This window comes from Anomaloglossus baeobatrachus, chromosome 5, assembly GCF_048569485.1.
Source record: "Anomaloglossus baeobatrachus isolate aAnoBae1 chromosome 5, aAnoBae1.hap1, whole genome shotgun sequence".
Lineage (NCBI taxonomy): Eukaryota > Metazoa > Chordata > Amphibia > Anura > Aromobatidae > Anomaloglossus > Anomaloglossus baeobatrachus.
The window spans coordinates 580,430,694-580,502,782 of record NC_134357.1 but is presented as its reverse complement, the minus strand read 5'-3'; the positions used below and the strand labels follow the sequence as shown (position 1 = coordinate 580,502,782).

Here is a 72,089-nt window from a genome sequence, read left to right as displayed (position 1 = left end):
GCAGAAGCTACAGAGTTCCCAAGCAGAGACTGGAGTATCTATCCATACAACCACAATAAGCCGTACACTCCACATGACCTGGCATTTATGGAAGAGTGACAAGAAAAAACCTTTACTTAAAACCAAAAATTAGAAGGCTTGTTTTCAGTTTATCAAAAGACGTGGGAGACTCCCCAAATGTATGGAGGAAGGTGTTGTGGTCAGATGAGACCAAAATTGAACTTTTTGGCCACCAAGGTAAATGCAATATCTCGCACCAAACCAAAACAGCTAATCAACTCAGAACACCATCCCCACAGTGAAACATGGTGGTGGAAGCATCATGCTGTGGGGATGTTTTCGGCACCAGGGACAGGGAAAATGGTCCAAGCCCAGGGGAAGATGGATGGTGCAAAATACAGGGATATTCTTGAGTAAAACCTGCTCCAGTCTGTCAGTGATTTGAGACTGGGATGGAGATTCATCTTCCAACAAGACAATGACAAAAAGTTATTGCTAAAGCCACACTGGAGGGTATAAGGGAAAATGTGTATATGTATTGGAGCGGCCGAGTCACAGCCCAGGCCTTAATCCAATGGAAAATCTGTGGTCAGACGTGAAGACGCTGCTCACCAGAGGAATGGAGAATCTGTGGTCAGACGTGAAGACGCTGCTCACCAGAGGAATGGAGATTCTGTGGTCAGATGTGAAGACGCTGCTCACCAGAGGAATGGAGAATCTGTGGTCAGGCGTGAAGACGCTGCTCACCAGAGGAATGGAGAATCTGTGGTCAGACGTGAAGACGCTGCTCACCAGAGGAATGGAGAATCTGTGGACAGACGTGAAGACGCTGCTCACCGGAGGAATGGAGAATCTGTGGTCAGACGTGAAGACGCTGCTCACCAGAGGAATGGAGAATCTGTGGTCAGACGTGAAGACGCTGCTCACCAGAGGAATGGAGAATCTGTGGTCAGACGTGAAGACGCTGCTCACCAGAGGAATGGAGAATCTGTGGTCAGACGTGAAGACACTGCTCACCAGAGGAATGGAGATTCTGTGGTCAGATGTGAAGACGCTGCTCACCAGAGGAATGGAGAATCTGTGGTCAGGCGTGAAGACGCTGCTCACCAGAGGAATGGAGAATCTGTGGTCAGACGTGAAGACACTGCTCACCAGAGGAATGGAGAATCTGTGGTCAGACGTGAAGACGCTGCTCACCAGAGGAAACAGCTAAGGCTGCTTTCACACTATGTCTTTTAACATGCGTCCTGAACGTTTTTTTAACGCAGAAACGGATCCAGTGCAAATGCGTTTTCATTTCAATGCATTTGCAATGGACTCGCGTCAACATGCGTTCACCTGCGTTTGCATGCGTTATAGTGAGGATCCAGCGACTTGCAGTTTTTTAACATCTTTCAAAAACGCTACTTGTAGCGTTTTTGAGCTGCATCCAACTTCTGCAAATTGCTGGATCCTGACTAAACAGCACGCAAACGCATGTGAACGCTGGTGTGCTGATAGGCAGGATCCTGCTTGCTCTACTGAGCATGCCCAGAAGCCAGCCTCTGTGATCAGTCTCTCTCTCTCCTCCATCTGTCTCTCTCCCCCTCTCTCTCTGTCTCTCCCCCTCCCTCTCCCCCACCTGAGAGCTGCGGACACTCGTAACCAAGGTAAATATCGGGTAACCACTTATCTTAGTTACCCGATGTTTACGTTGGTAACGTGTGCAGGGAGCCCGGCTCCTAGCAGCTGCAGACGCTCGTAACCAAAGTAAATATCGGGTATCCAAGCAAGTATACCCGATGTTTACCTTGGTTACGAGCCTCGCAGCTGTCAGATGTCGGCTCCCAGTCTGGCACGTTTAGTTCCCCTCACTCCCGATCACATGACTCCAATGCCCGCCCCTAAACATCCAGTGACAGGATCCTGCAAAATAAGACATGCGTTTGCATGCATTTTTTGCTGTAAAAGCAGGATCCGCTTTTGCAGCAAAAAACCGTTCAGGACGCATGTTAAAAAGACGTAGTGTGAAAGCAGCCTAACTTCAAAAAGATTGAGCAGTTTTGTCTTGAGGAAAAATCCCAGTGGCAAAATTTGGAAAGATCAGAGAGACTTATCCAAAGTGAGTTGTAGCTGTAATTACCATAAAAGGAGGCTCCACAAAGTACTGACTTTAGGGGGTGAATAGTTATGCAAAGTGAAACTTTCAGTTATTTTGTCCTATTTCTTATTTGCTTCACAATAAAAAGAAAACCAAAATGTTCGTAGTTGTCGGCAGGTTCTGTACATGACCTGATGGAAACCTTCAAAACACAGGGAAATTCCAGGTTGTCAGGTCGCAAAACATAAAAAATGCGAAGGGAAAGAATACTTTCACAAGGCACTGTAGCTCCCTATACAGTGTGTCCACCCATATCCAGTCCACCGCCATTAACTTGAGAACGGCGACAGCTAAAGGCATAGAAATGGTGTCTAGGTATAGCAAAGTAGCCCTGCGCTACGCAATTAAACCACCTATAGCGCCACCTGGTGGAAAACAACGGAGGTAGCATTTTTATCTTGAAAACTGAACGAGAGAGAGAAAAAAAGTGAATTACAAAATTGTAGGACATCATCAGTTCAATACGAATCGACACCTTGCATACAGAAAAGCTATGATTAGAATGTGTAAAACTCACAAGGCTGGGGACGTGAAGCAATACCTCATGGAGACCTTCCTACAAGTCATTGGGTATGGTGACTGTGTGGAGTGGCCTCCGCTCACCTGACCCGACCCCATTGGACTTCTTTCTAGGGCATCATCAATTCAATACGAATCGACATCTTGCATACAGAAATGCTATGATATGAAACCCGTGACCCCCCCCCTAAAACATTGAATGCTGGTCACGCATATGGCGCTCATTTAACTTTGATGCTCAAAGTGGCCCCCGTCAGCTGCAATGCACAACTGGACTCTGCACAGCATACTGTATCTTGCTGCACGCTGTGCAATATGGTAGGTGACACGTTTGCACAAGCATCTGTGATACGTCGTCGTAGGTCCTGCAATGTTGGTGGAGGGGTCGCATACACCTGCTGTTTGATGTAACCTCACAGAAAGAAGTCCAGTGGGGTCAGGTCAGGTGAGCGTGGAGGCCACTCCACACAGCCACCATACCCAATGACTTGTAGGAAGGTCTCCATGAGGTATCGCTTCACGTCCACAGCCTTATGAGTTTTACATGTTCTAATCATAGCATTTCTGTATGCGAGGTGTCCATTCATATTGAACTGATGAAGCCCTACAACTTTGTAATTCACTTTTTTTTTTCTATCTCGTTCCGTTTGAGATAAAAATGCTAAGTCCGTTTTCCACCAGGTGGCGCTATAGGTGGTTTCAATGCGTAGCGCATGGCTACTTTACTATACCTAGACATCACTTCTATGCCTATAGCTACCGCCGTTCTCAAGTTAATGGCGGTGGACAGGATATGGGTGGATACACTGTATATCCTATATACAGTATAACCCCCACACAGCCTCCCTATATACAGTATAAGCCCCCACACAGCCTCCTATATACAGTATAAGCCCCCACACAGCCTCTCTATATACAGTATAATCCCCCACACAGCCTCTCTATATACAGTATAATCCCCCACACAGCCTCTCTATATACAGTATAAGCCTCCACACAGCCTCCTATATACAGTATAATCCCCCACACAGCCTCTCTATATACAGTATAAGCCCCCCCACAGCCTCTCTATATACAGTATAAGCCCCCACACAGCCTCTCTATATACAGTATAAGCCCCCACACAGCCTCTCTATATACAGTATAAGCCCCCCACACAGCCTCCCTATATACAGTATAAGCCTCCACACAGCCTACCTATATACAGTATAAGCCCCCACACAGCCTCCTATATACAGTATAATCCCCCACACAGCCTCTCTATATACAGTATAAGCCTCCACACAGCCTCCTATATACAGTATAAGCCCCCACACAGCCTCTCTATATACAGTATAAGCCCCCACACAGCCTCTCTATATACAGTATAAGCCCCCACACAGCCTCCCTATATACAGTATGTGCCCCCCACACAGCCTCTCTATATACAGTATAAGCCCCCACACAGCCTCCTATATACAGTATAAGCTCCCACACAGCCTCTCTATATACAGTATAAGCCCCCACACAGCCTCTCTATATACAGTATAAGCCCCCACACAGCCTCTCTATATACAGTATAAGCCCCCACACAGCCTCCTATATACAGTATAAGCCCCCACACAGCCTCTCTATATACAGTATAAGCCCCCACACAGCCTCTCTATATACAGTATAAGCCCCCACACAGCCTCTCTATATACAGTATAAGCCCCCACACAGCCTCCTATATACAGTATAAGCCCCCACACAGCCTCCCTATATACAGTATAAGCCCCCACACAGCCTCCCTATATACAGTATAAGCCCCCACACAGCCTCCCTATATACAGTATAAGCCCCCACACAGTCTCCCTATATACAGTATAAGCGCCACACAGCCTCCCTATATACAGTATAAGCCCCCACACAGTCTCCCTATATACAGTATAAGCCCCCACACAGTCTCCCTATATACAGTATAAGCCCCCACACAGCCTCCCTATATACAGTATAAGCCCCCACACAGTCTCCCTATATACAGTATAAGCCCCACACAGCCTCTCTATATACAGTATAAGCCCCCACACAGCCTCTCTATATACAGTATAAGCCCCCACACAGCCTCTCTATATACAGTATAAGCCCCACACAGCCTCGCTATATACAGTATAAGCCCCCACACAGCCTCTCTATATACAGTATAAGCCCCCACACAGCCTCTCTATATACAGTATAAGCCCCCACACAGCCTCTCTATATACAGTATAAGCCCCCACACAGTCTCCCTATATACAGTATAAGCCCCCACACAGCCTCCCTATATACAGTATAAGCCCCACACAGCCTCCCTATATACAGTATAAGCCCCACACAGCCTCCCTATATACAGTATAAGCCCCCACACAGCCTCCCTATATACAGTATAAGCCCCCACACAGCCTCCCTATATACAGTATAAGCCTCCACACAGCCTCCCTATATACAGTATAAGCCTCCACACAGCCTCTCTATATACAGTATAAGCCCCACACAGCCTCTCTATATACAGTATAAGCCCCACACAGCCTCTCTATATACAGTATAAGCCCCCACACAGCCTCCCTATATACAGTATAAGCCCCCACACAGCCTCCCTATATACAGTATAAGCCCCCACACAGCCTCCCTATATACAGTATAATCCCCCACACAGCCTCCCTATATACAGTATAATCCCCCACACAGCCTCCCTATATACAGTATAAGCCCCCACACAGCCTCCCTATATACAGTATAAGCCCCCACACAGCCTCCCTATATACAGTATAAGCCCCCACACAGCCTCCCTATATACAGTATAAGCCCCCACACAGCCTCCCTATATACAGTATAAGCCCCCACACAGCCTCCCTATATACAGTATAAGCCCCCACACAGCCTCCCTATATACAGTATAAGCCCCCACACCGCCTCCCTATATACAGTATAAGCCCCCACACCGCCTCCCTATATACAGTATAAGCCCCCACACCGCCTCTCTATATACAGTATAAGCCCCCACACCGCCTCTCTATATACAGTATAAGCCCCCACACCGCCTCTCTATATACAGTATAAGCCCCCACACCGCCTCTCTATATACAGTATAAGCCCCCACACCGCCTCTCTATATACAGTATAAGCCCCCACACCGCCTCTCTATATACAGTATAAGCCCCCACACCGCCTCTCTATATACAGTATAAGCCCCCACACAGCCTCTCTATATACAGTATAAGCCCCCACACAGCCTCTCTATATACAGTATAACCCCCCACACAGCCTCTCTATATACAGTATAACCCCCCACACAGCCTCTCTATATACAGTATAACCCCCCACACAGCCTCTCTATATACAGTATAACCCCCCACACAGCCTCTCTATATACAGTATAACCCCCACACAGCCTCTCTATATACAGTATAACCCCCACACAGCCTCCCTATATACAGTATAAGCCCCCACACAGTCTCCCTATATACAGTATAAGCCCCCACACAGTCTCCCTATATACAGTATAAGCCCCCACACAGCCTCCCTATATACAGTATAAGCCCCCACACAGCCTCTCTATATACAGTATAAGCCCCACACAGCCTCTCTATATACAGTATAATCCCCCACACAGCCTCTCTATATACAGTATAATCCCCCACACAGCCTCTCTATATACAGTATAATCCCCCACACAGCCTCCCTATATACAGTATAATCCCCCACACAGCCTCCCTATATACAGTATAAGCCCCCACACAGCCTCCCTATATACAGTATAAGCCCCCACACAGCCTCCCTATATACAGTATAAGCCCCACACAGCCTCTCTATATACAGTATAAGCCCCACACAGCCTCTCTATATACAGTATAAGCCCCACACAGCCTCTCTATATACAGTATAAGCCCCCACACAGCCTCTCTATATACAGTATAAGCCCCCACACAGCCTCTCTATATACAGTATAAGCCCCCACACACCCTCTCTATATACAGTATAAGCCCCCACACAGCCTCTCTATATACAGTTTAAGCCCCCACACAGCCTCTCTATATACAGTATAAGCCCCCACACAGCCTCTCTATATACAGTATAAGCCCCCACACCGCCTCTCTATATACAGTATAAGCCCCCACACCGCCTCTCTATATACAGTATAAGCCCCCACACCGCCTCTCTATATACAGTATAAGCCCCCACACCGCCTCTCTATATACAGTATAAGCCCCCACACCGCCTCTCTATATACAGTATAAGCCCCCACACCGCCTCTCTATATACAGTATAAGCCCCCACACCGCCTCTCTATATACAGTATAAGCCCCCACACCGCCTCTCTATATACAGTATAAGCCCCCACACCGCCTCTCTATATACAGTATAAGCCCCCACACCGCCTCTCTATATACAGTATAAGCCCCCACACCGCCTCTCTATATACAGTATAAGCCCCCACACCGCCTCTCTATATACAGTATAAGCCCCCACACCGCCTCTCTATATACAGTATAAGCCCCCACACCGCCTCTATATACAGTATAAGCCCCCACACCGCCTCTCTATATACAGTATAAGCCCCCACACCGCCTCTCTATATACAGTATAAGCCCCCACACAGCCTCTCTATATACAGTATAACCCCCCACACAGCCTCTCTATATACAGTATAACCCCCCACACAGCCTCTCTATATACAGTATAAGCCCCACACAGCCTCTCTATATACAGTATAAGCCCCACACAGCCTCTCTATATACAGTATAAGCCCCACACAGCCTCTCTATATACAGTATAAGCCCCACACAGCCTCTCTATATACAGTATAAGCCCCACACAGCCTCTCTATATACAGTATAAGCCCCACACAGCCTCTCTATATACAGTATAAGCCCCACACAGCCTCTCTATATACAGTATAAGCCCCACACGGCCTCTCTATATACAGTATAAGCCCCACACGGCCTCTCTATATACAGTATAAGCCCCCACACGGCCTCTCTATATACAGTATAAGCCCCACACGGCCTCCCTATATACAGTATAACCCCCACACGGCCTCTCTATATACAGTATAACCCCCCACACAGCCTCTCTATATACAGTATAAGCCCCCACACGGCCTCCCTATATACAGTATAACCCCCACACAGCCTCTCTATATACAGTATAACCCCCACACAGCCTCTCTATATACAGTATAACCCCCACACAGCCTCTCTATATACAGTATAACCCCCCACACAGCCTCTCTATATACAGTATAAGCCCCCACACAGCCTCTCTATATACAGTATAAGCCCCACACAGCCTCTCTATATACAGTATAACCCCCCACACAGCCTCTCTATATACAGTATAAGCCCCCACACAGCCTCTCTATATACAGTATAAGCCCCCACACAGCCTCTCTATATACAGTATAAGCCCCCACACAGCCTCTCTATATACAGTATAAGCCCCCACACAGCCTCCCTATATACAGTATAACCCCCCACACAGCCTCTCTATATACAGTATAAGCCCCCACACAGCCTCCCTATATACAGTATAACCCCCCACACAGCCTCTCTATATACAGTATAAGCCCCCACACAGCCTCTCTATATACAGTATAAGCCCCCACACAGCCTCCCTATATACAGTATAACCCCCCACACAGCCTCTCTATATACAGTATAAGCCCCCACACAGCCTCCCTATATACAGTATAAGCCCCCACACAGCCTCTCTATATACAGTATAAGCCCCCACACCGCCTCTCTATATACAGTATAAGCCCCCACACCGCCTCTCTATATACAGTATAAGCCCCCACACCGCCTCTCTATATACAGTATAAGCCCCCACACCGCCTCTCTATATACAGTATAAGCCCCCACACCGCCTCTCTATATACAGTATAAGCCCCCACACCGCCTCTCTATATACAGTATAAGCCCCCACACCGCCTCTCTATATACAGTATAAGCCCCCACACCGCCTCTCTATATACAGTATAAGCCCCCACACCGCCTCTCTATATACAGTATAAGCCCCCACACAGCCTCTCTATATACAGTATAAGCCCCCACACAGCCTCTCTATATACAGTATAAGCCCCCACACAGCCTCTCTATATACAGTATAACCCCCCACACAGCCTCTCTATATACAGTATAACCCCCCACACAGCCTCTCTATATACAGTATAACCCCCCACACAGCCTCTCTATATACAGTATAAGCCCCACACAGCCTCTCTATATACAGTATAAGCCCCACACAGCCTCTCTATATACAGTATAAGCCCCACACAGCCTCTCTATATACAGTATAAGCCCCACACAGCCTCTCTATATACAGTATAAGCCCCCACACAGCCTCTCTATATACAGTATAAGCCCCACACAGCCTCTCTATATACAGTATAAGCCCTCACACGGCCTCTCTATATACAGTATAAGCCCTCACACGGCCTCTCTATATACAGTATAAGCCCCCACACAGCCTCTATATACAGTATAAGCCCCACACAGCCTCCCTATATACAGTATAACCCCCACACAGCCTCTCTATATACAGTATAACCCCCCACACAGCCTCTCTATATACAGTATAAGCCCCCACACAGCCTCTCTATATACAGTATAAGCCCCCACACAGCCTCTCTATATACAGTATAAGCCCCCACACAGCCTCTCTATATACAGTATAAGCCCCCACACAGCCTCCCTATATACAGTATAACCCCCCACACAGCCTCTCTATATACAGTATAAGCCCCCACACAGCCTCCCTATATACAGTATAAGCCCCACACAGCCTCTCTATATACAGTATAACCCCCCACACAGCCTCTCTATATACAGTATAAGCCCCCACACAGCCTCCCTATATACAGTATAACCCCCCACACAGCCTCTCTATATACAGTATAAGCCCCCACACAGCCTCCCTATATACAGTATAAGCCCCACACAGCCTCTCTATATACAGTATAACCCCCCACACAGCCCCTCTATATACAGTATAAGCCCCCACACAGCCTCCCTATATACAGTATAAGCCCCCACACAGCCTCTCTATATACAGTATAACCCCCCACACAGCCTCTCTATATACAGTATAACCCCCCACACAGCCTCTCTATATACAGTATAAGCCCCCACACAGCCTCCCTATATACAGTATAAGCCCCCACACAGCCTCTCTATATACAGTATAAGCCCCCACACAGCCTCTCTATATACAGTATAAGCCCCCACACAGCCTCCCTATATACAGTATAACCCCCCACACAGCCTCTCTATATACAGTATAAGCCCCCACACAGCCTCCCTATATACAGTATAAGCCCCCACACAGCCTCTCTATATACAGTATAAGCCCCCACACCGCCTCTCTATATACAGTATAAGCCCCCACACCGCCTCTCTATATACAGTATAAGCCCCCACACCGCCTCTCTATATACAGTATAAGCCCCCACACCGCCTCTCTATATACAGTATAAGCCCCCACACCGCCTCTCTATATACAGTATAAGCCCCCACACCGCCTCTCTATATACAGTATAAGCCCCCACACCGCCTCTCTATATACAGTATAAGCCCCCACACCGCCTCTCTATATACAGTATAAGCCCCCACACCGCCTCTCTATATACAGTATAAGCCCCCACACAGCCTCTCTATATACAGTATAAGCCCCCACACAGCCTCTCTATATACAGTATAAGCCCCCACACAGCCTCTCTATATACAGTATAACCCCCCACACAGCCTCTCTATATACAGTATAACCCCCCACACAGCCTCTCTATATACAGTATAACCCCCCACACAGCCTCTCTATATACAGTATAAGCCCCACACAGCCTCTCTATATACAGTATAAGCCCCACACAGCCTCTCTATATACAGTATAAGCCCCACACAGCCTCTCTATATACAGTATAAGCCCCACACAGCCTCTCTATATACAGTATAAGCCCCCACACAGCCTCTCTATATACAGTATAAGCCCCACACAGCCTCTCTATATACAGTATAAGCCCTCACACGGCCTCTCTATATACAGTATAAGCCCTCACACGGCCTCTCTATATACAGTATAAGCCCCCACACAGCCTCTATATACAGTATAAGCCCCACACAGCCTCCCTATATACAGTATAACCCCCACACAGCCTCTCTATATACAGTATAACCCCCCACACAGCCTCTCTATATACAGTATAAGCCCCCACACAGCCTCTCTATATACAGTATAAGCCCCCACACAGCCTCTCTATATACAGTATAAGCCCCCACACAGCCTCCCTATATACAGTATAACCCCCCACACAGCCTCTCTATATACAGTATAAGCCCCCACACAGCCTCCCTATATACAGTATAAGCCCCACACAGCCTCTCTATATACAGTATAACCCCCCACACAGCCTCTCTATATACAGTATAAGCCCCCACACAGCCTCCCTATATACAGTATAACCCCCCACACAGCCTCTCTATATACAGTATAAGCCCCCACACAGCCTCCCTATATACAGTATAAGCCCCACACAGCCTCTCTATATACAGTATAACCCCCCACACAGCCCCTCTATATACAGTATAAGCCCCCACACAGCCTCCCTATATACAGTATAAGCCCCCACACAGCCTCTCTATATACAGTATAACCCCCCACACAGCCTCTCTATATACAGTATAACCCCCCACACAGCCTCTCTATATACAGTATAAGCCCCCACACAGCCTCCCTATATACAGTATAAGCCCCCACACAGCCTCCCTATATACAGTATAACCCCCCACACAGCCTCTCTATATACAGTATAAGCCCCCACACAGCCTCCCTATATACAGTATAAGCCCCACACAGCCTCTCTATATACAGTATAACCCCCCACACAGCCTCTCTATATACAGTATAACCCCCACACAGCCTCTCTATATACAGTATAAGCCCCACACAGCCTCTATATATACAGTATAACCCCCACACAGCCTCTCTATATACAGTATGAGCCCTCACACAGCCTCCTATATACCTGATCTCCATATATCACCTATATACAATATGTGCTCATACACATGGAGAAACACCCACCTGCAGAGCCGCACGGTAACGTGTAGAATGGAGTTGAGGGGAAACCGTCACCGGAAGGGGCGGGGCCTCCTCAGTGTAGATCTGGGAGCAAGAAGCAAAGGAAAAAAAGAAAAAAACGGCAGAGTAGGTGCTAGAATGTACGGGCTCCTGACAGGTATGACGTCACTGGTCATGTGATGGGGCGTGGTCATAATGCAGCCTGGTGTTTCCAGCCCGACCTTTCCAGATAGAAAAACAGCAATGTCTATTCTAAGTGCACGTGGGCACAGAGGGGATTACAATAGATATAATAGAAGCGGGGTCTGGTGCTGACACCCCCATAGGTAGATGCTAAATCCCAGTGGCCAGAGGGACCTCTGCTGACGTCACGCCCATGTGACCGGCCTCCTGTGTGGGAGGAGCCTGTAGTTGCCGGCAGCCCGGCAGTCAGTGCTAGTGATGGGCAGTCCGGCTCTTTTTGATGAGCCGGCTCATTCGGCTCGGCTCACCAAAAAGAATCGGCTCTTTCGGCTCAAAAAACGGCTCTTTTTTAAAAAAAACCCCCTCTGCTCCACCTTGTGATGATACAGAACCTCCCCTGTACATTGGGAGCCTCATTCTACACCTTGTATGTATCTAGTGAAGCAGTAAAAACAGTTTTTAGCATTATTGTTTCCGTTTCCTCAGATTGTCAGCTCTTCTGGACAGGGCCCTCGCTCCTCTTTTATGTGGTGTTTTTTGTACATGTCCTTTCTACATTAATCAGTGCTGTGATATGTGTCGCTCCTACAAAAGATTATAATTCCTGAAAATAAAGGCGAGTTGCAATTACTGTGCTGCCTGTCACTATATGTGCAACACACACACTGTACATACTGAACACAAAGGACACACATACACACATTGTACACACACACTGTACATACTGAACACAAAGGACACACATACACACATTGTACACACACACACTGTACATACTGAACACAAAGGACACACATACACACATTGTACACACATACTGTACATACTGAACACAAAGGACACACATACACACATTGTACACACATACTGTACATACTGAACACAAAGGACATACATACACACATTGTACACACACACTGTACATACTGAACACAAAGGACACACATACATACACACATTGTACACACACACTGTACATACTGAACACAAAGGACACACATACACACATTGTACACACATACTGTACATACTGAACACAAAGGACACACATACACACATTGTACACACATACTGTACATACTGAACACAAAGGACATACATACACACATTGTACACACACACTGTACATACTGAACACAAAGGACACACATACATACACACATTGTACACACACACTGTACATACTGAACACAAAGGACACACATACATACACACATTATACACACACACTGTACATACTGAACACAAAGGACACACATACATACACACATTGTACACACATACTGTACATACTGAACACAAAGGACACACATACATACACACATTGTACACACATACTGTACATACTGAACACAAAGGACACACATACATACACACATTGTACACACATACTGTACATACTGAACACAAAGGACACACATACACACATTGTACACACATACTGTACATACTGAACACAAAGGACACACATACATACACACATTGTACACACACACTGTACATACTGAACACAAAGGACACACATACATACACACATTGTACACACACACTGTACATACTGAACACAAAGGACACACATACACACATTGTACACACATACTGTACATACTGAACACAAAGGACACACATACATACACACATTGTACACACATACTGTACATACTGAACACAAAGGACACACATACATACACACATTGTACACACACACTGTACATACTGAACACAAAGGACACACATACATACACACATTGTACACACACACTGTACATACTGAACACAAAGGACACACATACACACATTGTACACACATACTGTACATACTGAACACAAAGGACACACATACATACACACATTGTACACACATACTGTACATACTGAACACAAAGGACACACATACATACACACATTGTACACACACACTGTACATACTGAACACAAAGGACACACATACATACACACATTGTACACACACACTGTACATACTGAACACAAAGGACACACATACATACACACATTGTACACACATACTGTACATACTGAACACAAAGGACACACATACATACACACATTGTACACACACACTGTACATACTGAACACAAAGGACACACATTGTACACACACACTGTACATACTGAACACAAAGGACACACATACACACATTGTACACACATACTGTACATACTGAACACAAAGGACACACATACACACATTGTACACACACACTGTACATACTGAACACATTGTACACACATACATACACACATTGTACACACATACTGTACATACTGAACACAAAGGACATACATACACACATTGTACACACACATTGTACATACACACATTGTACACACATACAGTACATACTGAACACAAAGGACATACATACACACATTGTACACACACTGTACATACTGAACACATTGTACACACATACATACACACATTGTACACACATACTGTACATACTGAACACAAAGGACACACATACATACACACATTGTACACACACATTGTACATACACACATTGTACACACATACAGTACATACTGAACACAAAGGACATACATACACACATTGTACACACATACTGCACGCACACCAAAATATGGAAGCATAGGATACTGAATAGCAAAATCAGTTTATTACAACACAACCTGGAACAGAAATGTTTAAATGCTAACATAGCATGGGTCCAACTTCTGCTGGTGGTGCACAGCACTACAAGTCCCAGCAAGTGGAACACAATATGGCAATGCAACACTAGTTACATACCAGCTTTTTTAACAGTTAAGTGACAATAAATGTCATTGAGGTAGTATTGCACATAAAACAAATGTATAGAGGTTGTCCTGACTAACATTGATGGCCTGGCCTTACTATAGGTAATCAATGTGTGATGGCTGGAGGGCGGATGTACGGTATCCAGCCGCTGTCACTACATACAAGACGGAGCACCTTCATAACGGGAAATCTGGCCAACATTAAGAAGAGCTGATCATCCGAGGTGTCGGGTGCGGCCCTACAGCAATCACACATTGATCAACTAAAGCAGAGGTGAGGACCTCCAGGTCTGGAGGGTGCAGGTCATGTGTTCAGGATTTCCTTATGGTACTGTCACACTGGTGGAGGATCGCCTCTGAACATGCCTGTAGTCCAGGCGAGGCAGGGAGCTATACTTTGTATGGCTCCCGTCACGTGTCAGAACACTATTGCTGCGTCACACGCGGCAATGTGTTCAGATCGCCTGCTCCTCATCGCCAGGTTTCCCAGCAGTGCTAGGCAACCTCCGAATTCAGGAGATGAGCGGTGGCAGCGGGAAATTGCCCTGTCACACGAGGCGACACACTGGCGATGTCATTGTAACTTGACCATGCCTACTAAGTTGCAGCATCGCCAGTGATACCTCCCTGTCTGACGGGGTCTTTAGTATTGCACAGTTGATAATTGAATCATCTACACTGTGTGTGGCACTCAAGACCTGAAGTTTCCCATCTCTGAATTAAAGTAAGGGCCCTGTCACACATGTCAATGTGGTGGGCAACGTCGCTGATGACCGTGTGACCCCGCCCACCGCATCAACGTCACGGGTGAGATGTCATATGTGACGATCTCACCTGCGACTTCTCCTGCAATGTCGCTGTGTGATGCCATAGTATCACACCAGTGTCTCCAGTAGCTATAGTGCAGCTCCTGAAGTCGCTGGTGTGAAGGTGTCACATGCAGCGATGTCGCTAGATTGCAGTTGCATGGTTTTCGGTCCGGACCGAAAACTTCGCGACTGTGACCAGCGATAAATTGTGGGGCGATTTTGCCGGGTCACACGTGGCGATGCACTCACGATATCGCCACATTGACATCGCTGTGGCGATATCGTGAGTCACATTAGGCTGCGGGGAAACCAGGAGAGGTAAGTACAGATTTATTTTTTAATGAGTACACGCTCGCCAGAGGATTATGGGGGAGGAGGGGGGTGCATTATAGTCTATGGCGAGTTGTGAGGCTGCATTATGCTATGTGGAAGGCTGTGAGGCTGCATTATACTATATGGAGGGCTGTGAGGCAGTATTATACTATATGGAGGATAATGGTGGTGCATTATTATAATTGGATGACTATGGGGGACTATGGGATGCATTATAATATATAAATGACTATGAGGGTACATTGTGATATATGGAGGAATATGGGGATGCGTTATAATAATTGGATGACTATGGTGGTGGGAGGGGAACACCATATATACCAGGATAAGGGACATATATACACGGGGCCCATACATATGATCTGACCAACATGTGTGCGCACGGAGTGTGACAGGTGGGGGAGTGCCCAGGTCTACATTTCACACTGGGGCTCACCAGACTCTAGTTACGCCACTGATAATTAGGAAGCGATACAAAAAAAAGTGTTTTATAGATGTGTGCAGATGTCAGATCTATTTACATCTAAAAATACCAGGATTTGTAACAGAAATAGAAAAAAAGTCTTAACTGCGAGAATTGTGACACCACAACGCCACAGACACATGCATATAGAGGCTAATGAATATGTTGTATGTAGTCACCAAACTAGTAAAAAAATATCAATTGTGGTCACAAAAAAAAAATACACACACACACACACACACATACACACACACACACACACACACACACACTCACACACACACACACACACACACACACACTACACACTACACACACACACACACACACACACACACAGCAGCTTCCACTAAACATTGAAGGAATGGAGACATGGCTTATTATCAATAATTTTCTCTCTTTTATGCCAGAAAGAAAACCTTACAGGGTTAAATGAACATGTCAGGGGTCCATTGTTATCAGCAAACAAGCTGAGCCCCTCTCCTCCTACACATTACCATATGTGCCAGTCGAGGTCAGAAAACTTAACCCTAGCACATCATTCCCTGATACTCAATTGTGCCCACTGAACTAAGGAAGAACCACTATGTGTGTATAGCTTTAAGTGTCAGCTCCTGCCCAGAGCTTGTGTTTACTTTACTCTTCTCCTTATCTCCTGCTTCCCCCTGAAGCAGAGAAAAAAAAAAAAAGCGGCTCTTTATGGCTCGTTCACTTTGATGATTCGGCTCATATCGTTCACTTCAAAGAGCCGGCTCAAAGAATCGGCTCGTTCGCGAACGACACATCACTAGTCAGTGCACGGTTGCGTCTAGATCAGAGTTGATTTTTTGTGGTCCTCAAAAAATCAACTCTGATCTAGCTGCTTCAGTAGTGAGCCGGCTATATCGGAGTTGATTTTTTGAGGCCTCATTTTTTCCACTCTGATCTAGCCGGCCACTACTGAAGTGTCTAGATCAGAGTGGGTTTTTTGTGGGCCTCATTTTTTCCACTCTGATTTAGCCGGTTCACTGCTGAAGTGACTAGATCAGAGTTGATTTCTTGAGGCCTCGCTGCAGTCACATGTTTTTGGTCACCTCATTTTATCCACTCCGTTCTAGCTGCTTCACCAGTGAGGAGGCTAGATCAGAGTTGATTTTTTGATGATCTCTGTGATCTTTTCTCCATACAGCACAGTTCAGTTTCTACAGCGGGGTCTCCAGGCCTCACAGCAGGGGCTGGAATCAGATTTATAATTGGAATGATTTCATGTTTTTATTTATTAGATAAACTGTTATATTTATTATTTTTTTCCAAAGGGCAAATTTTTATTTTCATTATTATTATAACTTACATTTTATTATTATTTTTTACAATATAAATAATTCCACACAGCGCTGATTGTTCAGTTTTGCTGGAATTTTAATTTTACCGTATTTCCACAAGTCGTGGCCGCAGGACTGACATTGAAAGAGTGGGCGGAGCCTCACAAGGAAAAACGGAACCGCGCAGCTCACAGTCTTCATAACTTACCATATTGGATCAGAGTGGATTTTTTGAGGATCTCTCTGTAGCCTTCATTATGTACATTTGGTACTGAGGTGACTGAAATTCAGTTTTTTGAAGAGTGGGAGGAGCCTCACGGCGAAAAACGTAACAGAGCGCAACCGAGAAAGTGCTTATAATTTCACACATTGTGTCCTAGTGGATTTTTTGAGGACCTCATTTTAGCCACTCCGTTCTAGCTGCTTCAGTAGTGAGCCGTCTAGATCAGAGTGGATTTTTTGAGGACCTCATTTTAGCCACTCCGTTCTAGCTGCTTCAGTAGTGAGCCGTCTAGATCAGAGTGGATATTTTGAGCACCTCATTTTTGCCACTCCATTCTAGATGATTCACTAGTGAGCTGTGTAGATTGGGCCCATGAGTCACTGTGGCCCCGTGGACCTCCTGCCGACGATCGTACTTTAATTTATATCGGCATCACCATCACAGATGCCAATACAATTGAAAGGAACAATGCGAGGAGGAGCAGAACACTCTATTTCTAATCATTCTACTACTATGTGTCTGTGAGACACTGATGTTTCAGCATGGAGGACTGCGGTTACTAGAGATGAGCGAGCCTCTGAAGGCTCTGTTCGAGGTGCCAATCGACGAACCGTTTGACGAACCTCTCGAACCCCATTGAAAACAATGGGAGGCAAACACCTAAAAACACATAGAAAACACCTTCAAAGGTGTCCAAAAGGTGACAAACAACTCACAACATACCACAAACACATGGGAAAGTGACAAGGACATATACTCATGCGAAAACAAAACAGCTGGACGAGGAAAATGAGGAGGAGACACAGATATAGGCATGGCACGCCCTTCTAAAATCATGTAAAACACAGCAAGGGGACTCTAAGCAGAGTCTCCCTTTTTTCCAAAAATTGGGCCACACACACCCCTTCAGTGGCATCACTTGTGCCCCAGTTGCAAACTTGACCTGTTGATTAGCATCAAGCACATTCAAAAATACGCCAGCCTTAACTGTCTTCAGGATGACACCGGGGTAGGTAGCAAAGTCCTTGCTGAACTATGACTTGTTCATCTTGGATCATTTTTAAAAACACAGCAAGGGGACTCCAAGCGGAGTCTCCCTTTTTTCCAAAAATTGGGCCCCACACACACCACTTCAGTGGCATCACTTGTGCCCTAGTTGTAAACTTCACATGTTGACTTGCATCAAGCACAATCCAAATCCACAAGCCTTTACTCTCCCCAGGATGACACCGGGGTAGCAAAGTCCTTGCTGATCCATGACTTGTTCATCTTGATGAACGTTAGTCTGTCCACATTGTCACTGGACAGACGCGTGCGCTTATCTGTCAGCACACACCCAGCAGCACTGAAGACACATTCAGAGACAACGCTGGCCGCGGGACATGACAAGATCTCCAAGGCGTAAGTGGAGAGCTCTGGCCATTTTTCAAGATTTGAAGCCCAAAATGAGTAAGGCTCCATTTGCAAAGTCATGGCATCGATGTTCATTTGGAGATACTCCTGTATCATCCTCTCCAGCCGTTGACTATGTGTCAGACTTCTTGTCTCTGGTGGCCTTGCAAAGGAGGGTCTAAAAAATTATGGAACGATTCAATAAAACTGCTGTTACCACCAGATACGGTGCTGCTGGTACGGTTTGACTGTTGATGACGAGACAGTCCCCTGTTTGTCAAGTTACAACTGGGAGATTCACTCCCTGCACCTGCACGGTTGTTTGGTGGAAAAGCCGAGCTAAGATCGAGTAACAGCTTCTGCTGATACTCCTGCATACGTGCGTCCCTTTCTATGGCTGGAATTATTTTGCAAAACTTGGACTTGTACCGGGGATCTAAGAGTGTGGCAAGCCAGTAGTCATCATTACTTCTAATTCGGACAATCCGAGGGTCATGTTGAAGGTAGTGCAGCAAGAAGGCACTCATGTGTCTTGCGCATCCCTGCGGACCAAGTCCTTGCTGTGTTGGTGGCGGCGAGGTGATAACCATGCTGCCTTCCTCTGACATATCCTCCCAACCTCGAACAACCGAAATTTGACCAAGGTCTCCCTCATCAGCTGAGTCTTCCATGCCCATCGACAGTTCGTCCTCCATTTCTTCATGGGCTCCTGCCCCTTCCTAAACAGTTTGGCTGCTACCATGCGCCCTTGTTAATCTCTCTCCCCCACTGTCCCATGCCTGCCGCCTTGGTGATGATGAACGTCTGGTCCTTGTAGATCTTGTTAACCCTTCCGTTGTCATGCTAATAATGGCATTGTCAGCGCTAAACATATTCGTCGCCATGTCGAAGCTGTGCAGAAGGGTGCATAGGTCCTTGATCTGAGACCACTCCATCAGCGTGATCTGCCCCACCTCTGCATCTCGTTGGCCCAGGCTATACGTCATAACGTATTGCACCAGGGCTCGGCGGTGCTGCCACAGTCGCTGTAACATGTGGAGAGTCGAATTCCAGCGTGTCGTCACATCGCATTTCAGGCGATGAACCAGCAGGCCGAAAGACCTCTGCAGCGATGCAAGTCGGTCAGCTGCGGCGGTTGAACGGCGGAAGTGAGCAGAGAGTGACCGTGCCCTGTGCAGAAGCCCATCTAGGTCGGGATAGTGGGTGAAAAATTGCTGGACAACAAGGTTCAAAATGTGAGCCATACAAGGCACGTGTGTCACCTTGCCCCGGCGAGGGGCCGCACCCAGGTTTGCAGCATTGTCGCACACGGCCTTACCTGGCTGCAGGTTGAGTGGAGACAACCATTTACGAAACTCTGAGTGCAGAGCTGACAACAACTCCTCAGCTGTGTGACTCTTATTTCCCAGACATTTCAACGTAAAGACCGCCTGATGCCGTTGAGCTCTACTGCCAGCATAGTAAGGAGGTGTGTGGGATTCCTTGTGCACAGTTACAACGCGGGTGGCCTGACCACACAGGCTTTGGGCGGAGGTGGAGGACCCAGATGAGGTTGAGGAGGCAGAAGCAGTGGAGGAACTTCGACATACAGAGGATTGACGCACAAGTCGTGGGGACGGCAAGACTTGTTCAGCAGACCCCTCACCATCTCTCACCATAGTTACCCAGTGCCCAGTCAGCGACATGTAACGCCCATGTCCATGCTTACTGGTCCAAGTATCGGTGGGGAAATGCACCCTGTCACACACAGAGTTTCTCAAGGAAGCGGCGATGTTGTGTGCGACATGCTGGTGTAGCGCAGGCATACCTTTCTTGGAGAAGTAGTGGCGACTGGGCATCTGGCACTGGGGCACTGCGACTGATATAAGGTCTTGAAAATCCTCTGTGTCCACCAGGTGGAAAGGCAGCATTTCGGTAGCCAAGAGCTTACAGAGGGTGAAAGTCAACCTCTTAGCTTTGTCATGGCTCGGAGGAAATGGCCTTTTATTTGTCCACATCTGAGGGACCGAGATCTGGCTGCTGTGTGGAGACGGTGGTGAGTAGGGTGTCCCTGGAAAACTGCAGATCTGTGAGGAAAGTGCAGGCGGAGACATGATGTTGCCTTCATCCAAAGTTGATGCTCTCGATGTCTGAGAGAGCTCTACACTAGCACTTGTTTCCCCTTCCAAACCAACTGACAACCTGCCAAGCAAACTGGCTGTTGCGGTTAAAGAGGTGGAAGGTCTGCGTGGAAAAACATGTGTGACAGCTGTCCCCACAGTCATAGAAGATGAAGGGCGCGCGGAGGAATTTGAAGGGGCAGGCGGTGGTTGGCCCGCTCCGCTAGGCCGCATTGCAGCACGGTGAGCTTCCCACTGGGACTTATGCTTGTTATTCATGTGACGATTCATGGAAGAAGTTGTCAAACTGGTGAGGTTTTGGCCTTTACTTATAGATTGGTGACAAATTTTACAGGTCACATGATTTGGGAGATCCTTTGCAAGGTCAAAAAAGGACCCGGATAGGCAAGGCTTAGAGGCCATGCGACCTGCAGAGCCACCCCGACTTGTGCTCAGAGGCAGAGTTGTGGCTGAGGATGCAGTTGTTGACGTGCTTCCAGTTCTCCGACTCTGTCCAGGAAGGCGCAAGGTAACTTCGTCATCAGTTGCATCCTCCTCCACCGCCTCTGGTGTCCTCCTCGAGTGCCTGACTGTGGGTTGACAGTAGGTGGGATCTAGAACTTCATTATCAAGTTAAGTTGTCATCCCAATCTGGTATCTGCGTCTCATCGTCATCAGTATGTTCCTCATTGTCTCTACCAACAGGTGTTACAGTTTGGGAATGAGGGTCTACATTATGCTCAGAAACTTGGTCATCAAGGCCTGAATCAGACTCACAAAGCTTCTGGGCATCACTGCAGACCATTTCCTGGTCTGTACTCACTATAGCTTGGCAACAGACCTCTGATTCCCAGAGGCTATAGTGTGACTGAACAGCTCTGCAGACTCAGCCATCTCTGTTACACCATACTCTTCAGGGCGGGTGGAGACTTGAGAGCTGGGAGAAAGCAAGTGCGATTGGGATGACAACTCAGAGGACTGTTGTTTTTTGGATGTTGAAGTTGAGGTGGAGGAGAGGCCACTTGTTGAAGCACTTGAGATCCATTCAAGCTTGTTCTTTTTTTGTGCATCATCTACCTTTGTTACAGTTGTTCGGTTCCGTAAAAAAGGAAGCACATCGGATTGTCCACGGAAAATAGTAGACATCTTACTTTTGCTGGAAGATGGCATTTCTTCAGCAGATGTTAATGTAGCTTTCCCACCTACCACACGGACACAAACTTTTTTTCCTTTTCCAACACGCCTGTTCCCCTTTCCACCAGCATCTGTCCTTTTGCCACTCATTTTGTTAGCGAAAAGATTGGACACTTAAAATGTGGTAGCAAAAATGGAGAGGTGCTGTAGATTGCAGCGGTGGTCTAGCTTTATTGACAGCTGAAGAACCAACACTGACTATCCCAGACAATTTTAATATGCCCCTAACAGTGGCAGCACAGTTTGCAATTAGAATTGTGTGGGAAAAATGGGCAGTTGGGTATAATGCCCGGGTGCTGTGGGTAGCAGGACAGCAAAGGGACACTAACGTAGTATTCCAGACACTTTTAGGATGGCACAAAAAGTGTCAGCTCTTTGGTCAAATAAAATAGCATGGCAAAAATGGGCAGGTGGGTATAATGCACAGGTGCTGTGGGTAGCAGGACAGCAAAGGAACACTAAGGCGGGCTTTGCACGTTGCGACATCGCAAGCCAATGCTGCGATGTCGCACGCGATAGTCCCCGCCCCCGTCGCAGGTACGATATCTTGTGATAGCTGGCGTAGCGAAAATTATCGCTACGCCAGCTTCACACGCACTCACCTGCCCTGCGACCGTCGCTCTGGCCGGCGACCCGCCTCCTTCCTAAGGGGGCGGGTCGTGCGGCGTCATAGCGACGTCACACGGCAGGCGGCCAATAGCGGCGGAGGGGCGGAGATGAGCAGGATGTGAACATCCTGCCCACCTCCTTCCTTCCGCATATCCTACGGAAGCCGCGGTGACGCCGGTAGGAGATGTTCCTCGCTCCTGCGGCTTCACACACAGTGATGTGTGCTGCCGCAGGAACGAGGAACAACATCGGACCATCGCGTCAGTGTAATTATGGATTACGCCGACGCTGCACCGATGATACGATTACGACGATTTTGCGCTCGTTAATCGTATCATCTAGGCTTTACACACTACGATGTCGCATGCGATGCCGGATGTGCGTCACTTTCAATTTGACCCCACCGACATCGCACCTGCGATGTCGTAATGTGCAAAGCCGCCCTAAGGTACTATCTCAGACACTTTTAGGATGTCACAAAAAGTGTCAGCTCTTAGGGCAAATAAAATAGCATGGCAAAAATGGGCAGGTGGGTATAATGCACGGGTGCTGTAGGTAGCAAGACAGCAAAGGAACACTAAGGTAGTATTCCAGACACTTTTAGGATGGCACAAAAAGTGTCAGCTCCTTGGGCAAATAAAATAGCGTGGCAAAAATGTGCATGTGGGTAGAATGCACGGGTGCTCTGGGGAGCAGGACAGCAAAGGAAGCCTCACTTTCTATCCCTGCTAATGAAAAAATGCAGTAAGGAATTGCCTGAGCTGAGGTAGCCAGACGCTGTTATCTAAATCCCTACACCGCATTTGCACGGACATGCTTAGCAGCTATGGCTATGAATGCCTGTAAATCAGCCCTGAAAAGGGCTGAAATAACCAGCAGTCCCTAATCCCTAAAGCGCTGTGTAGATTGCACTGTATCTCTATAGCGCACACAGCAGCAGCAGCAGCGTGAGCGGTGACTGTCACCCACACGCAGAAGACAGATAATAGCGGCGAAGGGGAAAATGGCCGTATCTTATAGGTTAAGGACATGTGACATGCACAGCCTATGACACATGCCCTTGCTTGTCTGGCAAAAATCAACTTAGCTGTGTTTGTGTCTGTGATTTGCTGACAGCTTGGAACACTCCACTGCACGCGCGGTTAGGGGAAAAAAAAATTAATAAATGGTGATCGGCATTCTCTCAGCACTTTGCAGTAGCACAGATCTAAACCCCGTCCCCCCCGCACACTATAAGCTGAAATTTGATAATAGTGTGAATCACAGAGTGACTCACACTATTACAGTGAAAAGCCAGCTAGTAACTAGCTAGGCTTTTTGGTGATCGAACCGTTCTCGAACGTAACTCGAACTGTCGAGCTTTTAGCAAAAATCACTCGAACATGAAATTGGCGAACCTCGAACATCGCTCATCTCTAGCAGTGACGTCACTACTGCGCACTGATGTGCTAAAATGTCAGAGTGGCATAACAGTGGACACACGCTGAGGAGACTGGGGCAGTGGCTGAATGAGGAGAAGTGAGTATATTTGTGTATTTAATCAGGAATTCCAGAGGACTATGGGGAAGCATTTATTGGGGTTACAAAATAGTATATGGGGCTGCATATTGTTAGGACCAGGATGACGGGTAGGCCCAGGAGGTGGATCCACTGGACTGAGCACCCAACCGAGGGCAAGGTGCCCGGTAGCCGAAGCACTACGGGTAGCAGGACAGTCCGTTCAGAGGAGTGGGTGTAGAAGTCCCTGGGATCACGGAGTCTCTGAAGGTAGTCCGGGTGACGGAGCGCAGGTTCGGAGGCCGAGATGATGTCAGGCAGGGTCCAGAACCAGCGGAACAGGGAGATCGGTCACCGCACAGATCCAGGAATCGGAGACGGTAGGGACTGAGAAGATGGCGGACAGTCCGTTCGGGGTTCTGGAACCGTCAGGACCAGTTGGCGGGACAGGAGCGGCTCTACAAGAGAGATAGGTGAGTACGAGACAATGGCACAGGGAGACCTGACTCCTAGCTTAGCAAACACGAAGAACAGGCCCCGCCCACTTGGAAAGGAACCCCCTATATACCCTGTACCTGCATCTTCAATATCCTGTTGGAGGATGCTGGCCCTTTAAGAAAAGGTCAATGACCGCGCGCACGCCCTAATGCGCATGCGCGAGGCCCGGGTGCCAGAAGCCAGAGCAGGATGCGGTGTACAGGAGGCAGGAGTGCCGGGCCGGCTCAGGACAGCAGACGGGCGCCGGGACCGGGGACCGGGTTGCCTGGAGGACGCAGGTGAGGGAGCATGGAGGCTGAGGAGCAGGGGACCGGGGAGCGTGGCACGGGAGTGGGGAAGCGAGGTCCGGGAGCGGGGGAGCGTGGCAGAGGAGCCGGGGAGCGTGGCAGAGGAGCCGGGGAGCGTGGCAGGGGAACCGGGGAGCGTAGCACGGGCACCGGGGAGCATGGCACGGGCACCGGGGAGCGTGACACATATAACTATATGTTGGCGCACAATATTATATTGGGGCACACAATATGGTGGTGCACTATATGGGGGCTGCATACTAGTATATGGCAGAATATAAGGGGTGCATACTACTATATGGAGGAATATAAGGCGTGTACTAAACTATATGAAGGAATATAAGGGGAGCATAATACTATATGGAGGAATATAAGGGGTGCATAATACTATATGCAGGAATATAAGGGGTGCATAATACTATATGAAGGATCCCTTTTACATGGAATATAGGGGTGCATTATACATGGAGGACTATGGAGCTGCATAATCCAATATGAAGAACTATGGGGTGCATTTTAATACATATAGGACTTAGGGGGTTGCATTATATGGAGGACTAATTGGGTTACCTTATACATGGACTTTAGGGGTGCATTATACAGTGCCTACAAGTAGTATTCAACCCCCTGCAGATTTAGCAGGTTTGATAAGATGCAAATAAGTTAGAGCCTGCAAACTTCAAACAAGAGCAGGATTTATTAACAGATGCATAAATCTTACAAACCAACAAGTTATGTTGCTCAGTTAAATTTTAATAAATTTTCAACATAAAAGTGTGGGTCAATTATTATTTAACCCCTAGGTTTAATATTTTGTGGAATAACCCTTGTTTGCAATTACAGCTAATAATCGTCTTTTATAAGACCTGATCAGGCCGGCACAGGTCTCTGGAGTTATCTTGGCCCACTCCTCCATGCAGATCTTCTCCAAGTTATCTAGGTTCTTTGGGTGTCTTATGTGGACTTTAATCTTGAGCTCCTTCCACAAGTTTTCAATTGGGTTAAGGTCAGGAGACTGACTAGGCCACTGCAACACCTTGATTTTTCCCTCTTGAACCAGGCCTTGGTTTTCATGGCTGTGAGCTTTGGGTCGTTGTCTTGTTGGAAGATGAAATGACGACCCATCTTAAGATCCTTGATGGAGGAGCGGAGGTTCTTGGCCAAAATCTCCAGGTAGGCCGTGCTATCCATCTTCCCATGGATGCGGACCAGATGGCCAGGCCCCTTGGCTGAGAAACAGCCCCACAGCATGATGCTGCCACCACCATGCTTGACTGTAGGGATGGTATTCTTGGGGTCGTATGCAGTGCCATCCAGTCTCCAAACGTCACATATGTGGTTGGCACCAAAGATCTCGATCTTGGTCTCATCAGACCAGAGAACCTTGAACCAGTCTGTCTCAGAGTCCTTCAAGTGATCATGAGCAAACTGTAGACGAGCCTTGACATGACGCTTTGAAAGTAAAGGTACCTTACGGGCTCGTCTGGAATGGAGACCATTGCGGTGGAGTACGTTACTTATGGTATTGACTGAAACCAATGTCCCCACTGCCATGAGATCTTCCCGGAGCTCCTTCCTTGTTGTCCTTGGGTTAGCCTTGACTCTTCGGACAAGCCTGGCCTCGGCACGGGTGGAAACTTTCAAAGGCTGTCCAGGCCGTGGAAGGCTAACAGTAGTTCTATAAGCCTTCCACTTCCGGATGATGCTCCCAACAGTGGAGACAGGTAGGCCCAACTCCTTGGAAAGGGTTTAGTACCCCTTGCCAGCCTTGTGACCCTCCACGATCTTGTCTCTGATGGCCTTGGAATGCTCCTTTGTCTTTCCCATGTTGACCATGTATGAGTGCTGTTCACAAGTTTGGGGAGGGTCTTAATTAGTCAGAAAAGGCTGGAAAAAGAGCTAATTAATCCAAACATGTGAAGCTCATTGTTCTTTGTGCCTGAAATACTTCTTAATACTTTAGGGGAACCAAACAGAATTCTGGTGGTTTGAGGGGTTGAATAATAAATGACCCTCTGAATAAACTTTTCACAATTTAAAAAAAAAATAAAAAAAGAAATAACATTCTTTTTTGCTGCATTTCACACTTCCAGGCTGATCTACAGTCCAATGTCACAATGCCAAGTTAATTCCGAATGTGTAAACCTGCTAAATCTGCAGGGGGTTGAATACTACTTGTAAGCACTGTATATGGAGGATTATAGGGCTGCATAATACAATATGAAGGACTATGGGGATGCGTTATAATACATATAGGATTATGGGGGCTGCATTATATGAGGACTAATGGTGTTACCTTATACATGGACAATAGGGCTGCATTAGAATACATTAAGAACTATGGGGTGAATAATACAATACACTGTGTGCAGAATTATTAGGCAAATTAGTATTTTGATCACATGATACTTTTTCTACATGTTGTCCTACTCCAAGCTGTATAGTGAAAGCCAACTGCCAATTAAGTAAATCAGGTGATGTGCATCTCTGTAATGAGGAGGGGTGCGGTGTAATGAGGAGGGGTGCGGTGTAATGACATCAACACCCTATATAAGGTGTGCTTAATTATTAGGCAACTTCCTTTCCTTTGACAAAATGGGTCAGAAGAGAGATTTGACGGGCTCTGAAAAGTCTAAAATTGTGAGATGTCTTGCAGAGGGATGCAGCAGTCTTGAAATTGCCAAACCTTTGAAGCGTGATCACCTAACAATCAAGCGTTTCATGTCAAATAGCCAACAGGGTCGCAAGAAGCGTTCCGGGACAAAAAGGCACAAAATAACTGCCCATGAATTGAGGAAAATCAAGCGTGAAGCTGCCAAGATGCCATTTGCCACCAGTTTGGCCATATTTCACAGCTGCAACGTTACTGGAGTATCAAAAAGCACAAGGTGTGCCATACTCAGGGACATGGCCAAGGTAAGGAAGGCTGAAAAACCACCACCTCTGACCAAGAAACATAAGATAAAACTTCAAGGCTGGGCCAAGAAATATCTTAAGACTGATTTTTCAAAGGTTTTATGGACTGATGAAATGAGAGTGACTCTTGATGGGCAGATGGATGGGCCAGAGGCTGGATCAGTAAAGGGCAGAGAGCTTCGCTCCGACTCAGACACCAGCAAGGTGGAGGTGGGTACTGGTATGGGCTGGGATCATCAAAGATCAACTTGTGTGACCTTTTCGGGTTGAGAATGGAGTGAAGCTCAACTCCCAGACCTACTGCCAGTTTCTGGAAGACAACTTCTTCAAGCAGTGGTACAGGAAGAAATCAGTATCGTTCAAGAACAACATGATTTTCATGCAGGACAATGCTCCATCACATGCATCCAACTATTCCACAGCGTGGCTGGCCAGTAAAGGTCTAAAAGATGAAAAAATAATGACATGGCCCCCTTGTTCACCTGATCTGAACCCCATAGAGAATCTGTGGTCCCTCATAAAATGTCAAATCTACAGGGAAAGAAAACAGTCCACCTCTGGGAGCAGTGTCTGGAGGCTGTGGTGGCTGGAGGCTGTGGTGACTGGAGGCTGTGGTGTCTGGAGGCTGTGGTGTCTGGAGGCTGTGGCGGCTGCTGCACGCAATGTTGAGTGTAAACAGATCAAGCTATGACAGAATCTATGTATAGTCGGCTGTTAAGTGTCATCATAAAGAAAGGGGGCTATATTGGTCACTAATTTTTTGTGGTTTTTTTTGCATGTCAGAAATGTTTATTTCTAAATTTTGTGCAGTTATATTGGTTTACCTGGTGAAAATAAACAAGTGAGATGGGAATAGATTTGGTTTTTATTAAGTTGCCTAATAATTCTGCACAGTAATAGTTACCCGCACAGACAGATATCCTCCTAACATTAAGGAATAACGTTTGGAACTCCATTCTATGTCTGAACTGGGTGCAAAAAACCTAAAAAACATCACTATGGGGAGATAAGGTATGCACACCAGTGACTATGGAAGGGGAATACATGTAATAGCAGAAACTGCTGTGTGAATACTGACATGAAAAATCCAATAGCTATATGTAAGAATGAAATGTGAAAAATGGAACCTGCATTACTGCCATGAATATATGAATGAAGAGAAATTTAGCTACTGAATTGATCAATGCAATAGAGCCCCAACACTATGCCAAAGTATTTCTCTACGTTGGGGTCCCTAGCTTGTGTGTGTCCTCTCATGCAGTTAAAAAACTTACCATGTATGGGACGCTGAGACCCAGGCTATATATACGATGTGGAATGGCAATAGGTGTGTATGGGGAGGGTTCACAAACGAAAAACTACTAACATTAAGGAATAACGTTTGGAACTCCATTGGGGCTCTATTGCATTGATCAATTCAGTAGCTAAATTTCTCTTGATTCATATATTCATGGCAGTAATGCAGATTCCATTTTTCACATATTCACTCTTGCATATAGCTATTGAATTTTTCATGTCAGTATTCACACAGCAGTTTCTGCTATTACATGTATTCCCCTTCCATAGTCACTGGTGTGCATACCTTATCTCCCCATAGTGATGTTTTTTAGGTTTTTTGCACCCAGTTCAGACATAGAATGGAGTTCCAAACGTTATTCCTTAATGTTAGTAGTTTTTCGTTTGTGAACCCTCCCCATACACACCTATTGCCAATCCACATCGTATAAATAGCCTGGGTCTCAGCTTCCCATACACGGTAAGTTTTTTAACTGCATGAGAGGACACAAACAAGCTAGGGACCCCAACGTAGAGAAATACTTTGGCGTAGTGTTGGGGCTCTATTGCATTGATCAATTCAGTAGCTAAATTTCTCTTGATTCATATATTCATGGCAGTAATGCAGATTCCATTTTTCACATATTCACTCTTGCATATAGCTATTGAATTTTTCATGTCAGTATTCACACAGCAGTTTCTGCTATTACATGTATTCCCCTTCCATAGTCACTGGTGTGCATACCTTATCTCCCCATAGTGATGTTTTTTAGGTTTTTTGCACCCAGTTCAGACATAGAATGGAGTTCCAAACGTTATTCCTTAATGTTAGTAGTTTTTCGTTTGTGAACCCTCCCCATACACACCTATTGCCAATCCACATCGTATAAATAGCCTGGGTCTCAGCTTCCCATACACGGTAAGTTTTTTAACTGCATGAGAGGACACAAACAAGCTAGGGACCCCAACGTAGAGAAATACTTTGGCGTAGTGTTGGGGCTCTATTGCATTGATCAATTCAGTAGCTAAATTTCTCTTGATTCATATATTCATGGCAGTAATGCAGATTCCATTTTTCACATATTCACTCTTGCATATAGCTATTGAATTTTTCATGTCAGTATTCACACAGCAGTTTCTGCTATTACATGTATTCCCCTTCCATAGTCACTGGTGTGCATACCTTATCTCCCCATAGTGATGTTTTTTAGGTTTTTTGCACCCAGTTCAGACATAGAATGGAGTTCCAAACGTTATTCCTTAATGTTAGTAGTTTTTCGTTTGTGAACCCTCCCCATACACACCTATTGCCAATCCACATTATACGCATATATAGCCTGGGTCTCAGCGTCCCATACACGGTAAGTTTTTTAACTGCATGAGAGGACACAAACAAGCTAGGGACCCCAACGTAGAGAAATACTTTGGCGTAGTGTTGGGGCTCTATTGCATTGATCAATTCAGTAGCTAAATTTCTCTTTATTCATATATTCATGGCAGTAATGCAGGTTCCATTTTTCACATTTCATTCTTACATATAGCTATTGAATTTTTCATGTCAGTATTCACACAGCAGTTTCTGCTATTACAGATATCCTCCTAAGGCTATGTGTCCACGAGAGAATGTAGCTGTGGATTTTTCTGCATCAAAATCCGCAGCTTTCCCGCAAAATCCGCACCTTTTCAAAGGTGCGGATTTGCTGTGGATTTACCGCGGAATTGCCGCGGATTTGATGCGGATTTTTTTTTCCCAATTTTAAAGCCAAAATCCGGATGAAAATCCGCAACAATAATTGACATGTTGCAGATTTTTCCGGACCAAAATCCGCACGAAATCCGCTGCGGAAAAATCCACAGCATGGACGCAGCATTTCCAAAATGCCATAGAAATGGCTGGGAAGTGCCGGTGCTGCAGATTTTCGGGAAATCCGCGGCTTTTCTGCGAGAAATCCGCGGCAAAATCCGTGCATTTTCCGCAGCGTGGACCTAAGATAGCCAAATCTAGCCTAAGATAGCCAAATCTAAAAAACCCCACTCCAACTGCCAAAAATATTAAGCTTTGATATTTATGAGTCTTTTGGGTGATTGAGAACATAGTTGTTGATCAATAATAGAAAAAATCCTCTGAAATACAACTTGCCTAATAATTCTGCACACAGTGTATGAAGGACTATGGTGACTGCATTATAATACATATAGGACTATGGGGGTGCATTATAATATATGGAAAACTATGGGGTGCAGTATAATATACGCAGGACTGTGGGGTGCAGTATAATATACAGTTAGGTCCAGAAATATTTGGACAGTGACACAAGTTTTGTTATTTTAGCTGTTTACAAAAACATGTTCAGAAATACAATTCTATATATAATATGGGCTGAAAGTGCACACTCCCAGCTGCAATATGAGAGTTTTCACATCCAAATCGGAGAAAGGGTTTAGGAATCATAGCTCTGTAATGCATAGCCTCCTCTTTTTCAAGGGACCAAAAGTAATTGGACAAGGGACTCTAAGGGCTGCAATTAACTCTGAAGGCGTCTCCCTCGTTAACCTGTAATCAATGAAGTAGTTAAAAGGTCTGGGGTTGATTACAGGTGTGTGGTTTTGCATTTGGAAGCTGTTGCTGTGACCAGACAACATGCGGTCTAAGGAACTCTCAATTGAGGTGAAGCAGAACATCCTGAGGCTGAAAAAAAAGAAAAAATCCATCAGAGAGATAGCAGACATGCTTGGAGTAGCAAAATCAACAGTCGGGTACATTCTGAGAAAAAAGGAATTGACTGGTAAGCTTGGGAACTCAAAAAGGCCTGGGCGTCCACGGATGACAACAGTGGTGGATGATCGCCGCATACTTTCTTTGGTGAAAAAGAACCCGTTCACAACATCAACTGAAGTCCAGAACACTCTCAGTGAAGTAGGTGTATCTGTCTCTAAGTCAACAGTAAAGAGAAGACTCCATGAAAGTAAATACAAAGGGTTCACATCTAGATGGAAACCATTCATCAATTCCAAAAATAGACAGGCCAGAGTTAAATTTGCTGAAAAACACCTCATGAAGCCAGCTCAGTTCTGGAAAAGTATTCTATGGACAGATGAGACAAAGATCAACCTGTACCAGAATGATGGGAAGAAAAAAGTTTGGAGAAGAAAGGGAACGGCACATGATCCAAGGCACACCACATCCTCTGTAAAACATGGTGGAGGCAACGTGATCACGTGGTCACTTGTGTTTATTGATGACATAACAGCAGACAAGAGTAGCCGGATGAATTCTGAAGTGTACCAGGATATACTTTCAGCCCAGATTCAGCCAAATGCCGCAAAGTTGATCGGACGGCGCTTCATAGTACAGATGGACAATGACCCCAAACATACAGCCAAAGCTACCCAGGAGTTCATGAGTGCAAAAAAGTGGAACATTCTGCAATGGCCAAGTCAATCACCAGATCTTAACCCAATTGAGCATGCATTTCACTTGCTCAAATCCAGACTTAAGACGGAAAGACCCACAAACAAGCAAGACCTGAAGGCTGCGGCTGTAAAGGCCTGGCAAAGCATTAAGAAGGAGGAAACCCAGCGTTTGGTGATGTCCATGGGTTCCAGACTTAAGGCAGTGATTGCCTCCAAAGGATTGGCAACAAAATATTGAAATTAAAAATATTTTGTTTGGGTTTGGTTTATTTGTCCAATTACTTTTGACCTCCTAAAATGTGGAGTGTTTGTAAAGAAATGTGACAATTCCTACAATTTCTATCAGATATTTTTGTTCAAACCTTCAAATTAAACGTTACAATCTGCACTTGAATTCTGTTGTAGAGGTTTCATTTCAAATCCAATGTGGTGGCATGCAGAGCCCAACTCACGAAAATTGTGTCACTGTCCAAATATTTCTGGACCTAACTGTATGTAGTACTATGGGGTGCAGTATAATATATGGAGTACTATGGGGTGAATTTTACATAGATGGCTATGGGGTGCAGTATATGTAGGACAATGGGGTTCAGTATAATATACAGAGGACTTTGAGGGCTGCATTATAATACATGAATGACTATGGGGAGTGCATTATACAGTAATACATGGAGTACTATGTGAGCTGTATTAATAATATTAATAATAATAATCTTTATTTCTATAGCGCCAACATATTCCGCAGCGCTTTACAATTCAGGAGGATCATATACAAACAAGTAACAGTAATAACAGTAATAGAAAATGCAATATTTAGAGGGGAAAAAAAAGACAACCCTGCTCGTGAGAGCTTACAATCTACAATGAGATATGGGTGGGGTGGGGGGGGGGGCAAGGTACAAGTGCTTATTTACAATGACAATCCAGCAATTTCAAGGAAATGGGGGATAGATAATGGCTTCCTGGACCAGTGGGCCTGAATCTTGAGATGCATTTGGGTGGCATGGAGTTTGACGTGAGGTTATGTTGTGAGAAGTTGTAGAGGCACTGTGTGAATTGGATTAGATTAGGGAGTGTGATAGGCCGCCCTAAAAAGATGCGTTTTTAGGGAGCGTCTGAAGCAGAGTAAGTTATGATTCATTATAACTTCTTGGGGTAGAGCGTTCCAGAGGATTGGTGCAGCTCGGAAGAAGTCTTGGATCCGGGAGTGGGAGGTTCGGATTAGTGTTGATGTTAGTCGAAAGTCGTTTTTAGAGCGTAGAGAACGGGTGGGGTGAGACAGAGACAGACAGAGAGGAGGGTGGAGATGTAGGGGGGTGCCGCACTGTGGAGAGCTTTGTGGTGATAGACACAGAGGAGGGTGGAGATGTAGGGGGTGCTGTACTGTGGAGAGCTTGGTGGGTGAGAACAAGCAGTTTGAATTGGATCCTGTGATATATGGGCAGCCAGTGCAATGACTGGCACAGAGCAGAGGCATCCGAGTAGCAATTAGCCAGATAGATGACCCTAGCTGCTGCATTAAGGATGGACTGTAGAGGAGAGAGTCTAGTTGGGGGGAGACCAATTAATAGAGAGTTACAGTAGTCAAGGCGAGAGTGGATCAGGGCCACGGTGAGTGTTTTTGTCATTTCCATTGTGAGAAAGGGGCGGATTCTACAGATGTTCTTGAGGTGCAAGCGGCAGGAGCGGGCAGTTTTGGAAAGGTTAAGTTTGAGATAGAGAGCAGACATGACATTGCAAACTGCAGTCAGGCAGTCACTTCTGTTCTGTAGTACAGCGGGGGTGAGCTCAGGGGATGAGGTGTATAGCTGTGTGTCATCAGCATAAAGATGGTACTGAAAACCAAATCTGCTGATGGTCATTCCAATTGGGGCAGTGTAGAGGGAGAAAAGAAGAGGGCCGAGGACTGAACCTTGAGGGACCCCAACAGTGAGAGGAAGAGGAGAAGATGTGGAGCCAGCAAATGATACATTGAATGAACGGCGAGAAAGATAGTTAGAGAACCACGAGAGCACAGTGTCCTTTAGGCCGATAGAATGGAGCATAGAGAGAAGGAGATGGTGGTCAACAGTGTCGAAGGCGGCAGAGAGGTCAAGAAGGATAAGCAGAGAGTGGTCACCATTATGTTTTGCAGTCAATAGGTCATTGGTCACTTTGACAAGGGCAGTTTCTGTTGAGTGTAAAGGGCGGAAACCAGACTGTAAAGGATCTAGAGGAGAGTGAGAGGACAGGTAGCGGGTGAGGCGAGAGTAGACCAGGCGCTCCAAGAGTTTGAAGATGAAGGGAAGATTGGAGACTGGTCTGTAGTTGCTTGTGCAGGACGGATCAAGGGAAGGGTTTTTTTAATAATGGAGTAATGATAGAGTGTTTGAGGGAGGAGGGGAAGATACCCGAAGAGAGAGAGAGATTGAAGATTTTAGTTAGGTGAGTGGTGACAACCAGAGTAGGTGTGAGGGAAAGGGATCAGTAGGGCAAGTGGTAGGATGAGAAGAAGAGAGGAGCCTGGAGACTTCCTCCTCTGTGACTGGGTCAAATGTGGAAAGTGAGCTTGATGGGATATATGGAGGGATGGGATTCACAACGCTTGGTAGCTGGGAGCTGATCTCCTGGCGGATGTTTTCTATTTTATCTGTGAAATATGAGGCCAGGTCATCAGCATGAAGGTCTGTGATGGGGGTATGTACTTTGCGACTGAGGAGGGAGTGAAAGGTGTCAAAGAGCTTTTTTGGATTGTTGGATAGTGAGGAAATAAGGGTGGTGAAGTAGGTCTGTTTGGCGAGGTGAAGGGAAGAGTTGTAGGTCCTTAAGATGAACTTGTTGTGGATGAAGTTTTCTGGTGTGCGGGTTTTCCTCCATATGCGTTTGGCACTCCTAGAGCATCACTGGAGAAATCGAGTTTGGGAAGTGAGCCAAGGCTGTTTTACTCTGTGTTTGGAGGTTCTGAGGGTGAGGGGTGCTACTTGGTCTAGGGTATTTCTGAGTGTGTCATTGTAATGGTTTACAGCCAGATCAGGACAGGAAAGTGAGGAGATAGGGGACAGTGATGAGTGTAAAGAGTCTGTAAGGGTCTGAAAGTCAATGGCCTGTAGGTTTCTGAATGTGTGATAGGTGGGAGTGTACTGGGGTGGGCGAGGGTTTGTGAGCTTGAAGGAGAGGATGTTGTGGTCAGAGAGGGGAAGAGGTGAGTTTTCAAAGTCAGAGATTGAGCAGAGGCGGATAAAGACCAGGTCAAGAGTGTTACCATCTTCATGTGTCTCAGAAGATGAGAGCTGTGAGAGGCCAAGGGAGGTGGTGAGAGATAGAAGCTGGGATGCAGATGGGGAGGAGGGGCTGGTCATGGGTATGTTAAAGTCTCCTAGGATGAGGGTTGGTAATTCTGAGGACATGAAGTGCGGCAGCCAGGCTGAAAAGTGGTCAAGGAACTGGGTGGGTGGGCCTGGGGTACGGTATATGACAGCTACTATTATAATATATGGAGGGGCTGCATTATTATACATGGAGGCCTATGAGGTCTGCATTATAATACATGGTGAGCTGTGGGGTGCATTATAATACATGCATGACTATGGGGGCTGCATTATAATATATGAAGGCCTATGAGGGCTACCTTATCCATGGACTATGGGGGTGCATTATAAAACATGGAGGACTATGGGGGTGCATTATAATATATGGAGGACTATGGGGTGCAGTATAATATATGGAGGACTATGGAGTGAATTATAATACATGGAGGACTATGGGAGTTGTAGTATAATAATTGGAGGGCTATAAGAGTTACCTTATACATAGAGGACTATGGGAAATGCATTATAATACAAGGAGGACTATGGGGCGCATTCTAGTAAAATGAAGGGTTACGTGGGACCCAATATGCTATATGGAAGGCTATGTGGGGGCCATTATAGTATTTGGAGAACTATATATACGAGGGGGGACAAAAACATAAGCTTGGGATGGGAACGTTTTGTGCTGATGGAAAGAGGCTCTTACCCGCAGCACCCAGCTTTACGATACTATGATATGGGAAAGCTGGGTGCTGAGGGAAAGATGTATAGCAGAGCCTAGGGAAGCTGGGTGCTGAGGACAAGATGGATATCAGAACATAGGAAAGCTGGATGATGATAGAAAGAGGGATTTCAGATCATGGGAAACCTGAGTGCTGAGGGAAAGAGCCAAGTGTTAACTTCATTATCCCGCACCCTGAGTGTCAGCGTCATTATCCCATGCCCCGAGTGTCGGTGTCATTATCCTGTACCCAGTGTATCTGTGTTGGGGGGGGCAGGTCCTAATTTTGCATTGGGGCCCATCAAATTCTAGTTACAACACTGCCCAGCACAGAGATGACTAGATCAAAGTTGTTGCACTAAGGTTCATGATTTCTGATCTCACAGCACTGTCTGTAAGGAACGTCCCCTGTACAGTAACTCTATTCTATCTCACTAGAGGTGACTAGAGCGGAGTTGCTGCACTGAGGTTCATGATTTCTGAGCTCACAGCACTGTCTATAAGGACGGCCTCAGCCAGTCCATGCATTGTGTTCAGAGATAGTACTGACGTGCATAGATGTGTGAATAAGCCCTTATACAGATTACATGAAAGCTCCCATAAACATAGGGCTAAAATTGCCCGGATCAGACAACAATATGATGTGTATGGGGGCTATCTGACTTACCTCGAGAATGGATGTAAAGCTGGTGTCACACACAGCGACGACAACGAGGTCGCTGCTACGTCACCATTTTTTGTGACGTTGCAGCGACGTCCCGTCGCTGTCGCTGTGTGTGACATCCAGCAACGACCTGGCCCCTGCTGTGAGGTCGACGGTCGTTGCTGAATGTCCAGCTTAATTTTTTGGTCGTCACTCTCCCGCTGTGACACACATCGCTGTGTGACAGCGAGAGAGCGACGAAATGAAGCGAGCAGGGAGCAGGAGCCGGCGTCTGGCAGCTGCGGTAAGCTGTAACCAGCGTAAACATCGGGTAACCAAGGGAAGAACTTTCCCTGGTTACCCGATATTTACCTTCGTTACCAGCCTCCGCCCTTGCTGCCAGTGCCGGCTCCTGCTCTGTGCACATGTGGCTGCAGTACGCATCGGGTAATTAACCCGATGTATACTGTAGCAAGGAGTCAGCGCTAAGCAGTGTGCGCGGCTCCCTGCTCTCTGCACTGTGACATGTAGCTGCAGTACACATCGGGTTAATTAACCCGATGTGTACTGTACCTAGGAGAGCAAGGAGCCAGCGCTAAGCGCGGCTCCCTGCTCTCTGCACATGTAGCACAGCGACGTTATGATCGCTGCTGCGTCGCTGTGTTTGACAGCTAAGCAGCGATCATAACAGCGACTTACAAGGTCGCTGTTACGTCACAGAAAATAGTGACGTAACAGCGACGTCGTTGTCGCTTAGTGTGAACCCAGCTTAAAGGGAGAGAAGGAACCGGCGTGTTTGAATTCCACTTGTTGATGCTTTTGATATCTTGAAAGATAATCCACCCCCAGAGGAGGCGACATCAGCTCTCAGAGAGAGAACACAAGAACATTTGGCCGAGCACTCCTGTATGTGATAGTCAAGAGAGAGCTGACGGCCAAATGATTGCAGGAAATGTTTACACGCCTTAAAGGGATTGTTTAGTGAAAACAAGTTATCACCTATCCATGGGCCAGGTGATCACCTGCTGATCAGTGTCCGATCACTGGGACCCACACCGATTGGGAAAACGGGGAATTTTTATCCATATGTTTCAGGTATGTGTGACATCCATTTTTAACACGGATGCCACACGTACTCATGTTATTCTATAGTGTTCCTCACACATGCATGTTTTTACATGGACCATGTTGCCCCACATTTCCCTGCATGCAGACATTTTTTTTTTTTTCTCAGGCAGCATGGGTGTCACACACTGATGTGATCCGTGTGACAAGAACCGGAGAAAACACGTGTCTCTGAAATAAAATGAATTTTTATACTTACTTGTCTCCAGCCCTGCTGTCACTTGCTTCCGATCCCCGCTCATTATACTCAATGAATATGCACTCAACGGAGGACCTGGAAGCAGCAGCACCATAGACATCAGTGCCAGGGACAGCATCGCTGGGGACAGGTGAGTATCCAAGGAACTCTGATATCCTGACGACACCTACGCTTCCGCGGGTGTAGCGACAGTGACTTCACGGGTTCTTCAAAGTTCATTGGGAACTCCGATGAACCCATGACGTTACTGCCGCAACACCCACAGTAGCGCGGGTGTCATCAGGATGTCATCTGAGTTCATTGTTAACTGATTAACCTGTGACATCACTGCCGCGCCCGCACACATACTGCTGACCTGAATAACCTGAGCTCACCTTATGAGATGAAGGTCATCAAACAGAAGCATCCACAGGTGTGTGTGTGTGTGTGTGTGTGTGTGTGAGGAATGTTCGGTTCTCCATTGAGTGTGACAGCAGTATAGGATTGACGTGACCACCCCCAATTGGCTTTCGGCAGACCAGGATTAGGGCTTTGATAGAGAAATAAATTGGAAAAGAGGGTGTCTTTTGTCTTTATTTATTGAATGATTTTCTCTTTTATGTCTTTCCAGGTTTGCTTTTGGGGAATGTCGTGGGACCTCACCATAGATTACGGTAGAACTGTTTTTTATTTATAAAAATCAAATAAATTGGTGAATGAGGTCTGAGTCGAAGGTTTTTTGTTCAAATAAAGTTTGTTATTCTCCTTTCATCTACTGGATTAGTAGTAGGGGTGTATGCTGGAGATGGCATTAACCCCACAAATATTACCCAGTTTGCCATTGCACCAAAGCAATGGGAAGAGCCAGGTCCAGCACCACAATTGCTGCATCTAATTGATGTGCCACTTCTCGGGCGTCTGTGGGCTGCTATTGTTAGGCTGGAAAGGGCCAAATAACCATGGCCCTTTCCACCCTAAGAATATCATCCCCCAGTTGTCTGCTGTACCATGGCTGTTTTTTTAGTAAAAATGGAGGGGACCACACGTAATTTTTTTTAATCTAAAAATGTAAAAAATAAGCGTGGGATCCCCTCTATTTTTCAGAACCAGCCAAGGTACTGCAAAGAGCTGAGGATTTCAGCCTACAGCTGCTGCTGTTCCTGTGCTGGACATGAAAGCTGGGGGGACCCCACTTTTTTTTTTAAATTAAAAAATAAAAATGGTGTAAAAATGTTGGTCAAGCTAACTATCTCTAGAACACTATTCTATAAGCTCTATTTATCTTCCTATATCTTTAATTTTTCAGGCTTTCCACATTAAACAAAAAAAAAACAAAAAAAACAAAACAAAACCAAAACATTCATTTAAGTATCTTACTTTTTTTTACCGGTACCACACGGACAACCATACTGGTACGTGTGGCTTGCACCTGTTTAAACACGGACATCTGAAAGGGGCCTTATAGATACCCATCTACTGTATGTACTATCATTTTGAGTTGCTGCAAATTATGATGTTCTCCTCAGCGGCTAAAAATACTTCTCAAAATTTCTAAGAAGTATTGTTACCCCTCTGTAAAATATGTAGTGTCACCTCTGCCAGAGCCCGTCCTATGGAACAGTGGTGGCAACAGCTTCAGACGCTCAGCAAAAAGCAACTTGCGTCCCTTTAAATTTAAAGAAAAAAAAAAAACGTTTCGCCCCATATGACCGGAATCAGGCGGTGTGAGCCTCATGGAGTTATGTTGCCACCAAAGGAGGGAAACACGGTGAAACAGGACTGGGGCCTAATAAATGGGGGGCGTGAGAGAGGATCAGGCGCTGCTAAAGACAGAAAATAAATTGTCAGCGAGATCTGATCAGTTTACTGTGGGTCTACATGTGAGGACTGAGATGTTTTGGAAACTACCTACAACACTGTGACCGCAGCCCGACCGGCAGTGACTGCTCACTAATGTCACACCGAGCTTTATCATTATAGAAATGAACATTCAGCCCAAACTTCTAGAACAGTTTTATTAAAATAAGTATATCAATTTAAAAAAAAAAAAAAAAGGAGAAATATATTTATACAGTTTTATTTTTATAGAGAACATTTATTCCATGCTGTACATGGGAACGGGTAACACACAATATACAGAAATAAATTACAGTGAATAAACCAATCCTCACAGACGGGTACAGAGGGGAGCGGACCCTGCCCTCAGGGGCTTACAGTCTACAGGGTAATGGGGAGGAGACAGAAGGTCGGGGATACAAATATATAACACTGACAGACGGGTACAGAGGGGCGCAGACCCTGCTCTCGGGGGGGGTTACAGTCTACAGGGTAATTAGGGAGGGGGAGACAGAAGGTCGAGGATACAAATATATACTGTAACAATCAACTTTACAAATTAATACGTAGAATAAAGCCATGTTGGACATTGGCAACAATGAAAGAAAAAAAATCTTTTGTATCGGAGTCCCGTGCGTTTTAGGTGTAAAAATTGTATTTCTCCATTTACCATAAAAATCCTCTTGTTGAATACATTGGAGGACACCGGAGGATGATGTGCATTAGACCACACTGTTCTCTCAGTCTCTAAGGTGGGACGACGGGGGGCAATTACACCCAGATGCCAGTAGTCACAAACTGTGTTAGAAAAACAAAGGGAGAAGATTAATAGCACACCTCCCACAAAGTGCAACACGGACCCCTGCCCAGCACGAGCCCCCCACGTGCAGCCTCTCTCCCCCTGCAAGCTCTCCCCCCCAAAGTGCAGCCTCTCTCCCCCTGCAAGCTCCCCCTCCCCCAACGTGTAGCCTCTCTCCCCCCCAAAGTGCAGCCTCTCTCCCCCTGCAAGCTCCCCCCCCCCCCCCCCCAACGTGCAGCCTCTCTCCTCCTGCAAGCTCCCCCCCCCCCCCCCAACGTGCAGCCTCTCTCCTCCTGGAAGGTCCCCCCCCAACGTGCAGCCTCTCTCCCCCTGCAAGCTCTCCCCCCCCAACGTGCAGCCTCTTTCCCCCTGCAAGCTCCCCCCCCCAACGTGCAGCCTCTTTCCCCCTGCAAGCTCCCCCCCCCCCAACGTGCAGCCTCTTTCCCCCTGCAAGCTCCCCCCCCAACGTGCAGCCTCTTTCCCCCTGCAAGCTCCCCCCCCAACGTGCAGCCTCTTTCCCCCTGCAAGCTCCCCCCAACGTGCAGCCTCTTTCCCCCTGCAAGCTCCCCCCCCCCAACATGCAGCCTCTTTCCCCCTGCAAGCTACCCCCCCAACGTGAAGCCTCTCTCCCCCCTGCATCCTCCCCCCCCAACATGCAGCCTCTTCCCCCCTGCAAGCTCCCCCCCCCCAACGTGCAGCCTCTTCCCCCTGCAAGCTCCCCCCCCCCCCCCAACGTGCAGCCTCTTCCCCCCTGCAAGCTCCCCCCCCCCCCCCCAACGTGCAGCCTCTTCCCCCCTGCAAGCTCCCCCCCCCCCCCAACGTGCAGCCTCTTCCCCCCTGCAAGCTCCCCCCCAACGTGCAGCCTCTCTCCCCCTGCATCCTCCCCCCCAACGTGCAGCCTCTTTCCCCCTCCAAGCTCCCCCCCCCCCCCCCAACGTGCAGCCTCTTCCCCCCTGCAAGCTCCCCCCCCCCAACGTGCAGCCTCTTCCCCCCTGCAAGCTCCCCCCCAACGTGCAGCCTCTCTCCCCCTGCATCCTCCCCCCCAACGTGCAGCCTCTTTCCCCCTCCAAGCTCCCCCCCCCCCCCCAACGTGCAGCCTCTTCCCCCCTGCAAGCTCCCCCCCCCCAACGTGCAGCCTCTTCCCCCCTGCAAGCCCCCCCCCCCAACGTGCAGCCTCTCTCCCCCTGCATCCTCCCCCCCCCAACGTGCAGCCTCTCCCCCCCTGCAAGCTCCCCCCCACCCAACGTGCAGCCCCCCTCCCAACGTGCAGCCTCTCTCCCTGCGAGCCCCACCCAACACACACACGGCCCCACACACACACACACACACACACACACACACACACACACACACACACACACGGCCCCACACACACACACACACGGCCCCACACACACACACACACGGCCCCACACACACACACACACGGCCCCACACACACACACACACACACGGCCCCACACACACACACACGGCCCCACACACACACACACGGCCCCACACACACACACACACACGGCCCCACACACACACACACACACACACACGGCCCCACACACACACAACACACACACGGCCCCACACACACACACACGGCCACACACGGCCCCACACACACACGGCCCCACACACACACGGCCCCACACACACACACAACACACACACGGCCCCACACACACACACACAACACACACACAGGCCCCACACACACACACACACACACACACACACGGCCCACACACACACACAACACACACACACACGGCCCCACACACACACACACCACACACACACACGGCCCCACACACACACACACAACACACACACGGCCCCACCCACACGGCCCCACCCACACACACACGGCCCCACACACACACACAACACACACACGGCCCCACACACACACACACGGCCCCACACACACACACGGCCCCACACACACACACACGGCCCCACCCACACGGCCCCACCCACACACACACGGCCCCACCCACACACACACACACGGCCCCACACACACACACACACACGGCCCCACACACACACACACACACGGCCCCACCCACACACACACACACACGGCCCCACCCACACACACACGGCCCCACCCACACACACACACACGGCCCCACCCACACACACACGGCCCCACCCACACACACACAGGCCCCACCCACACACACACACACACACACACACACACACACACACGGCCACACACACACACACACGGCCCCCACACACACACACACGGCCCCACACACACACACACGGCCCCACACACACACACACGGCCCCACACACACACGGCCCCACACACACACGGCCCCACACACACACACGGCCCCACACACACACACACACACACACACACGGCCCCACACACACACACGGCCCCACACACACACACACACACACACGGCCCCACACACACACACACACACACGGCCCCACACACACACACACACACACGGCCCCACACACACACACACACGGCCCCACACACACACACACACACACGGCCCCACACACACACACACACACGGCCCCACACACACACACACGGCCCCACCCACACGGCCCCACCCACACACACACGGCCCCACCCACACACACACACACACGGCCCCACACACACACACACACGGCCCCACACACACACACACACACGGCCCCACCCACACACACACGGCCCCACCCACACACACACGGCCCCACCCACACACACACACGGCCCCACCCACACACACACGGCCCCACCCACACACACACACGGCCCCACACACACACACACACACACACACACACACACACGGCCCCACACACACACACACGGCCCCACACACACACACGGCCCCACACACACACACACACACGGCCCCACACACACACACGGCCCCACACACACACACGGCCCCACACACACACACGGCCCCACACACACACACGGCCCCACACACACACACACACGGCCCCACACACACACACACACACGGCCCACACACACACACACACACACACGGCCCCACACACACACACACACGGCCCCACACACACACACGGCCCCACACACACACACGGCCCCACACACACACACGGCCCCCACACACACACACGGCCCCCACACACACACACGGCCCCACACACACACACGGCCCCACACACACACACGGCCCACACACACACACGGCCCCACACACACACACGGCCCCACACACACACACGCCCCACACACACACACGGCCCCACACACACGGCCCCACACACACACACACGGCCACACACACACACACACGGCCACACACACACACACACGGCCCCACACACACACGGCCCCACACACACACACACACACACACACGGCCCCACACACACACACGGCCCCACACACACACACGGCCCCACACACACACACGGCCCCACACACACACACGGCCCCACACACACACACGGCCCCACACACACACACGCCCCACACACACACACTGCCCCACACACACACACTGCCCCACACACACACACTGCCCCACACACACACACGGCCCCACACACACACACGGCCCCACACACACACACGGCCCCACACACACACACGGCCCCACACACACACACGGCCCCACACACACACACGGCCCCACACACACACACGGCCCCACACACACACACGGCCCCACACACACACACGGCCCCACACACACACACCGGCCCCACACACACACACGGCCCCACACACACACACGGCCCCACACACACACACGGCCCCACACACACACACGGCCCCACACACACACACGGCCCCACACACACACACGGCCCCACACACACACACGGCCCCACACACACACACGGCCACACGGCCACACACACACACACGGCCACACACACACACACGGCCACACACACACACACGGCCACACACACACACACCGGCCACACACACACACACGGCCACACACACACACACGGCCACACACACACACACGGCCACACACACACACGGCCACACACACACACGGCCACACACACACACGGCCACACACACACACACACACACACACACACACACACACACACACACAGGGCCCCCCTTTGCCCCCACCAAACGTGCAGCGTCACCCCCTGCCCAGTGCCGGCCCCCCCTCACAACGTGCAGCGTCACCCCCTGCCCAGTGCGCCCCCCCCTCACAACGTGCAGCGTCACCCCCTGCCCAGTGCGCCCCCAAGAGAGAGACTGCACGTCGGGGGGGGGGGGCTCGCAGGGAGAGAGGCGCTGCACGTCGGGGGGGCTCGCAGGGAGAGAGAGGCTGCACGTCGGGGGGGCTCGCAGGGAGAGAGAGGCTGCACGTCGGGGGGGGGGGGCTCGCAGGGAGAGAGAGCCCCCACAACACGCACCACTGCCCCGCGAGAGCCCCCACAACACGCACCACTGCCCCGCGAGAGCCCCCACAACACGCACCACTGCCCCGCGAGAGCCCCCACAACACGCACCACTGCCCCGCGAGAGCCCCCACAACACGCACCACTGCCCCGCGAGAGCCCCCACAACACGCACCACTGCCCCGCGAGAGCCCCCACAACACGCACCACTGCCCCGCGAGAGCGCACAACAACACGCACCACTGCCCCGCGAGAGCGCACAACAACACGCACCACTGCCCCGCGAGAGCGCACAACAACACGCACCACTGCCCCGCGAGAGCCCACAACAACAAGCACCACTGCCCCGCGAGAGCCCACAACAACACGCACCACTGCCCAGCGAGAACCCCCCACACGTGCAGCGTCGCCCTCCGCGAGCCCCCCCCCCTTAAACATGCAGCGTCACCCCCTGGCCACTGCGAGCCCCCGCCACTGCGAGCCCCGCAAACTTGCAGCGTCGCCCCCTGCCCAGTGCCAGCCAGCCCCCCCCAAACGTGTAACGTCGCCCCCCGGCCAGTGCGAGCCCCCCCAAGCGTGCAGCGTCGCCCCCTGCCCAGTGCCAGCCCCCCAACTGGCAGGCCCCCCAAACGTGCAGCGTAACCCCCCTGGCCAGTGCGAGCCCCCCAAACGTGCAGCGTAACCCCCTGGCCAGTGCGAGCCCCCCAAACGTGCAGCGTAACCCCCTGGCCAGTGCGAGCCCCCAAACGTGCAGCGTAACCCCCTGGCCAGTGCGAGCCCCCCAAACGTGCAGCGTAACCCCCTGGCCAGTGCGAGCCCCCCAAACGTGCAGCGTAACCCCCTGGCCAGTGCGAGCCCCCCAAACGTGCAGCGTAACCCCCTGGCCAGTGCGAGCCCCCAAACGTGCAGCGGTAACCCCCTGGCCAGTGCGAGCCCCCCCAAACGTGCAGCGTAACCCCCTGGCCAGTGCGAGCCCCCCAAACGTGCAGCGTAACCCCCTGGCCAGTGCGAGCCCCCCAAACATGCAGCGTAACCCCCCTGGCCAGTGCGAGCCCCCAAACATGCAGCGTAACCCCCTGGCCAGTGCGAGCCCCCCAAACATGCAGCGTAACCCCCTGGCCAGTGCGAGCCCCCCAAACATGCAGCGTAACCCCCTGGCCAGTGCGAGCCCCCCAAACATGCAGCGTAACCCCCTGGCCAGTGCGAGCCCCCCAAACATGCAGCGTAACCCCCTGGCCAGTGCAGCGAGCCCCCCAAACATGCAGCGTAACCCCCTGGCCAGTGCGAGCCCCCCAAACATGCAGCGTAACCCCCTGGCCAGTGCGATCCCCCCAAACATGCAGCGTAACCCCCTGGCCAGTGCGATCCCCCCAAACATGCAGCGTAACCCCCTGGCCAGTGCGATCCCCCCAAACATGCAGCGTAACCCCCTGGCCAGTGCGATCCCCCCAAACATGCAGCGTAACCCCCTGGCCAGTGCGATCCCCCCAAACATGCAGCGTAACCCCCTGGCCAGTGCGATCCCCCAAACATGCAGCGTAACCCCCTGGCCAGTGCGATCCCCCCAAACATGCAGCGTAACCCCCTGGCCAGTGCGATCCCCCCAAACATGCAGCGTAACCCCCTGGCCAGTGCGATCCCCCCAAACATGCAGCGTAACCCCCTGGCCAGTGCGATCCCCCCAAACATGCAGCGTAACCCCCTGGCCAGTGCGATCCCCCCAAACATGCAGCGTAACCCCCTGGCCAGTGCGATCCCCCCAAACATGCAGCGTAACCCCCTGGCCAGTGCGATCCCCCCAAACATGCAGCGTAACCCCCTGGCCAGTGCGATCCCCCCAAACATGCAGCGTAACCCCCTGGCCAGTGCGATCCCCCCAAACATGCAGCGTAACCCCCTGGCCAGTGCGATCCCCCCAAACATGCAGCGTAACCCCCTGGCCAGTGCGATCCCCCCAAACATGCAGCGTAACCCCCTGGCCAGTGCGATCCCCCCAAACATGCAGCGTAACCCCCTGGCCAGTGCGATCCCCCCAAACATGCAGCGTAACCCCCTGGCCAGTGCGATCCCCCCAAACATGCAGCGTAACCCCCTGGCCAGTGCGATCCCCCCAAAACATGCAGCGTAACCCCCTGGCCAGTGCGATCCCCCCAAACATGCAGCGTAACCCCCTGGCCAGTGCGATCCCCCCAAACATGCAGCGTAACCCCCTGGCCAGTGCGATCCCCCCAAACATGTGTCGCCCCCTGCAAGCCCCCCAAACGTACAGCGTCATCTCCCCGGCCAGTGCGAGCCCCCCCAAACGTACAGCATCATCCCGCCGGCCAGTGCGAGCCCCCCCAAACGTGCAGCGTCATCCCCCCCCGGCCAGTGCGAGCCCCCCCAAACGTACAGCATCATCCCGCCGGCCAGTGCGAGCCCCCCAAACGTGCAGCGTCATCCCCCCCCGGCCAGTGCGAGCCCCCCCAACGTACAGTATCATCCCCCCGGCCAGTGTGAGCCCCCCCAAACGTGCAGCGTCCCCCCCCCCGGCCAGTGCGAGCCACCCCAAACGTGCAGCGTCGCCCCCCCGGCCAGTGCGAGCCACCCCAAACGTGCAGCGTCGCCCCCCGGCCAGTGCGAGCCACCCCAAACGTGCAGCGTCGCCCCCCGGCCAGTGCGAGCCACCCCAAACGTGCAGCGTCGCCCCCCGGCCAGTGCGAGCCACCCCAAACGTGCAGCGTCGCCCCCCGGCCAGTGCGAGCCACCCCAAACGTGCAGCGTCGCCCCCCGGCCAGTGCGAGCCACCCCAAACGTGCAGCGTCGCCCCCCGGCTAGTGCGAACCCCCCCAAACGTACAGCGTCATCCACCCGGCCAGTGCGAGCCCCCCCAAACATACAGCATCATCCCCCCGGCCAGTGTGAGCCCCCCCAAACGTACAGTATCATCCCCTGCTCCGTGTAACCCCCCATAAGACACTTACCTTATTGAAGCCTGAGACATACACGAGCTGCAGCCCCCAACACAGACAGGAGACACTGCTCTGTGCCCCCAACATCCAGTGTGAGACCCCAGAGCAATAACTAATGAGGAGACGCTGACTCTTCTCCACCTCAGGGTCAGGATCCGCCCGCTCTGCACAGAGGAGCCCGGGCACTGCCGCTTCCCGCCCACAGATCTGCACGGCACTGAGGAGGCCCCGCCCCTTCCGGTGACATCATGATTTCATGAAATCACTCCTCCCACCTCAAAAAATCAACTCCGATCTAGCCTCTACCATATATCTAGTGTGCGGCTCTGCAGGTGGAGGTAGGTGCAGGGTATTATATATCTAGTGTGCGGCTCTGCAGGTGGAGGTAGGTGCAGGGTATTATATATCTAGTGTGCGGCTCTGCAGGTGGAGGTAGGTGCAGGGTATTATATATCTAGTGTGCGGCTCTGCAGGTGGAGGTAGGTGCAGGTTATTATATATCTAGTGTGCGGCTCTGCAGGTGGAGGTAGGTGCAGGGTATTATATATCTAGTGTGCGGCTCTGCAGGTGGAGGTAGGTGCAGGGTATTATATATCTAGTGTGCGGCTCTGCAGGTGGAGGTAGGTGCAGGGTATTATATATCTAGTGTGCGGCTCTGCAGGTGGAGGTAGGTGCAGGGTATTATATATCTAGTGTGCGGCTCTGCAGGTGGAGGTAGGTGCAGGGTATTATATATCTAGTGTGCGGCTCTGCAGGTGGAGGTAGGTGCAGGGTATTATATATCTGTGTGCGGCTCTGCAGGTGGAGGTAGGTGCAGGGTATTATATATCTAGTGTGCGGCTCTGCAGGTGGAGGTAGGTGCAGGGTATTATATATCTAGTGTGCGGCTCTGCAGGTGGAGGTAGGTGCAGGGTATTATATATCTAGTGTGCGGCTCTGCAGGTGGAGGTAGGTGCAGGGTATTATATATCTAGTGTGCGGCTCTGCAGGTGGAGGTAGGTGCAGGGTATTATATATCTAGTGTGCGGCTCTGCAGGTGGAGGTAGGTGCAGGGTATTATATATCTAGTGTGCGGCTCTGCAGGTGGAGGTAGGTGCAGGGTATTATATATCTAGTGTGCGGCTCTGCAGGTGGAGGTAGGTGCAGGGTATTATATATCTAGTGTGCGGCTCTGCAGGTGGAGGTAGGTGCAGGGTATTATATATCTAGTGTGCGGCTCTGCAGGTGGAGGTAGGTGCAGGGTATTATATATCTAGTGTGCGGCTCTGCAGGTGGAGGTAGGTGCAGGGTATTATATATCTAGTGTGCGGCTCTGCAGGTGGAGGTAGGTGCAGGGTATTGTATATCTAGTGTGCGGCTCTGCAGTTGGAGGTAGGTGCAGGGTATTGTATATCTAGTGTGCGGCTCTGCAGGTGGAGGTAGGTGCAGGGTATTGTATATCTAGTGTGCGGCTCTGCAGGTGGAGGTAGGTGCAGGGTATTGTATATCTAGTGTGCGGCTCTGCAGGTGGAGGTAGGTGCAGGGTATTATATATCTAGTGTGCGGCTCTGCAGGTGGAGGTAGGTGCAGGGTATTATATATCTAGTGTGCGGCTCTGCAGGTGGAGGTAGGTGCAGGGTATTATATATCTAGTGTGCGGCTCTGCAGGTGGAGGTAGGTGCAGGGTATTATATATCTAGTGTGCGGCTCTGCAGGTGGAGGTAGGTGCAGGGTATTATATATCTAGTGTGCGGCTCTGCAGGTGGAGGTAGGTGCAGGGTATTATATATCTAGTGTGCGGCTCTGCAGGTGGAGGTAGGTGCAGGTTATTATATATCTAGTGTGCGGCTCTGCAGGTGGAGGTAGGTGCAGGGTATTATATATCTAGTGTGCGGCTCTGCAGGTGGAGGTAGGTGCAGGGTATTATATATCTAGTGTGCGGCTCTGCAGGTGGAGGTAGGTGCAGGGTATTATATATCTAGTGTGCGGCTCTGCAGGAGGAGGTAGGTGCAGGGTCTGTATTATTTTGGGGTCATCATTATCATTAACCCCTTCATTTCTCAACTATTTTCAACTTTAACCAGTTCAAGACTAGTTTCCCGCTATTCCTAACCGACTCATTTACATTCAGTTTAACCCCTTGGATGGACCCAGTTTTGTACTTTATGACTCGGCCATTTTTTGCCATTCTGACCAGTGTCACTTTGACAGGTTTCGAGACGAAACGCCAAAAAGTGGACCCCACGGTTTATTACCCACTTTTTGAATGCGGTGATACCCCACAGGTGGTCAGATACCTCTGTTTGGACAAATGGGAGGAGCCGGAAAAGAAGGAGCACCATTTCAATTTTGGAAAAGTTGATATAAATTCCGGGCACCATGTCTCATTTGTAGGGCCCTAAGATACCTATACAGCAGAAACCACCACAAGTGACCCTATTTTGGACACTAGACCCCTCAAGGATTTTATTCAGGGATATAGTGAGCATTTTGAACCCACAAAAATGTTGCTTTAGTGCCAAATTTCTCACTTTTAGGCTATGTGCCCACGATCCGGTGAGGATGCAGTGTCAGCCTTACTGCGCAGATGTCAGTGTTGTCCACAGGAGAATTCAGTTGCCCGTGCCCACGTTTTGGGTTCAAGCCGCTGCGGACTTTATTATGGAACCCTGCAAAGAACACTCTCATCTTCACAGCATAAACTGAAATCCTGCGTCTCAGGAAGCCGCGCCGCTGGTCACTTTATGCTGCAGAGAAAAGAAGCACAGTGGGCAGGAGATTTCTAAACATCCCGCTACTGTGCTTGTACTGCACAACATCGCAGTCAAAACACTCTGCGACCAAACCGCTATAAATCCTGATCGTGGGCACACAGCCTAAGAAGCTAGGATTGGTTGGATGAATGGATAGATGGCTAGCTAAATAGACGTCAAACGCATATATAATGTCCTACCCCCTGCATATTCTAAGCTGACACCCTTTAGTAACATTCATGTGGCACTAAAGGGTGTTTTGCCTTATAGTTAGCCCCAAAAAATAAATTAAAAAAATAGCTAGGGTAAAGCAGACAGCTGCAGACCACAGCTGGCAACTTCACCTTGGCTGGTAATCCAAACTGGAGGTCTACCCATGCTGTTTTTCTTAAATTATTTATCAATAATTAAAAAAAAAAAAAAAGGTGGGGTTCCCCCCAAATTGGATTTCCAGCCAAGGTAAAGTGGACAGCTGTGGTCTTGGTATTCTCAGGGTGGGAAGGACCATGGTTATTTGGCCCTTCCCAACCTAAAAATAGCAGGCCGCAGTCACCCCAGAAGTGGCGCAACCATTAGATGCACTAATCCTGGTAATTTGCCCTGACTCTTCTCGTTGCCCTGAAGCAGTGGCAAATGGGGTAATAAATGGTGTTGATGGGGTTGGGGTTAATGATATCATGGCGGCTATCAGATACCCGCCATCACTAACCTAGTCAGTTATAAAAAAAAGACAAAAAAAAATGTATTTGAAAAAACTCTCCCCAACACATTCCCTCTTTCACCAATTTATTGAAAAGAAAAAAAAATCCGGTCTGCCGTAATCCATTTTGGAAATCCAATGACGAAAATCCAGAATATAGGGTGCACACTCAGAGAACATATCTCCCTTGAGAGGAGTGTGGGTGCAGTGATGCTGCACTCACACTCCCTGGGTCCGCAGCATGACAGTGTGAGCTGCAGTAAGCTCAGTGTCACTACTAGCAGGGAGCCAGCTGAGAGCGATTCTGCACATCTTTTTAGAAGGAGGAGAAGGGATCGTCGCTGCAGGAGGTAACGAGAGACCGGGGATTGACAGGGGGTGACCTGGCTGGATCTGGGGAGAACTTTGATGTCACATCTGACATGTCAGATGCGACAGAACTCAGAGGAGGAGGATGAGCGCAGCGTGCGCGGCGGCCATTTTAGATCATGGGGTTGAGTGGGACTAGGGGGCACTTTGGCCACATCGGGCACCAGGGAGGCGACTTATCTCCCATCTGACATGATTAATTATACCAGGTGGGAGATAAATCATTTTTTTCCGCTTTATTTTACGTTTGTTGTTAAATCTGTAAAAAGAAAAACAGAAAAAAATTCAAATAAGAAACCAACTTCAGCATCGAGTTTTTATTGCTGATGTCGAGTGATACTGGTGGGAAAATAAGGGAAATGTCTGTTATTACCACATATATACCCTGCCCCCCGCAGTGACTGACAGCCGCTCAGCATTACAACCTGCTGTCAGTCAGTGGTGAGAGCACGTATACAACCACTGATCACTGTATACTGAGCAATGACTAAAACCTCATCGGGGCCATCCCTATCACTGAAAGCCGGACACTGTCATATTATATGTTTATGACCTCATGTAAATATTTCTTAGCTATTTTGTAACACATTATTTTGTATATATGGCTGATTTTTACCAGGTCGGAGCTAATAACAGAGATTTGGATTCACAGTGGCATTTTCCTATATTTCACATATTCCAAGGAGAGGGAGGCGGGGGGGGGGCAGTTCCGTATTTAAGTATTTTTAATTTACTTCTTAGCAGTGACCACATGGCCTCTGCGTATGGGGGAGGAAGCACCGTCGGCTCTTTCCACCTTGAAAATAAGACCTACCTGGAAAATAAGCCCTAGTAGGATTTTTAGGGCTTTTTTTTACTATACTGTAATTAAAATATAAGCCCTACTCTAAAAATAAGCCCTAGTTTCCATAGGGAAGTGTCCAAGCATCTAAAAAAGTTAAAGAATACAGCAGGACTCGTCATCAAAGAAAGCAGACATCCCCAAAAGAAAGCAGACTGATCCCCCCCCAAAACAAAAACCGCACTTAGCAGACCCTAAACAATTACAGTTGGCAAGTACCGATGGTGGATGGGCTCTCACACAGAGATTTGTGCCGCTGTCGGGTCCCTCACCATTCCTGCTGCATTGCTCCGCAGAGTTGTGTATACAGTGACAGAGAAGGCAGAGGCAGTAATAAACCGTTGGTGCCTTATGTAGAGATGGACGGATTTCCTCTCCGTTGCTACATGTTTGCGTATAGATGCACTGCTATGTAATGACATTGTAGAACATCACTGCAGAGTAGGAGTCAGATGGTTCCGATATTTAACCCCTTCACCCCCGGGGGTTTTTATTGTTTTTTATCTCTCCCCTTCTTCTGATAGCCATAACTTTTTTTTACTTTTAAGTCAATTTTGCAATATAAGGGCAAGTTGTACATTTAAATGAAACCATGAGTTTTACCATATAGTGTACTGGGAAACGGCAAAAAAATTCCAAATGCAGAAAAATTGCAAAAAAAGTGTGATTGCACAATTGTTTTTGAGATATTTTATTCTCTATGTTCACTATATAGTAAAACTGATGTGTGGGTGTGATGCCTGAGGTCGGTACATATTCGTAAACATCAAACATGAATAGGTTTACTTTTCTCTAAGGGGTTAAAAAAAATCAGAAGTTTGTCCAAAAAAGTGGCGTACATTTTGCGCCATTTTCTGTAACCCGTAGCGTTCACATGATCTATGGCTCAGTGACGGCTTATTTTTTGTGTCTCAAACTCAAGATTTTAATGGTACCGTTTTTTGCGCAGATACTACAGTTTGATTGCTTGTTATCGCATTTTGCGCAAAATTTACTGCGACCAAAAAACGTAATTTTGGCGTTTAGCATTTTTTTGCCGCTATGTCGTTTAGCAATCAGATTAATTGGTTTTATATTTTGATAGATCAGGTATTTTTGAACGCGGCGATACCAAATGTGTGTATATTTTTATTTTTTTAACCCTTTCATTGTCAATGGGGTGAAAGGAGCGTGATTTGAACTTATAGGTTTTTTTTTTTTTTAATTTTTGAAAACTTTTTTTTACTTTTTTTTTATTTTACTAGTTCTCCTAGGGGGCTATAAGGATCAGCAGTCTGATCGCTCATTCATTTATCCAGATCAGAGCAGCACTGGTCAGATCAGGAAAAATACTCATCTCCTGTAACCTGCAGTACCTGGCTGCTTGTTACAGGACCTAAGTCATGGGGGCTACAGGAGTCATTTTATGTACCACCATGACAACCATTGGATCCACGTGATCATGGCACGTGACTTCCGGTGGAGGCCTATGAGTAAAGTTTTATGGCAATTGCGATTATACTGGCACTGTCATATTTTGACAGCGCAATTTAAGGGGTTAACAGGCACGGGCAGATCGCGGATCTGCTCGTACCTGCTAGGCACACATCTCAGCTGTACAAATCAGCTGAGGTGTGCGCCTATCTCCGCCGGCAGCAGCGAGAGGGAATAAACACTATGACCGCTAGGACATAATTTTACTGCAGTCGTTAAGGGGTTAAAGTCCATAACCAGGACTACACAGTAGTGAAGAAGACCTCTAGTGAGCGCTGTCAGGCCCCTGTGTCTGAGGGATGGGGAAGACCCCCAAGCCCAATCATGGGGCCTCCACCTCACCCCCCGATACATGAGGACATCAATGACCAGAAGATCCTAGACCTCACCTACAAGATGATTGAGCTGCTGACTGGAGAGGTGACACTGCTGGGACATTATACAGTAACGCTATGAAGGGATCGGGGGTGACGGTATCATTCTATGTGTCCGGTTCCTATAAGGTGTCAGGACGTCACCGTCTATTTCTCCATGGAGGAGTGGGAGTATTTAGAAGGACACAAAGATCTGTACAAGGACGTCATGATGGAGGTTCCCCAGCCCCTCACATCACCAGGTAATAGACAGGACTAAATACACACGGCCTATAATTATCTGTATGTAAGGAATGAATTCAGTCCCTGTATGTGTCTCCTCCAGTTCTATCCAGTAAGAGGACAACACCAGAGAGATGTCCCCGTCCTCTTCTCCCACAGGACTGTATACAAGAAGATCCCGATGTTCCTCAGGATGTGTTTCCTCCAGCTCTATCCAGTAAGAGATATCTACTCATGTACTTTCTGCACTAATTTTGTGTTTACATTTTTAGGCTTTCTGCTCTGGGTTTTTTCAGCTGTATTTTCTTTGCTTCTGCTTCTTCTGCTGTTTGTTTCTAGTGCCTTCTCTATGTTGTTATGAAGGCAACTCAAAGACCTGCAGAGAGTTCACGAATACTCTGTTTCCCTGAAAATACGACCTACACCAAAAATAAGACCTAGCATGATTTTATGGGATTTTTGGAGAATGCTTGAAATATAAGCCCTACTCCAAAAATAAGCCCTAGTTACAGTCAGAGCCAACATTGGGAGGAGTCAAATTGCGCAATTTCACTGGAACCCCACTCTCTTAGTGACCCCATCAGTTGTATTCTAAGGTTGATTGTTTAAGGACCTTTGATGATTTCAAAGTCATGTGACATGATGTAACCAAAGGTCTCTTAATTGCAGGAGTCTAAAAGAACTGAACAAAAGACAGGCTGGCATGCAGGACTGGCATTAGGGGAAAGAGAGAGCAAACTGGACAATTTCAAAGGGCCCCCATTCTCCTAAGGGCCCCAGTGTTTATATGTCGATTTTAGGACTGCTTAAGGACGTTTTTGACAACATGTCATGTGACCAAAGATCTCTTATTTACAGAAGTCTAAAGCTGAAAAGGCGACAGGCTGGTGTCTGTGTGTGTTCACGCCAGTTTTAACCAGCTTTGTCAAAATAGGCAGAGCATGACCAGAAGAAGGGTGTGATGCCACGGCTTCTTTAATTCGTAACAAACTGGGGCATTTGCTATGCCAGAAATCTTACTCTAGTCCCTAACATCATTTTTCAGTGTCCATCTCTGGTCTTGATGAACTGGAGCCCTAATGGTTATCTGCACAGCCCGCAAGACCCTGCTACCTGCTTTTACGTCGAACCACAGGCTTGGGCAGGCTAGCAAGAGTTATTCTCCAGACATACTGGTGGTTGTTGTGTATTATTGCTGTGAGCTGTTGTGGTGTTAACCCTTTTTGTCTTTTTGTTGCTGCCTTCCTGCTCTTGCTTTTCTCCTTAGTCCCTCACTGCTTATTTCTGTGAGTTTGCAATGTGTCCCATCTGTCTTAATCTATGTTTCCATCATATTCCTGCCCCTTCCTTCCCCAGGGCTATAACATATTTGATCTGGTCAGGGGAGTAGTAAGGCATGGGACTCCGCCATGTCCAACTTCAGTGGTAATCCAGAGGTTAGGAATAGCTTAAGGTCTCCTAGCATGAGGGACAGTATAGGAGCCACCTGTCCCTGATTATCCTGCAGTCACATTGTGATAATCCATAACATTATTTACTGCAGCACATTCCAGAGAACTGGTGCTAGGAATGGGAGATTCAAATTAACGAAGATGTAGCTCTTAGATGTTGAAATTGGAAAACAGATTCAGAATACATTTTTTCCTCATTTTAATTTCTGATGTTATGGTTTAAAAAAATAAATGTACTTTCGAGATAATATCATTAAAAATAATAACATTGTGTTTATTTTTAGCAGATGACTGTATTGGGGGTTCAGATGGAAATCTAATATCTTCAGAATTTATAACAGATGATGACAGTATCACACATGATACATATGAAGAGCATGCTGCTGTCCCAGATATACCTCCAGTCCTTCCTCGGAAAGCTTTATCACATGATCTTTTCAAACAAGTCCAAAATTCCGATTTATCACAGAATTGTAAGCAAAATAAAAGTTACAGAAGTGATATGGAACATGAAACCGCTCCTACAAGGGAGAAACCCTTTTCATGCCCAGAATGTGAGAAATGTTTTGCTCGAAAATCAAACCTTATTTATCATCAAAAATATCACACAGGGGAGAAGCCATTGTCTTGTTCAGAGTGTGAGAAATCTTTTGTTCGGAAATCAGAACTTGTTAGACATCTGAAAACTCACACAGGGGAGAAGCCATTTTCATGTTCAGAGTGTGGGAAATGTTTTGCTCGAAAATCAAACCTTATTTATCATAAAAAATATCACACAGGGGAGAAGCCATTGTCTTGTTCAGAGTGTGAGAAATCTTTTGTTCGGAAATCAGAACTTGTTAGACATCTGAAAACTCACACAGGGGAGAAGCCATTTTCATGTTCAGAGTGTGAGAAATGTTTTATTCAGAAATCAGAACTTGTTAGGCATCAGAAAAATCACACAGGGGCGAAGCCATTTTCATGTTCAGAATGTGGGAAATGTTTTAACCCTAAATCAGAACTTGTTAGGCATCAAAGAATTCACACAGGGGAGAAGCCATTTTTATGTTCAGAATGTGGGAAATGTTTTAACCAGAAATCAAAACTTGTTAAGCATCAAAGATCTCACACAGGGGAGAAGCCATTTTTATGTTTAGAGTGTGGGAAATGTTTTTACGAGAAGTCACAACTTGTTAGGCATCAAAAATATCACACAGGGGAGAAGCCATTTTTATGTTCAGAATGTGGGAGATATTTTTACCAGAAATCATACCTTGTTGAGCATCAAAGATCTCACACAGGGGAGAAGCCATTTTCATGTTTAGAATGTGGGAAATGTTTTATTCTAAGCTCACATCTTGTTACGCATCAAAGATCTCACACAGGAGAGAAGCCATTTTCATGCCTGGAATGTGGTAAATGTTTTACTAGGAAATCATCTCTTTTTGACCATGAAAAGGTTCACACAGGAGATAAACCATTTTTATGTTCTGAATGTGGGAAATGTTTTTCTCAGAAATCAGATCTTGTTAAACATGTGAAGAGGCTGCACAGGAAATAAACCTTTTTCATGTTGTGAATAATTGAAATGTTTAACTGGTAAATCAATTCTTGTCGACTATGAGAAAACCCACACAGTAGAGGAGCCATTTTTGTATTCAGAATTTTGCAGATATTTTTATCAATAATCAGGTCCTGTTGTGAGATGAGTCACATAGGAGAAATCATCATGATGTACCGTGATTCAATGGGTTTTATCCAAAAATCAATTGCTCCACTAAGAATTGGTCAGGGAAAGCACCATTTTCTTTCTTTTTAAACTTACTGTATTATTATGACCATAAGCTGCACCTAGGTTTTAGTGGAGGAAAATAGGGAAAAATATTGTAGTAAAAAATGTAGTCATTACGCACTTATGGGGGAAAATGTGCTGCTAACACTGTTATGGGGGCAATATACACCAATTCTGTATTAGTGTCCCCCATCCTGGGCCCCTTTCAGTTATATATGTCGATCATTCTGGTGTATATGTCGTTCTTCCTGGTAAATATGTTCCCTATATTTGTCCTATCCTGGTGTATATGGCTCGCATCCTGGGCTCATCCTGGTATATACAGTATGATCCCTATCCTGGTATATATGGCTCTCATCCTGGTATATATGGCAATCATCATGGTATATATGGCCTTCATCCTGGACTCATCCTGGTGTATATGATCCCCATCCTGGGCCCATTCTGGAATATATCTTTTATCCTCGTATATATGTTCCCCATCTTGGTATTTACAGGTTAAAATGGGCCCCCTTACTTCTTGGGATGCAGGTTGCACCAATGATGTGTCTGCTTCTGCCGTCATCCTGGTATATATATCCCTCATCACGCTGCAAACATAAAAAAAAATGATTATACTCATCATCCCTCTGCTCCCCCAGTGTGCGGTCTCGTCTTTGACGGCAAGTGAATTCAGTGTGGAAGCGGCGCATCGCATGACGTCACTGTCATGCACCTGCAGTTACACGCGTACATCAGCTCCCGAAATATTCACTGCTCCCCATACCTGGGATTATGGACTTGGGGAGTAGTGAATATTCATTCTCTAATAGCAGACACGCGTGATCACCCAGCTGCAGCATTAAGTTGGCGGCTGGGTGATCATGTGTGCATGCTATTAAAGAGGATGAATATTCACTGCTCCCCACACACAATTCTACCCACCCCTCGATGCCGGCTTCAGTGCTCAGAGGTAGACGCGATTATGGGAGTGAGGAGCAGTGAATTTTGAAGCGTGAGTAGTGAAGTATATCCCATTGTATATAATTGCATTTCAAAACTTGTTGTTTTGTTAATAAATACTTGTAAATATATATTCTTCATGCCTGGCTTTCTGTTGTTTAGATGTGATGATTTTGCCTCAGAACCTCTGGAGTTGAGGCACAGCTGTAGACATTTGACACAAAAATAGTGGGGGGAGAATTGAATCACACTGTATCTTAAGCCTGCTTTACACGTTGCAATTAGTTGTACAATCGCATTTGCGATGTGACACGCCCAGGTTGCATACGGGATCTTATGAGATTGCACGTAGGTCGTTCATTTGCTGTCACACGTGCGTTAGTAGTCTATGTTAAATTGATCAATTTTGTGTGCGATCCTTTAGATCATGTGTTCTGTGACGTATGCATTGGGCCCCCTTTTTTTTTTTTATTTATTGACTTGCCAAGCGTGTGTAATGTGTAGGGATGCGTTTTTACTATGTCATCTGCCATTCAGCTCTGCTACATGGCCGCTGACAGCAGACACAGACAGCCATGTAGCAGAGCTGAATGGCAGATGACAGCAGACACAGACAGAGCCGCACGATCAGAATGAACTCGGGTGAACTTCACCCGACTTCATGGTCATGCTGCGGCTCTGTCTGTGTCGCGTCCTGATTAGCGGTCACCTGTGAAGGACTCACCGGTGACCGCTAAACTCCTGAGTAACTGAATTGAGCAGCCCTCTCTCATATACTCACAGATCCCCGATCACCGGCGCTGCACGGCATTCACACTGCTCCGGCGGCTTTTACTGTTTTGAAAAAGCCGGCCGCCCATTAAACAATCTCGTATTCCCTGCTTTCCCCGCCCACTGGCGCCAATGATTGGTTACAGTGAGACACGCCCCCACGCTGAGTGACAGGTGTCACACTGCACCCAATCACAGCAGCCGGTGGGCGTGTCTATACTGTGTAGTGAAATAAATAATTAAATAATTAAAAAAAACGGCGTGCGGTCCCCCCCAATTTTAAAACCAGCCAGATAAAGCCATACGGCTGAAGGCTGGTATTCTCAGGATGGGGAGCTCCACGTTATGGGGAGCCCCCCAGCCTAACAATATCAGCCAACAGCCGCCCAGAATTGCCGCATACATTATATGCGATGGTTCTGGGACTGTACCCGGCTCTTCCCGATTTGCCCTGGTGCGTTGGCAAATCGGGGTAATAAGGAGTTATTGGCAGCCCATAGCTGCCAATAAGTCCTAGATTAATCATGTCAGGCGTCTATGAGACACCCTCCATGATTAATCTGTAAATTACAGTAAATAAATACACACACCCGAAAAAATCCTTTATTAGAAATAAAAAACACAAACATATACCCTGGTTAACCACTTTAATCAGCCCAAAAAAGCCCTCCATGTCCGGCGGAATCCAGGATGCTCCAGCGTCGCATCCAGCGCTGCTGCATGGAGGTGACCGGAGCTGCAGCACACAACGCCGCTCCTGTCACCTCCACACAGCAACTGAAGACAGCCGCGCCATCAGCTGAGCTGTCACTGAGGTTACCCGCTGTCACTGGATACAGCGGTGGCCGCGGGTAACCTCAGTGACAGCTCAGCTGATCGCGCTACTCACCGCCGCTCCTCTCACCTCCACGCAGCAACTGAGGTGAGTATCGCGATCAGCTGAGCTGATGTATGCGGCAATTCTGGGCGGCTGTTGGCTGATATTGTTAGGCTGGGGGGCTCCCCATAACGTGGAGCTCCCCATCCTGAGAATACCAGCCTTCAGCCGTATGGCTTTATCTGGCTAGTTTTAAAATTGGGGGGTACCGCACACCGTTTTTTTTAATTATTTAACTATTTATTTCACTACACAGTATAGACACGCCCACCGGCTGCTGTGATTGGGTGCAGTGTGACACCTGTCACTCAGCGTGGGGGCGTGTCTCACTGTAACCAATCATAGGCACCGGTGGGCGGGGAAAGCAGGGAATACGAGATTGTTTAATGGGCGGCCGGCTTTTTCAAAACAGTAAAAGCCGCCGGAGCAGTGTGAACGCCGTGCAGCGCCGGGGATCAGGGATCGGTGAGTATATGAGAGAGGGGGATAGACTGACATGGACAGAGAGTGAGGGACAGAGATAGTGACCGACTGACAGAGATTAGTGAATGACAGACATTGTGAGGCGCTTCAGAACGCAGCTTTTCAGCTGCGCTCTGAAGCGGACCTTTTTTAAGCTGCGGTGCAGAGCGCACACCTGCGCACATAGCATCAGACACCAAAATCGTATGAGGGATGTCACACGTTACAATTGACTAGGTTCGTGCAACAAAACGCTCAATTCTAGACAAAGATACAATGTGTTTGCGATCAACGGTTTTGCGTTCAATCCTGATCACACGTAGATGTCACACGCAGATACCTCACAAACGGTGCCGGATGTGCGTCACTTACAACCTGACCCCAACGACGAATTGTGAGATATATTGAAGCGTGTGTAGCGGGCTTTAGTGTCACGCTAGGTACGGGGAAGTACCAAGCGCACGGAAGAAGGGAGTGGAAAGGAAACCCTGTGTCTAGGAAGATGGTGACCCCTGACTAAACCTACTGCTGGTCCCTGGGGTTCCTCATCACCCGAAATAGGTTCCGCACCTATGTGCCAAGTCGGATACCTGACCCTAGGTATCCCTAATGTTGGGCCCTAAATAGGGAACAGATGGGATGCGCTCTTTATTAACCCCACTAAACAACTATAGAAGACACAAGGGGGACGGGACACGAGGAAATGCATGATCTACTTATCATTAATGTGTCAGGAAGGAGGTCAGCAGAGCTTTCAGCAACAACACCACAGAGGAGAACAAGCCACCTGCTTGCAACCTCGGTTCGAAGGAACTGAAAATATCACCAGCACAATCCAAAGGAAGGAATGGGAATTTAAACACCAAGGGAATACTGATAATCAACAGGTGGGTGGAAGTCGAGCTCCTGCTGGGTCCAAAAGGGAGAGAGATGAATCCAGCAGGAATGCATTCTGTACGGACACTGTGACCATTGATGGCAAGAAACCACATGACTGTCTGTCACCCGTGACACCTAGATATGTGGAAGTTATTAAGACACTCCGGTCCCAATTCATCAAAGATTTATGCCAAAAAATTGTCATACAAACTTTGAAAAGTCTCACATACTTGGCTTAACTCAGTCAGTGAAGAGCAAGTAACATGTATGATACCTCTGCTGGGGTTTTCGGAATTAATGGGGATCTGTCACTAAGTGTTTAAGTCATAATTAAACGTCAGAATAATATAAAGACAGGGACTCTGATTCCAATGGTGTGTCACTTCCTGGGCTGCTTTCTGTAGTTTTGATTAAAACACTGTATTACCGCTAGGGAATTATCACTAGAGAACTAGTAAACCTGCTGCCATGTATTCTCTTTCTACATAAGCTCTGTATGACCCCACCCCACCCCTGATTGGCAGCTTTCTGTCGAAGCCCATTGTACACAGCTGCCAATCAGTGGTGTGGGTGGGGTTATACACAGAGCATTTCGAGAACTGGTAGATCTTAAGCAGATAAAACTGATTTTTATCAAAACTTCAGCAAGCAGCCAAGTAAGTGACCCATCGCTGGAATAAGGGTCTCTTCTTATACAGGTCGATTGGACACACATTACAAGTAGCTTTGTTCTTCTTAATCTATAAATCACATCCTGAAGCCATACACTATGAATTTTATATATTTAATCTGAAAAGTAGGCAGTGTATACCTCAGGGGTGGGGAACATCAGGCCCGCGGGAAGTATGAGTCTCGCCATGACTTTCTGCGACCCCCAGGCAGATTGCGGGGGGGGGCAGCAGTGTTCAAGCCACCACTGCAGTCTTGCAGGCCACTGGCCCTTTAAATCCCCACATGTGCATACATACAAGTGGGTTCTCCCGTTGTCAGTGCCAGCTTGCTCACGACTTACTTTGTGGGCGGGTTTAGTGCTATGCGATTCCATCCCACAGCAGCTTCATAACTTCCAGCGGTCTGTGCCCACCCTCTGCCCTCCGGTTGTGTGCCCACTCTCCGCTGCCTGCTCTTTGGTGCTGTGAGTCCGGCGCTGCTGTGTGTCCATCGCCCACCCTCTGCTGCTGTGTGCCCTGTCCAGTGCTTTGTGGCCTGCCCCTCTAGTGTTGTGTACCACGCCCCCTCAGAGTTGCGTGCAACCCTCAGTGCTCTGTGCCCCCCAATGCTGAGTATCCCCCCAAGGTTTGTGTGCCCCCCCATTGATGTCAGGGCTCCGCAAGTGCTTTGTGCAGCCCCCCAGTGATGTCTGTGCCTCCCCCCCCCCAGGGATGTCTGTGCCTCCCTTCAGTGATGACTGTGCTCCCCACAGTGATGTCTGTGCTCCCCCCAGTGATGTCTGTGCCTCCCCCCAGTGATGTCAGTGCCTCCCTTCCAGTGATGTCTGTGCCTCCCCCTCATTGATGTCTGTGCCTCCCCCCAGTGATGTCTGTGCCTCCCCCAGTGATGTCTGTGCCTCTTCCCCCAGTGATGTCTGTGCTTCCCCTCCAGTGATGTCCGTGGCTCCCCCCAGTGATGTCTGTGCCTCCCCCCAGTGATGTCTCTGCTCTCCCCAGTGATGTCTGTGCTCTACCCAGTGATGTCTGTGCTTCCCCTCCAGTGATGTCTGTGCCTCCCCCCAGTGATGTCTGTGCCTCCCCCCAGTGATGTCTGTGCCTCCCCCCAGTGATGTCTGTGCCTCCCCCAGTGATGTCTGTGCCTCCCCCCAGTGATGTCTGTGCTCTCCCCAGTGATGTCTGTGACTCCCCCCCCCAGTGATGTCTGTGCCTCCCCCAGTGATGTCTGTGCCTCCCCCCAGTGATGTCTGTGCTCTCCCCAGTGATATCTGTGCCTCCCCCCCAGTGATGTCTGTGCCTCCCCCCCAGTGATGTCTGTGCCTCCCCCCCAGTGATGTCTGTGCCTCCCCCAGTGATGTCTGTGCCTCCCCCCAGTGATGTCTGTGCTCTCCCCAGTGATGTCTGTGCCCCCCCCAGTGATGTCTGTGCCTCCCCCCAGTGATGTCTGTGCCTCCCCCCAGTGATGTCTGTGCCTCCCCCCAGTGATGTCTGTGCCTTCCCCCACAGTGATGTCTGTGCCTCCCCCCCAGTGATGTCTGTGCCTCCCCCCAGTGATGTCTGTGCCTTCCCCCCCAGTGATGTCTGTGCCTCCCGCCCCAGTGATGTCTGTGCCTCCCCCCCAGTGATGTCTGTGCCTCCCCCCCAGTGATGTCTGTGCCTCCCCCCCCCCAGTGATGTCTGTGCCTCCCACCCAGTGATGTCTGTGCCTCCCCCCCAGTGATGTCTGTGCCTCCCACCCAGTGATGTCTGTGCCTCCCCCACCAGTGATGTCTGTGCTCCACTCTGTGATGTCTGTGCTCCACTCTGTGATGTCTGTGCTCGACACAGTGATGTCTGTGCTCGACAGTGATGTCTGTGCCTCCCCCCCAGTGATGTCTGTGCCTCCCTTCAGTGATGACTGTGCTCCCCACAGTGATGTCTGTGCTCCCCCCCCCAGGGATGTCTGTGCCTCCCTTCAGTGATGACTGTGCTCCCCACAGTGATGTCTGTGCTCCCCCCAGTGATGTCTGTGCCTCCCCCCCCCCAGGGATGTCTGTGCCTCCCTTCAGTGATGACTGTGCTCCCCACAGTGATGTCTGTGCTCCCCCCAGTGATGTCTGTGCCTCCCCCCAGTGATGTCAGTGCCTCCCTTCCAGTGATGTCTGTGCCTCCCCCTCATTGATGTCTGTGCCTCCCCCTCATTGATGTCTGTGCCTCCCCCCAGTGATGTCTGTGCCTCCCCCAGTGATGTCTGTGCCTCTTCCCCCAGTGATGTCTGTGCTTCCCCTCCAGTGATGTCCGTGGCTCCCCCCAGTGATGTCTGTGCCTCCCCCCAGTGATGTCTCTGCTCTCCCCAGTGATGTCTGTGCTCTACCCAGTGATGTCTGTGCTTCCCCTCCAGTGATGTCTGTGCCTCCCCCAGTGATGTCTGTGCCTCCCCCCAGTGATGTCTGTGCCTCCCCCCAGTGATGTCTGTGCCTCCCCCAGTGATGTCTGTGCCTCCCCCCAGTGATGTCTGTGCTCTCCCCAGTGATGTCTGTGACTCCCCCCCCAGTGATGTCTGTGCCTCCCCCAGTGATGTCTGTGCCTCCCCCCAGTGATGTCTGTGCTCTCCCCAGTGATATCTGTGCCTCCCCCCCAGTGATGACTGTGCTCCCCACAGTGATGTCTGTGCTCCCCCCAGTGATGTCTGTGCCTCCCCCCAGTGATGTCAGTGCCTCCCTTCCAGTGATGTCTGTGCCTCCCCCTCATTGATGTCTGTGCCTCCCCCAGTGATGTCTGTGCCTCCCCCAGTGATGTCTGTGCCTCTTCCCCCAGTGATGTCTGTGCTTCCCCTCCAGTGATGTCCGTGGCTCCCCCCAGTGATGTCTGTGCCTCCCCCCAGTGATGTCTCTGCTCTCCCCAGTGATGTCTGTGCTCTACCCAGTGATGTCTGTGCTTCCCCTCCAGTGATGTCTGTGCCTCCCCCCAGTGATGTCTGTGCCTCCCCCCAGTGATGTCTGTGCCTCCCCCCAGTGATGTCTGTGCCTCCCCCAGTGATGTCTGTGCCTCCCCCCAGTGATGTCTGTGCTCTCCCCAGTGATGTCTGTGACTCCCCCCCCAGTGATGTCTGTGCCTCCCCCAGTGATGTCTGTGCCTCCCCCCAGTGATGTCTGTGCTCTCCCCAGTGATATCTGTGCCTCCCCCCCAGTGATGTCTGTGCCTCCCCCCCAGTGATGTCTGTGCCTCCCCCCCAGTGATGTCTGTGCCTCCCCCAGTGATGTCTGTGCCTCCCCCCAGTGATGTCTGTGCTCTCCCCAGTGATGTCTGTGCCCCCCCCAGTGATGTCTGTGCCCCCCCAGTGATGTCTGTGCCTCCCCCCAGTGATGTCTGTGCCTCCCCCCAGTGATGTCTGTGCCTCCCCCCAGTGATGTCTGTGCCTTCCCCCACAGTGATGTCTGTGCCTCCCCCCCAGTGATGTCTGTGCCTCCCCCCAGTGATGTCTGTGCCTTCCCCCCCAGTGATGTCTGTGCCTCCCGCCCCAGTGATGTCTGTGCCTCCCCCCCAGTGATGTCTGTGCCTCCCCCCCAGTGATGTCTGTGCCTCCCCCCCCCAGTGATGTCTGTGCCTCCCACCCAGTGATGTCTGTGCCTCCCCCCCAGTGATGTCTGTGCCTCCCACCCAGTGATGTCTGTGCCTCCCCCACCAGTGATGTCTGTGCTCCACTCTGTGATGTCTGTGCTCCACTCTGTGATGTCTGTGCTCGACACAGTGATGTCTGTGCTCGACAGTGATGTCTGTGCCTCCCCCCCAGTGATGTCTGTGCCTCCCTTCAGTGATGACTGTGCTCCCCACAGTGATGTCTGTGCTCCCCCCCCCAGGGATGTCTGTGCCTCCCTTCAGTGATGACTGTGCTCCCCACAGTGATGTCTGTGCTCCCCCCAGTGATGTCTGTGCCTCCCCCCCCCCAGGGATGTCTGTGCCTCCCTTCAGTGATGACTGTGCTCCCCACAGTGATGTCTGTGCTCCCCCCAGTGATGTCTGTGCCTCCCCCCAGTGATGTCAGTGCCTCCCTTCCAGTGATGTCTGTGCCTCCCCCTCATTGATGTCTGTGCCTCCCCCTCATTGATGTCTGTGCCTCCCCCCAGTGATGTCTGTGCCTCCCCCAGTGATGTCTGTGCCTCTTCCCCCAGTGATGTCTGTGCTTCCCCTCCAGTGATGTCCGTGGCTCCCCCCAGTGATGTCTGTGCCTCCCCCCAGTGATGTCTCTGCTCTCCCCAGTGATGTCTGTGCTCTACCCAGTGATGTCTGTGCTTCCCCTCCAGTGATGTCTGTGCCTCCCCCCAGTGATGTCTGTGCCTCCCCCCAGTGATGTCTGTGCCTCCCCCCAGTGATGTCTGTGCCTCCCCCAGTGATGTCTGTGCCTCCCCCCAGTGATGTCTGTGCTCTCCCCAGTGATGTCTGTGACTCCCCCCCCAGTGATGTCTGTGCCTCCCCCAGTGATGTCTGTGCCTCCCCCCAGTGATGTCTGTGCTCTCCCCAGTGATATCTGTGCCTCCCCCCCAGTGATGTCTGTGCCTCCCCCCCAGTGATGTCTGTGCCTCCCCCCCAGTGATGTCTGTGCCTCCCCCAGTGATGTCTGTGCCTCCCCCCAGTGATGTCTGTGCTCTCCCCAGTGATGTCTGTGCCCCCCCCAGTGATGTCTGTGCCCCCCCAGTGATGTCTGTGCCTCCCCCCAGTGATGTCTGTGCCTCCCCCCAGTGATGTCTGTGCCTTCCCCCACAGTGATGTCTGTGCCTCCCCCCCAGTGATGTCTGTGCCTCCCCCCAGTGATGTCTGTGCCTTCCCCCCCAGTGATGTCTGTGCCTCCCGCCCCAGTGATGTCTGTGCCTCCCCCCCAGTGATGTCTGTGCCTCCCCCCCAGTGATGTCTGTGCCTCCCCCCCCAGTGATGTCTGTGCCTTTCCCAGTGATTTCAAATATATAGGTGTACGACACTCCTGGGGTTATGATTGGGGCTCAGAAAGGGTCCAACTCTGTATTCATATAGAAAGAAGACTCCGGCACTCAATATTGTAGTGAAAGAAAGATGATTCCTTTAATTGGTATATTGTATAATATCAATATCATTGATGTTTCGGTCTATATGACCTTCCTCATGTATACACTGTCAAAGGTGCTGGACACAAAGAAAACAGATAATCAGCTGTGAAATGCTGTGCACAGCAGGTGAGGGACCTGTGATGAGAAAGAGGCACAATAGTGAAAACATTATGTTAAAAAGTATAAGCCGGGGGGCGTGGCCAGCAGCACATGGAGAAGGAAGCACAGTAGTGAGTCTCCGGTGCATAATGACCCCATACAGCGGCACACAGCGTTATTTAGCAGCAGCTCCAGACCCGATTGTCAGTGGAAGAAGTCAGGAGTGGGGAGCCATGAAAGAGCAGCGGAGCGGCAGGGGCAAAGGAAGGAAAAGCACCATCAAACTCACCCAGTTTTATCCTGCAGCAGAGGGCACTCAAAATGGTGCCGGAAAGCACAAGCACAATGTGGCAGTGCTGAAATCCACAACTCCATGCGGGCTGGGAGAGGTAGGAGACATCATGCAGGGGACAGCAGAAGGGAAACATGGAGGGAGCAGCCCCTATAACCGCAGGGAAGAAGAACAGGACTGAGATACACTCAGGGAGCACACGGGCCAGGAGGAGAGGGACCAGGGGGAGGACCCGGTAATCCAGTCCCAGGCTTCCTCTCCTGGAAGAGGCCTGAAAGATACCAGCAGCACTACAGAGTACAGGCATCGCAATACAAATGTTACAGCTGCAGAGCCACTCAATGAGCATACTATGAGACAGCTTATGTCTGAAATAATGTCCACATTTAAAAAAGATATGCAAAATATGCTTAGATCTATGCAAAGGGACATTAATGCCATAGGAGAACGCACGTCTCACATAGAAGATAAGATGGCGGAGCTAACAACGGCGCACAATGAGGTGGTGGATTCAGTTGTGTCTATAGATGAAGAGGTAGACGCACTAAAGCTCAAAATAGCGGATATGGAGTACAGATCTCGCCGCCACAACGTCAGACTGAGAGGTATTTCAGAGACGGTTAAAATAGATACTTTCAAAGAATTTCTCCCTGATTATTTCTCATGCCTGATGCCGGACTCTACGCAGATGGATCTGGTTCTGGACAGAGCCCACAGGCTTCCTAAGCCTAAGCATCTCCCAGCCTCAATACCCAGAGATGTAATAGTTAGAATACATTTCTTCCACATCAAATAAAAAGTGATGGAGGCAGCTCGAAACCCGCCATCTCTGCCTGATCGTTTTAAAGATATATCCATATATGCAGACTTATCGGCATTCACTTTAACACGCAGAAAGGCATTCTCATCATGCACAGGGATGCTAAGGGAACACAACATCCCATACAAATAGGGTTTCCCAGTAAAGCTCATAATAACTAAAGATGGGCACAAGCCTGTGGCAAGCAGCCCGGAACAAGCCTTACGACTCTGCAAGAAGTGGGCTCTACCCTCTACAGCCAGGGAAGGCCTAGAAAGAAACCCACTACCACGACAAATTGCGGAGGATTGGTCCAAAGCATGAATTCTGCATGTAGAGAAAGTGTTTAAGCCGCCAGGAACAGAGATTGAAAAACCGGAATTGAACTCTGCTAATTGATCCTTTACAGAAGAGTTCTTTGGGATTCGCCATTTGGATAAACAGACTGAGAAGAGTAAGGCCCCTCTTTGGGAAGAAGAAGAAGCCGGGGGTCACTTCTGGCATGGACCCCATACAATATCGGGACTTGGACATGGACCCTTTACCTGGATTTCTTGGAGATCTTGGTTTTCTGTTTTTTCTCCTTTTTTTTTTTCTTTTCTCTACACTGAGAATTTACCTGAATTTTTTCCTAAATTTTTTCTTTTTTTATTCTCTTTGTTTTATTTTTCTGTTTCTCTTTTGAACAGGCATTTTTCTTTTTCCTGGTCTACTCCTGGGGAATATGTCAGAGCCCAGGCCAAATTTTGTTTGATAGGCCTAAATTTGGCTCCTGATACACGATATGGAAAGCCCATAAGGGCACCCTATGTTTTTTCTCTTGAGAGCAAGGTTATTTGTGCAACAGTTAAGGCCACTTTACATGCTGCGATATCGGTACCGATATTGCTAGCGTGGGTACCCGGCCCCATCGGTTGTGTGACACGGGCAAATCACTGCCCATGGCACACAACATCGCCCGGACCCGTCACAATACTTACCTGCCCTGCGACGTCGCTGTGACCGGCGAACCGCCTCCTTTCTAAGGGGGCGGTCCATGCGGCATCACTAAGCGGCCGCCCAATCAAAGCTGAGGGGCGGAGATGAGCGGGACGTAACATCCCACCCACCTCCTTCCTTCCGCATTGCGGGCGGTGGCAGGTAAGGTGAGGTTCCTCGTTCCTGCGGCGTCACACGGAGCGATGTGTGCTCCCGCAGGAGCGACGAACTACATCGTATATGCTGCAGCAGCGATATTTGAGAAGGGACCCCCATGTCACCGATGAGCGATTTTGAACGTTTTTGCGACGATTCAAAATTGCTCATAGATGTCACACGCAACGACATCGCTAATGCGGCCGGATGTGCGTCACAAATTGCGTGACCCCAACGATATTGCATTAGTGATGTTGTAGCATGTAAAGCGGCCTTTACTTGTGTTTGTTTTTTTTTTATTTACAGCTGAAGAAACTTCCAGTCGGAATTGCGGGAAAGAAAGAAGGGGGTATGAAGCGACGTGGTCATACGATGGACGTGGGCATCAGTAATGTAGATGAGTATGAAATTCAGAGAGTGTAACAGTGTGCCCCATCAGTTCCCATAAGAGAAAAGGGACAAAATATACACAGCAGAAAAATTTAGCAAACAAGACAAAACATTTAGATGGGGTTAAATTCATATCTATTAACGCCAAAGGTCTAAATTCCCCATACAAGAGGTCAACATTATGGAAAGAAGCATTGAAGAACAATGCAGACATATTGTGTGTACAGGAGACTCACTTAAACAGTGGAGATACGAGTAGATTAAAACATAAAAGATTCCCGCATGTGCTACTGGCACCAGCTGATCGGAAGAAAGGAGGGGTGGCAATTGCAATAAGGGATTCGGTTGCTTTTTCTCAAACAAACCAAATTAGAGATCCTCATGGACGATATATTATATTACAATGTTTAATTAATAATATCCCATACACGCTGGTAACCGTATATGCCCCTAATAAAGGACAATATACACACATTAGGAAAACAATAGTAGAAGCCAACAAAGTTAAAAAGGGCCCTCTAATACTAGTAGGGGATTTCAATGTAGCACTGTGGCCAAACATGGATTCCACGTCTAGATAAAAAAAACTTAACCCTAGCCCACTTACAAAACTGTTTCACACACATGAATTATATGACGTTTGCAGACTAAAGAACCCATCCACAAGAGATTACACGTTTCTTTCACACCCGCACAATACCTACACAAGAATGGATTTCTTTCTAGTTGATAAAACAGTTATTCCACGAGTGTTAGTCGCAAAAATAGGAAATATCACTTGGAGTGACCACGCTCCCATCACGCTGGAAATAGAGGAGAAGCATGAAATAGATAAATCTCCAATATGGAGGCTCAAT

General features: G+C 48.9%; 1 protein-coding gene and 1 long non-coding RNA gene across 2 annotated transcripts; one reads left to right on the top strand and one right to left on the bottom strand.

Moving 5' to 3' along the window:
• Nucleotides 1–40,961: 40,961 nt before the first annotated feature.
• Nucleotides 40,962–49,227, bottom strand: LOC142312458 (uncharacterized). Its single transcript, XR_012754385.1, has 2 exons — nt 48,936–49,227; nt 40,962–41,594 (listed from the first exon to the last, which is right to left on the bottom strand). It is a non-coding gene; the product is annotated as an uncharacterized LOC142312458 (long non-coding RNA).
• Nucleotides 49,228–55,006: 5,779 nt separating this feature from the next.
• Nucleotides 55,007–59,840, top strand: LOC142313122 (uncharacterized). The gene is made up of 3 exons (XM_075352108.1): nt 55,007–55,037; nt 55,738–55,851; nt 57,370–59,840. Exons 1-3 carry the CDS (start codon nt 55,007–55,009, stop codon nt 58,626–58,628), a joined length of 1,404 nt encoding a protein of 467 aa, XP_075208223.1. The 3' UTR covers nt 58,629–59,840.
• The last annotated feature ends 12,249 nt before the right edge of the window (nt 59,841–72,089 follow it).

What these genes read in the sequence shown, in the direction of transcription:
- LOC142313122 (XM_075352108.1), top strand. Translation starts at nt 55,007, where the DNA reads ATGGCACGTGACTTCCGGTGGAGGCCTATGA. An exon ending in CTTCCGGTGGAGGCCTATGA is followed by an intron (nt 55,038 to 55,737) that starts GTAAAGTTTTAT and finishes TGTCTCCTCCAG; the next exon opens with TTCTATCCAGTAAGAGGACA. An exon ending in GTTTCCTCCAGCTCTATCCA is followed by an intron (nt 55,852 to 57,369) that starts GTAAGAGATATC and finishes GTTTATTTTTAG; the next exon opens with CAGATGACTGTATTGGGGGT.